Here is a 62,273-nt window from a genome sequence, read left to right as displayed (position 1 = left end):
GAAAGCTGACACCCGCCTTGGGGGGTCACCCAGCACCCCTACTCAGCCTAAATATAGCATGGCAAGGTGGCAGGAAGGGTGTCCCCGGATTAGGGTGTTTCCCTCGAGTCCCCATCTCAGCCAGGGTGACTCAGAGGCCACTCCAGTTGTTTACTGGAGGTGGGGAAAGGGATACTTCCCAGGCCTGGGTGTCCATTCCAGCCACCTCTCTGACCTCTCACTCTTCCCTCAACTGGCACCCCCCCCCCAACTAAGGGGCTGAAAGGATGGGGAAAGTGTCCCTCTTTCTCAGGGTCTCTATCTCTTGTGTCTCTTAACTTTCTCTGAGTCTCTGGCCCCTTCTCTCTGGGTCTCTGTCTCTATCTCAGGTTCCCCTTTTCTCTCTGTTCTGGGTCTCCCAGCCCTCTGCCATCCTCTTGTCCTCTGACCTTTCTCATTCCTAGCATCTCTGTCAGGATCATGCTTCCCCTCTTCACCCAGCTTCTCCCCTTATGGATTCTGTGATGTGGTCTGTGCCCTACATCTGTCATTGTCCCTATGAACAGGTCTCTGAATGTCAGACTATCATTTCAACATCACCAAACTCCCCACTGCGGCTCCTTTCTCTTGTATGTGGTTGGTGACATGGGGGCTACGCTGCGCCGCTCTGCTGCTGCCTGATGGCTTCCATGCCTCACACGAGCTGTGTCTTTTCAGCAGCCCCCTGTGACGAATCATACTTCCATCTGGAGCAATCGTTCGTGTGACCACAGCAGGGGACATTACTATCAAAAATAAAACAGCACTCAAACCCAGTGGACAGGTTTTAATAAGGTGATGCAGTTTCTGGAGGCTGTGTTAGTGAATCTAATGGCCCACCTCTTGACCAAAACGTCCCTCAGTTCTGGAAGACTCTGAATATATGATTTTGTTGCTGCACATAGGACAACACTCTTCCCTCCAAGTTTCAGCTTCCTGATCTGTACGACGCAGGGCTAGTGGCCTTGGGAGGTCCCTGTGGAGGTGGTGGAGGCAGGCCACCTGCCACTCTTCCTGGCCCTGTGACGTGGTGGACGACCTTGTGGGGAGCCAAAGCTCTTCTGAGCCTTGAATTTCTCCCCTGGAAAACATGGAGCTCCCCACCCTCCACCAGGTGTGTGGTGACCTTCCTGAGCTGTGGAGGATGGCTACATCGCTTAGAGTCAGTTGTGATTCAGGGACCAGAGGGTGACCCTCAGGCTTGGCCACCAAGGTTTCTGTTACTTTCTTGATTTTTTTTTTTTTCCTTTGAGGACCTGTGGTCTGTTCCTAAGTTGGGTGCCTGTCCCTCTCTTCTGTGGTGTCTGGTGTCCCTCTCTGGTCTCTATCCCTCACCTGTGGATTTTATCCCTCATCTCTGGGTCTAGATCCTTTTTGTCTTGGTCTCTGCCTCCCCCTTCATCCCAGTCTTTGTCTCCTCTCTTTTTCCTCCCCCCCCCCTCTCTCCTTCTTTATCTCCGAGTCTCTGTCCCCTTGCCAAAGCACAGACACTTTCCCTCCCCCACTCATGTTTCACTTCTTTTGTGGCTCTGAACTTCCTGTGTCCACACTAACCCTCAAGGTTGGATTTCAAATTTTAAAAAAATGCAGGAGGGCTGAAGAGATGGCTTAGTGGTTAAGGCATTTGCCTGTGAAGTGTAAGGACCCAGGTTCAACTCTTCAGTACCCATGTAAGCCAGATGCCCAAGGTGGCACATTCATCTGGAGTTCATTTGCAGTGGCTGTTGGCCCTGGGATGCCTATTCTTTCTACCTGCCTCTTCCCTATATATTAAAAAAAAAAAGCAGGAGCTGAGGAGATGCTCAGCAGTTAAAGGTGCTTGCTTGAAAAGACAAGCAGATGTGGGTAAGTGTTGACCCTGAGACAGATGTGGGTGGTTCCATCTTGCTGGTTCTCAGAGAGCTGCTGTGGATGGCCAGGAACCCAGGGAGGCAGTATCCATGGCAAACAGCTGTTAGTGTAGCACACGGATCCACACAACCACACCAGCTCCCAGCCATTCCCTTATCATTATTTGGTTTTGAAGACAAGGTCTCATCCACAGCCATACCACCCTGAACGCGCCCAATCTCATCTGAAGACAAGGTCTCAGGTAGCCCAGGCTAGCCTCAGGCTCTCTCCAGCAAGCTGAAGATGATCTTAAACTTCTCCTCTGCCTTCACCTCCCAAATGCGGGATCATAGGCATGTACCATATGCAGTATGTATGGTGCTGGGGATGGAATCCAGGACTTTTGTTGTTTGTTTGTTTTTGTTTTTCAAAGTAGGGTCTCACTGTAGCCCAGGCTGACCTGGAATTCATTATGTAGACTCAGGGTGACCTGGAACTCAGTGATTTTCCTACCTCTGCCTCCCAAGTGCTGGGATTAAAGGCGTGCACCACCACGCCCGGCCTGGAACCTAGGACTTTGTGCATGCTAGGTAAATATACTCTATCAAGTGAGTTACTTACCCAGCCAGAGTACATGTTGTGAACCCTTGGGTCCTGGTCCTAGTGTCTTTCTTTTCTTTTTTTGGTTTTTCAAGGTAAGGCTCCTCTCTCTAGCCCAGGCTAACCTGGAACTTAATCTGCAGCTCCAGGCTGGCCTCGAACTCATGGTGATCCTTCTACCTCTGCCTCCCAACTGCTGAGATTAAAGGTGTGTGCCACCATGCCAGGAGTGTTACCATTTTCAACATGGCTCTGTGGCTCTCATACACAGCCTCATTCAACTCAATATCCCTATAGCACTGATAGTGACACAACTCACTGTGGACCCATGACACCCCATCAGTCATCAAGCCCAAGTATACGGTTTTTCACAATAGTGGCATGGTCACACATCTCCACACAGCTCAGCTCAGCATGGCCCTGGAAAGGCTCTAATCCCATAATGCCATACATCCCAGAGGACCCTAAAACTACAGGCTGTAACATGCTCCAATCTGCTTAACTCATGGGGACTTATAGGTGCTCACATTCTACCTATAAGACTCCTAACCTCACTGAATCTAAAACATGGTCCACACAGAAATACAAGGCCACCTGCTCTTGCACACATTTCAACATACCACCACTATGAACCACTTGTGATCGATGTCAGCACTGCCATGGAGACTAACCAGACATGAGCTGGCATGGCCCTAGGGACTTAAAGCCACAGAACCCTGCCACATACAGTCAGATGACATGTACCCAGACTCACTTTCAACACCCTACACGGCTTGAGGAAACTCACAACATAACACAACCAAAACCTGTCTCAGTGGCTACCCCAAAAGGCCCCATGATCCTTGCACAACTCTGAAATATGCCCCATGGAGGTACACTGGACTTACCCCCAAACCACAGCTATCCATGGCTACTTAAGGGGTTCCTATAGGAGCCACATGATACCAGACCCAATAAGGTTCTGTGCTTCCAAGCACCCTAGTCCTTCCTAAACCCAGTTCCCTCCCTTGGCTCCCCCACTCCCTCCCTCCTTCCTAGGGACCTCAGCTGTCCCTCACACCTCAGTCACCATGTGTTTTCCAGGAGGGGCCCAAAGTGGAGGCAGGAGTTCAGGCACCTCTCCATCCACTAGCCCACCATTAGCCTTGCCCTCCAACACTCCACAAGGCTGCGTGTCCACATGGCTATACATCCCTGCCTCTTCGCCCTCTGTCTCCCGGTGATAAAAGTAGCTGAAGTTGGAGACAATGACAGGCACGGGCAGAGAGATGGTCAGCACGCCTGCAATGGCACAGAGAGAACCCACTATCTTGCCACCCACAGTGACAGGTGCCATATCTCCATAGCCTACTGTAGTCATGGTGACCACTGCCCACCAGAAGGACTCAGGGATGCTGGTAAAATGGGTGTCTGCTCGGTCCACTTCTGCAAAGTAGACTGCACTGGAAAACAGGACCACACCGATGAAGAGGAAGAAAATGAGGAGACCCAGCTCACGCATGGAGGCCCGCAGTGTCTGGCCCAAAATCTGTAGACCTTTCGAGTGCCGGGACAGTTTGAAAATCCGGAAGACACGTACCAATCGGATGACCCTCAGGATAGCCAGGGACATGGCAGGCTGACCCACACCCCGCTGTCGGGCCAGCTCAGTGCCCAGTGCCACAAAATAAGGCAAGATGGCCACAAAATCAATAAGGTTCATCACATTCTTGAAGAAGACCGCTTTGCTTGGGCAGGCCACCAGGCGGACCAGTAGCTCAAAGGAAAACCAGCAGATACACAGGGTTTCCACCACAAAGAATGGGTCATGGAAGGGCAGGCGGGATGCAGTTCCTGGGACTGGGCTGGAGCCATTCAACCGCGCTAAGAACTGGGGAAGGAAAGAAAGGGTCAGAGTGGACCAGGCCAGGGCTAGGAACCCAGACAGTCTTTGTGACTCTTTGAGTGTTCCAAGTGCTTGCTGCACACTGGATAGTAGTCATGGCCACAAGGGCCCCACTTTCCTACACTGTAACCCTGGGTGACAAGGACTATCCCTGGAAAGCTGACTTTCTAGTCTGTAAGCAATATGACAGCGTGGCAAAGTTCATATTGGGGGCTGGAGAGATGGCTTAGTGGTTAAGCACTTGCCTAAGGACCCTGGTTCAAAGCTCGATTCCCCAGGACCCACGTTAGCCAGATGCACAAGGGGGAGCACATGTCTGGAGTTCGTTTGCAGAGGCTGGAGACCCTGGCGCGCCCATTCTCTCTTTCTCCCCCTCTCTCTCTGCTTCTTCCTCTGTCACTTGCATATAAATAAATAAATAAATTTATTTTTAAAAAGTTCATATTGGACTTGGTGGTAAAGGCCTGTCATCCCAGGCTACGTAGTGAGGCCCTGTCTCAAAATATAAAGAGGGCTGGGGTAGGGTTCTGTGATAGAACTCCTACCTAGAATCCTTAGTGAGGGGATAGGGAAATGGTCAGCAATAGAGCACATAGGCTCCAGCCCAAGTGCTGTAAAAACAAACAAATAAATAAATAAATACATAAAACATAGTCTCTGGGCTGGAGAGATGGCTTAGAAATTAAGGTGCTTTCCTGCAAAGCCTAAGAGCCCAGGTTTGATTCCCCAGAACCCACAGGAGCCAGATGCACAAGGTAGTGCATGCATGTTGAGTTTATTTGCAGTAGCTAGAGTCCCTGGTGCATCCATTCTCTCTCTCTCAAATAAATAAATGAAAATAAAAATAAATAAAAACACAGTCCCTGCACCTTCACTGGTGGGAACGCTTGATCTAATGCTTGAGAATCTCTTCCCTCCAAAGTTTTCCCCACCCCAAGCACTGACTCTGCAAAGGAGAAAATCCTGTCGTGGTTCTGTGCCATCCTGCCCTGCCTTTCCTTGTCCTCAACCCCACATCAGAATATAATGGTTCAAGATCTTGTGTAGCCCCAACTCTTTGTCCCATCCTAACTCTATAGATTCATGTTCCCTCAGCTCTTGGTCCTAAGCCTCCATCCCATCCTATTCCAGGTCATTCTGATAAGATTATGAACGTGCACAGAAAGCTCATTTCCCACCTACTTTGGCCAGATACAGACCTTGTAGTTTTTTCTTCCTACCTTTGTGTTTTGTTTTGTTTTGTTTTGAGGCAGGGTCTCACTCTGGCCCAGGCTGACCTGGAACTCACTCTGTAGTTCCAGGCTGGCCTCAAATTCAGTGATCTTCCTTTTTCTGCCTCCTGAGTGCTGGATTAAAGGCGTTTGCCAGCCTACCCACATCTTTCTTTTTTTTTTTTTTTTTTCGAGGTAGGGTCTCACTTGAGCTCAGGCTGACGTGAAATTCACTATGTAGTCTCTAGGTGGTCTAGAACTCACAGCAATCCTCCTACCTCTGCCTCCCGAGTACAGGGATTAAAGGTGTGTGCCACCATGCCTGGCGATTTTCTTTTTCTTATGCACTGCTCATCAGGACAGAACCCAGGGCCATGGTAGGCAAGCATCAATATACCACACCCCATCCCTCACTGATTGATTCTAGACAGGCACTCTACTGCCCAATCAGGCCCTCAACTCCCCACTGTGGATTCTAGACAGGAGCTCTACCTTTGAGCCATGCCCTCAGCCCTCACTGTGGATTCTAGACAGGAGCTCTACCTCTGAGCCATGCCCCCAGCCCTCACTGTGGATTCTAGACAGGAGCTCTACCTCTGAGCCACGCCCCCAGCCCTCACTGTGGATTCTAGACAGGAGCTCTACCTCTGAGCCATGCCCCCAGCCCTCACTGTGGATTCTAGACAGGAGCTCTACCTCTGAGCCACGCCCCCAGCCCTCACTGTGGATCTAGACAGGAGCTCTACCTCTGAGCCACACCCCCAGCCCTCACTGTGGATTCTAGACAGGAGCTCTGCCTCTGAGCCATGCCCCCAGCCCTCACTGTGGATCTAGACAGGAGCTCTACTTCTGAGCCACGCCCCCAGCCCTCACTGTGGATCTAGACAGGAGCTCTACCTCTGAGCCATGCCCCCAGCCCTCACTGTGGATCTAGACAGGAGCTCTACCTCTGAACCATGCCCCCAGCCCTCACTGTGGATTCTAGGCAGGAGCTCTACCTCTGAGCCACGCCCCCAGCCCTCACTGTGGATTCTAGGCAAGAATTGATCCACAATTGCAGCTGTTCATTTGTTCTTTTGAGACAGGCTCTCTGTAGTCCAGGCCTCAAATCTGTGATAGTCCTCTGCATCACCTCCCTGAGGGGTGAGAATTCAGTCGGGAGGCACCAAATCTGGTTTACATCTTAGTTTTTTGTTGCTGTTGTAAGTGCTTCTGCTCCTTCTGATTGGCCACATCCTTCTTTCTCCTTGGCCCCGCCCCTCTTCCACCCTATCCCAGCTCCTCACCGGGCCAGTGGCAGCTGCCACCGCCGCGAGTCCCGGGTCGTCCCTGTCGTCTCGGAAGTCAGGCAGCGTCTCGAGGCAGAAGACGACGATGGAGACGAGGATCACAAGCACAGAGACGACGGCGAGCACGCGCGCGGCCTGCGAGCTCTCCGGGAACTCGAAGAGCAGCCAGAGCTGGCGCGCGAAGGCGCGGCGCGGCAGGGGTCGCTCGGGAGGCACGGCGCAGCCCTCGTCTTCGCGCAGGCGCGCCAGGGCCGCGGCGCCCAGCCCGTAGAAGGACACCTCCTCCAGGAAGACGTCGAGGGGCACGTGCGCGGGCCGCCGCAGCCGCCCTCCCGACTGGTAGTAGTAGAGCACGGCGTCGAAGCTCGGTCGGTGGCGGTCGAAGAAGTACTCGCGGCGCGCTCCGTCGTAGAAGCGGCTGCGGCGCGCGGGGTCCCCGAGCAGCGTGTCCGGGAAGCGGCCCAGCGTGCGCGCGCGCGTCTCGAAGCGCAGCCCCGCCACGTTGAGCACCAGCCGCTCGCAGCAGCCGCACGGCGGCTCCATGGTGCGCGCAGAGCCCCGGCCACCCGCGGGCCGACGGACGGACGGACGGACGTGTGGCCCCGACGTCCGGCCACCACCGCCGCCGCCGCCGTTGCCAACGCCCCAGTCCCGGTGTCCGGTGTCCAGCGCGTAAAAATAGCCTCAGTCGTGTGGCCAGGGCGCGGGGGAGGGGGCGCCGTGACCCCGGCGGGGCGCAACGCGCCCTCTACCGGGGTGCGCACTTCTACCCCGGGGCCCTGCGGCTTGCCCCTGTAGTTGGCCTTTCCTGTGGTTCTCGTCCCTTTGTACGAGAAACGGGAGCCGGCACTTGTAGTCACCTGTTTATGTGCTTTGATGTAGCCCAGGCTGGCCTGAGCATCACTATGTAGCAGAGGATGACCTTGAACTCCTGATCCTCCTGCCTCAGCCTCCGGAGTGCTGGAGTGACGAGCGTGTGTCATATGCCCGGTGCGCTATCTTTTTATATACATACACATAGGCTGGACACAGGCTCTCACTCCCCAGGCCAGGCTAACCTGGAACGCTTGGAGCTCTTCCTGCCTCACCCTCGTGATCACTGGGATGACAGGCATGAGATAGATACTGCGCCTGGCTGCCGTCACTGTCAGTCTCTGTCCTGGCTCGTCGCCTAGAGACTCCGCTGGGGCTGTATTTCTGGTCGTTTTCTTCTTAAACCAGCTGCTCTAAGTGTCTCTGGATCTCCTGTGACTTCATTTTGTATTAACTTCTTTGAAACAGGGTCTGGCTATGTAAACCCAGGCTGGCCTCAGACTTGCCATCCTCCTGCCCCTGCCTCCCAAGTTCTGGGATGACGGGACTGGAGAGATGGCTCAGCGATTAAAGACGCTTGCCTCCAAGTGTTGGGATGGCAGACGTGTGCCATCAAGCCTGGCTTCTTGTTGCGTCTCTGTCCCTGCGTCTGAATGTGTGTGCCCAGGGCACTCCGTCACTAGTTTTTTCTTTCTTTTTTTTTTTTTCTTCCCTGTCTGATCATCTCTCCTGAGGGGGTCCAAAACTGGCTGGGTGGTTGCCACGTCTCACGGCCTCTTTACCAGCTGTGAACCACCGTGCGGGGTTCCCTGACTACAGTGAGACCTGGGTCTCCACCGGGATTCTGTGCGAATTTTGCCGTGAACAAGGCTTGGGCTATAGTCCAGAGGGGCGTTAAGGAGACGGGGCTTGCCAGGGACGTTCTGGGGTGGCCAGGGAGATGCTGCCTGGTCGCTGTCAGTAACCGAAGGGCAGACAGAAGCTGTCCTTCCAGCCACTGGTGTCCTGTGACACCGTGTAAAAATAGCACCGTCGGATGGGCTTGGGGGCAGTGGTAAGTATTTATCCCTCCCCACTTGCGAGAACTGCGACTTGCCGGCCCTCTGCTGGGGCTGCGGGGGATTTCAGGAGGCTTCTAATTGCCTGTAAATGCTGGCACCTTCCCTTCCTGTCTTTCAGGGACGGTATGATGACCTCTCTCTGGGTCTATATCCATTCCTTTCAGAGTCTAGGTCTGTTTCCCCTCCCTTTCCCTGACCCACTTTCTTTTTTTTTTATTATTAAATTTTTTTGTTTTGTTTTACAGAGGTTGGGTCTCATTCTAGCCCAGGCTGACCTGAAATTCACTATGTAGTCTCAGAGTGGCCTTGAACTCACAGCAATCCTCCTACCTCTGCCTCCCGAGTGCTGGGATTAAAGGTGTGTGCCACCATGACAGGCTGTTTCCTTCCTTCCTTCCTTCTTTTCTTTCTTTTTTACAGAACAGACTGTCTTTTTTAATGGGAGACAGAGAGAGAGCGAGACATAGAGAAGGGGTATGCCAGGGTTTCCAGCCACTGCAGTTGAATTCCAGACAAGAATTCCCACCTTGCTCACTTGCATTACTGTGTGTCTGGCTTATGTGGGATCTGAAGAATCAAACGAGTCCTTAGGACTCACAGGCAAGGGCCTTAACCCTTAAGCCGTCTCTACAGCCCCCCTGCCCCTTTTTTATGTAGAGCCTTGTTTTAGCCCAGGCTGACATGGAATTCACTATGTAGTCTCAGGCTGGCCTTGAACTCACAGTGATCCTCCTAACTCAGCCTCCCCAGTTCTGGCATTAAAGGTGTGCACCACCATGCCCGGCTCCACTTTTCCTGTTTTTAACTTGCTAGGGGAGGAAGACAGAATATGGATGCATTAGGGACTCTGGCTGCTGCAAACAAACTCCAGATGCAAGCACCACTTCCTGCATCTGGCTCTGTGTGGGTACTAGGGTATTGAACCCCACTTGCCAGGCTTTGCAGGCAAGCACCTTAATTGCTGAGTCATTTCTCCAGCCTGTATTTGTTGTTTTTTTTGTTTTAATTAATTAATTTATTTGAGAGAAAAGGGCAAATAGAGACAGAATGGGTGTGTCAGGGCCTCCAGCCCTTGCTGATGAACTCCAGAGGCATGCGTCATCATGTGCATCTGGCTTACATGGGTACTGGGGATTTGAACATGGGTTCATAGGCTTCTCACACAAGTGCCTTGAATGCTAATCCATCTCTCCAGCCTCACCATTTTTTTTCAAATATTTTATTTATAGCCTCACCATTTTTTTTCAAAATTTTATTTATAGTCAGGTGTGGTGGCACAAGCCATTACTCCCAGCCCTCAGGAAGGCAAAGGTAGGAAGATCGCCATGAGTTCGAGGCCACCTAGACACTAAATAGTGAATTCCAGGTGAGCCTGGACTAGAGTGAGAATCTACCTTGGGGGGGGGGAAGGCAGATATATAGAGAGGGACAGAAAAGGCCTCTAGCCACTGCAAATGAACTCCAAAGGCATAATCACTTTGTGTATCTGGCTTTACCTGGTGTGGTAGTTTGATTCAGGTGTCCCCCATATACTTAGGTGTCCTGAATGGAGGTTCCCAGCTGATGGAGATTTGGGAATTGGAGCCTCCTGGAGGCAGTGTATTGTTGGGGGTGGGCTTATGGGTATTGTAGCCAGTTTCCCCATGCCAGTGTTTGGCACACACTTCTGTTGCTGTTGTCCATCTGATGTTGGCCAGGAGGTGATGTACACCCTCTGTTCATGTATCGTTTTCCCCTGTTCTAGCCTGGCTGACCTGAAATTCACATAGTCTTAGGATGGCCTGTGAACTCTAAGCATCCTCCTAGCTCTGCTGCCTGAGGGCTGGGATTCAAGGCATGCGCCAACATGTCCAGCTATCCCACAAGCTGCTCTTGGTTAGGTGTTTTCTGCCAGCAATGCAAACCTGGCTGAAATACCTGGGTACTGGGGAATCGAACCCAGGTCCTCAGGCTTTGCAGATAAGTGCTATAGATGCTTGGCCATCTCTCCAGCCCCAATTTCTTTCTCTCTTTCTTTCTCTCTCTCTCTCTATCTTTCTTTCTTTCTTTCTCTCTCTCTCTCTCTCTCTCTCTCTCTCTCTCTCTCTCTCTCTCTCTCTCTTTCTTTCTTTCTTTCTTTCTTTCTTTCTTTTTCTTTCCGAGGTAGGGTTTCACTCTAGTCAAGGCTGACCTGGAATTCACTATGTAGTCTCATGGTGGCCTCAAACTCATGGTAGTTCTCCTGCATCTGCCTTCCACGTGCTGGAATTAAAGGTGTGCACCACCATACCCAGCTCATTTTTTTTTTTATTTTTCAATTTAACTTTATTTGGTTTTTCTTGTTCTTCTTCCCCTTCTCCCCCCCCCCCCCTTTTTTGAGGTAGAGTCTCTGGCACAGGCTGGCCTTGAACTCACAGTGATCCTCATACCTCAGCCTCCCAAGTACTGTGATTAAAAGTGTATACCACCATGCCAGCCCCACTTTCTTTTTTTCTCTTTTGTTTTTTTGAGGTAGGGTCTTGCTGTAGCCAAGGCTGACCTGGAATTCACTATGTAGTCTCAGGGTGCCCTCAAACTCATGGCAAACCTCCTACCTCTGCCTCCTGAGTGCTGGGATTAAAGCATGCACTACCACGCCTGGCTCCCACTTTCATTTTTTTTAAGTATTTTTTTAAATTTATTTGAGAGCAACAGAGAAAGAGGGAGAGAGAGAGAGGGAGAGAATGGGCATGCCAGGGCCTCCAGCCACTGCAAACGAAATCCAGATGCATGTGCATCTGGCTAACATGGGTCCTGGGGAATCAAGCCTCGAACCAGGGTCCTTAGGCTTCACAGGCAAGCACTTAACTGCTAAGCCATCTCTCCAGCCCTAAAAGTATTTTTTTTTTATTTATGAGAGAGAGAGGGAAAGAAAGAAGCAGATAGAATGGGCACTCTAGGGCCTCTAGCCACTGCAAACAAAGTCCAGATGCATGTGCCACCTTGGGTATCTGGCTTTATGTGGGCACTGGGGAATTGAACCCTGGTCTTTAGGCTTTGCAGAAAATGCCTTAACTGCTGAGCCATCTTTCCAGCCCCCCCACTTTTGTCTTTCAGACAAGGTCTCATGTTCTCACTATGTTTCTCACTATGTATCCTGAGACTGAACTTATTTTTTTTTTAATTTTCTTAAATTGGTTTTTAAAATTATTTTCTTTTAAAAATATTTTATTTTTATTTATTTACTTGAGAGAGGAGAGGGAGAGAGAGAATGTGCACCAGCCACTGCAAAGGAACTCTAGATGCCTGTGCCACCTTGTGCATCTGATTTATGTGGGTTCTAGGGAACCAAACTGAGGTTCTTTGGCTTCACAGTTAAGTGCCTTAATCACTAAGCCATCTCTCCAGTCCTGAACTTAGAATTTTTGTCTTGTTTTGTTTTTGATTTTCAAGATAGGCTCTCTCTCGAGTCCAGACTGACTTGGAATTCACTGTGTAGTCTCAGGCTGGTCTTAAACTCGTGGTGATCCTCCTACCTCAGCCTCCGGAGTGCTGGGATTAAAGTTGTGCCTGTCATTGACCTGGAGTTTATCAATTATGCTAGACTAGCTGGCTAGCAAGCTCCAGGGATCTCCTGTCTTCATATCCCCACCATGCCCAAGCAGTTACATGGGTACAGGGGACCAAGTTGAGGTCCTCATGCTTACAAGGGAAGCATTTCACTAAATCATAACCCTAGTCCCAGAAACTTTTCTTGTTTTATTTTACAGTACTAGTCATTGAATCTAAGGCCTCCTCCCATGCACACATGTTGGATAGGAGCTCCACCTCTTGAGCCACGCCCCTAGTCCTCACTGGGTTCTAGGTAGGAGCTCTACCACTGAGCAACGCCTCACTCCACTGTACCTTCAGATAGAATCAGTAAGTTGCCCAGGCTGACCTTAAACTTGTGTTCTTTTTATGTCAGCCTCCTAAGTGGCTGGAACGATAGGCCTGTGCCACTGGGCCTCCCTCCCTTTGGTCTTCTTTCTTCTGTCTCTACTTTTCTTTGTGGGTCTGTTTATTAAGGGGAGGGGTTCAAGGTAGGGTCTCACTCCAGCCTAGGCTAACCTGGAACTCACATTGTAGTCCCAGGCTGGCTTTAAACTCACAGCAATGCCTCCTGCATGCTGGGAGTGAAGGAGTGCGCCGCCACACCTGACTTCTTGTGATTCTCTGCTCCCTGGTTATGTGTTCAGCTGTGAGGCTGAATTCTCCATGAGCAAACCCCAGTCCCTTCCCTGTTCCCAGGTCTCTCTGTCATGTATCCAGTGTGGTCAGGTAGTTTTGTGTTTTTGTTTGTTTGTTTTTTGAGGTAGGGTCTCACTTTAGCTCAGACTGACCTGGAATTCTCTATGTAGCCTCAGGGTAGCCTCGAACTCACAGTGATCCTCCTACCTCTTGCCTCCCAAGTGCTGGGATTAAAGGAGTGTGCCACCATGCCTGGCTTGTTTTGGTTTTTAAGATTTCAAATTTTACTTATCTATTAGAGACACACACACAGAGAGAGAATGGGCGTGCCAGGGCCTCTAGCCACTGCAAATGAACTCCAGATGCATGTGCCACCATGTGCAGCTGGCTTATGTGGGACCTGGAGAATCGAACCTGGGTCCTTAGGCTTCACAGATACACACCTTAACTACTAAGCCATCTCTTCAGCCCAAGCTTTTTTTTCTTTTAATTTTTTTTGTTGTTTATTTATTAGAGAGTGACAGACAGAGAGAGAAAGAGGCAGAGAGAGAGAGAATGGGCGCGCCAGGACCTCCAGCCACTGCAAACGAACTCCAGACGCGTGCGCCCCTTTGTGCATCTGGCTAACATGGGTCCTGGGGAACCGAGCCTCGAACCGGGGTCCTTAGGCTTCACAGGCAAGCACTTAACCTCTAAACCATCTCTCCAGCCCCCAATTTTTTTTTATGTATTTATTTATTTATTTGAAAGAGAGAGAGAGAGAGAGGGAGAGAGGCAGATAGAAAGAGAGAATGTGCCTCAAGCCATTGCAAATGAACTCCAGATGCATGTGCCCCCTTGTGCATCTATGCTTACATGGGTCGTCATGGGGAATCGAACCATGGTTCCTCTGCTTCACAAACAACCACTAAGCCATTTCCCTAGCCCTGGTCAGGTGGTTTTTCACAGCTCCTTTACTTCATTATCTTTACACATTGTCAGCCTAGCCATCTCCTTGTCTTTCATAAGCCCCACATCTCTGGAGGACCTGAAGCCTTGGCCTGTTTCTCTAGCATCCCCTGGCTTCTCCCAGAAGATTTTGTATCCCTCTCCTTAGAGTGGGTGCTTGGCAGGAGTACTTGTCCTTGCTGTTTCCTTCTTCTCTGAGCAGGGGTGTGCATACCTGTGAGGCCAGGCCTTAGGGAGCAAAGGCATGAGGATCAGAAGTTCAGGGTTAGAGCTTTTGAGGTCTATCCATGCTACACCAGACCCAGTTTCAAAAAACAAACCAAGCTGGGTATGGTGGTACATACCTTTAATTCTAGTACTTGGGATGCAGAGTGTTGCAGTCAGGTTAGCATTGCTAGCAGGAAACACCTGACCAAGAGCAGCTTGTGGGGGGTGGGGATAAGGTTTATTTTGGCTTATAGACTTGAGAGGAAACTCCATGATGGCAGGGGAAAACGATGGCATGAGCAGAGGGTGAATATCACACCCTGGCCAACATCAGCAGGAAAGTGTGCCAAACACTGGGAAGGGGAAACTGGCTTTAATACCCATAAGTCTGCCCCCAACAAGATACTGCCACCAGGAAGCTCCAATCCCCAACTCTAATCTCCATCAGCTGGGAACCTGGCATTCAGGACACCTAAGTTTATGAGGACACCTGACTCAAACCACCAAGCAGAGGTAGGAGGATTGCTGTGAATTCAAGGCCACCCTAAGACTACATAATTCCAGGTCAGCCTGGGCTAGAGTGAAACCCTACCTTGGGGAAAACAAACAAACAAACAAACAAAAACCAGGGCTGGAGAGATTGCTTAATGGTTAAGGAACTTGCCTGTGAAGCGTAAGGACCTAGGTTCGATTCCCCAGTACCCACATAAGCCAGATGCACAAAGTTTCACATGCATCTGGAATTCATATGCAGTGCTAGATGCCCTAGCATGCCATTCTCTCTCTATCTCTCTTTTGCTTGCAAATAAATAAATAAAACAAACAAATAAGAAATATTAAAGACCTGGTATGGTGGTGTATGCCTTTAATCCCAGGACTCAAGAGGCAAAGGTATGATGTTCACCTTGAGTTTGAGGCCAGCCTGAGACTACATAGTGAATTTCAGGTCAGACCTGAGACTCTACCTCAAAAAATCTCTCTCTCATGGAAAATGCTAATAAAAATTTAAAAAACAATTCTCTCTATCTCTATATCTATCTATCTATCTATATATATATATTACACACACACACATACATACATACATACATCGGCCATGGTGGAGCACACCTTTAATTCCAGCACTATAGAGGCAGAGGTAGGTTGATAGCCATGAGTTTGAAGTCACCCTGAGACTCTATAGTGAATTCCAGGTCAGCCTAGGCTAGAGAGCAAGACCCTACCTTCAAAAAAAAAAAAAAAAAGGCAAGAAAGGGCTGGAGAGATGGCTTAGTGGTTAAGTAGCTTGCCTCCAAAGCCAAAGGACCCACTAAACCAGATGCACAAGGTATATGTATCTGAAGTTTGTTGGCAATGCCTAGAGGCCCTGGCACACCCATTTTCTTTCTGCCTCTCTTTTTCTCCCAAATAATAAATAAAAACAAAAATATTTTTAAGTGGGGCATGGTAGCACACACCGTTAATCCAAGCACTAGGAAGGCAGAGGTAGGAGGATCACCGTGAGTTTGAGGCCACCGAGACTCCATAGTAAATTCCAGGTCAGCCTGGGCTAGAGTGAGACCCTATCTCAAAAAAATTTATATTTTCATTTTCTGAGGTAGAGGAGGGTATTTTTTTAATTTGTTTATTTTTATTTTATTTATTTGAGAGCAACAGAGAAAGAGTGAGGGAGGGAGAGGGATAGAATGGGCGCGCCAGGGCTTCCAGCCACTGCAAATGAACTCCAGATGTGTGCGCCCCCTTGTGCATCTGGCTAACATGGGTCCTGGGGAATCCAGCCTCAAACCGGGGTCCTTAGGCTTCACAGGCGAGCGCTTAACCGCTAAGCCATCTCTCCAGCCCAAGGGGGTTATTTTTTATTTGTGAGAGAGTGAGGGAGAATGGGTGCACCAGGGCCTCTTGCTGCAAATAAACTCAATGCATGCACTACTTGGTGTACCTGGTTTTTCAAGGTAGGGTCTCACTGTAGCTCAGGCTGACCTGGAATTCACTATGTAGTCTCAGGGTGGCCTCGAACTCACAGTGATCCTCCAACCTCTGCCTGCAGCGTGCTGGGATTAAAGGCATATGCCACCACGCCAGGCCAAGGGGACTCTTAAGGAAGAATAGATAAGGGAGGTTCTTGGGTTTAAGGAAAAAGACATATAGGAAGGGACTCCTTGAGGCCGAGAGAGGTAAGAGGAAAGGAAAACCAGCTTCTCCCTCCCAGGTTTAAGGACCTTTCTTGCCTTCAGCCACTTTTCGTTGACTTGGGGGCCAGTTAACCCTAACCTGTCTTATTTTGATCATCTCTGATTCCTTGTGTGACTCCCGTGGCCTCGGTTCCCTGCTTACCTTCCATAGTGTACTAATTAACTCACTTCCTGGGACAGAGGGTACAGCTCAGTGGGGGATTACACACCTAATACATGCAAGGCCCTGGATTTGATTCCTGAAGATGGAGGGAAGGAGCAGCTCTTGATGAGCTCTGTTGGAATGGATTCTTACCCAGGCTGTGGTAAAGCATTGCTGTCCCCCGGGTATGAGACAACCACAAGGTTAGTGTGAGGAATGTACACAAAAAGCTTTATTGTACAGGAGTCAGAATCACAGCTGTGATAGTTTGATAGACTCAGGTGTTTAAAAATATTTATTATTTGTTTATTTATCTGAGAGAGAATGGGCACATCAGGGCCTCCAACTGTTACAAACAAACTTCAGACACACCACCTCATGCATCTGGCTTATGTGGGTCCTGGGGAATTGAACGTTGGTCTTTTGGCTTTGCCAGCAAGTGCCTTAACTGCTAAGTCATCTCTCCAGCCTGTAGACTCAGCTGTTTTTTATTTAAAAAGCTTCTCTACAGCTGCCTGGCTGGAGAAGGTGTTACGAGGGGCAGATCTGAATTTCAGCCTAAGTTATGGAGAGTGATTTCTGCTTGGGTCCCTGTTGTGTGGTTGCCAATTTTGATCTTGCTTGTGGTGCTAGCTGCTTGATCCTCTCTGCTTGTATCTGTGAAAGAGGGCCAGCTTCTTCTACCATCAGTGGCACTGCTCCTTGATTCTGTAAACTTCAAATAAATCCCTTCCTCCCATAAATTGTATCTGGTTCAGAAGTTCATCCCAGCAGCATAGAGCTGTCTAAAACAGCAAAGACAGAAACAGCAGAGTTTACAAGGAAAGCACCTGTCAAGGTGGAAGACCTGAAATTGGGAAAACTCAACTGAGGGTTGAATTTAGGGGGTTTAGATATGGTGGGGATGTCTCTACCTATAATGGAAAGTGTCCTCAACTGATTGTCTATTGCAAGCTTAGTAGTAACTGTGAGATCTTTTATTTACTTATTTATTTTTGGGTTTTCGAGGTAATGTCTCACTCTAGCACAGGCTGACCTGGAATTCACTCTCTAGTCTCAGGTGGGCCTTGAACTCACAGAAATCCTCCTACCTTTGCCTCCCAAGTGCTGGGATTAAAGGCATGAGCCACCATGTCTGGCTATTTATTTATTTATTTTAAAATACTTTTTTATTTGAGAGAGTGAGATGGGCACGCCAGGGCCTCTAGCCACTGAAAAACAAACTCTAGACACACGCATCACTTTGTGCATCAGGTTTACGTGGGTACTGGGGAATCAAACCTGGGTCCTTAGGCTTCACAGGCATGTGCCCTGACCATTAAGCCATCACTCCTGCCCTCAGAACTTTTCTTAATGGCTAGCATGTGTAAAGTTACTGGGTCCTTGGCATCTTAACTGCTGAGCCATCTCTCCAGCCCTCCCAGGAGATCTTTGAATTGAGGAGGAACAAGGTGAGCTGTTCAATAAGCTATTGTGGAAAAATAACTGCCTTAGCCACAACTTTTCTGTCTGACTCCCAGAGCCCCAGCCATAATCCCCAGTCAACCATGCATTTTCTTTTTTTTTTTTTTTGGTTTTCCAAGTAGGGTCTCGCTCTGGCTCAAGCTGACCTGGAATTCACTATATATTCTCAGGATGGCCTCAAACTCACAGTGATCATCTTATCTCTGCCTCCCAAGTGTTGGGACTAAAGCCATGTGCCACCACACCTGGCTTTTCTTTTCTTTTTCTTTCTTTCTTTTTTAATATTTTTTTTTTTTGTTTTTTCGAGGTAGGGTCTCTCTCTGGTCCAGCCTGACCTGGAATTAACTATGTAGTCTCAGGGTGGCCTTGAACTCATGGTGATCCTCCTACCTCTGCCTCCCGAGTGCTGGGATTAAAGGCGTGCGCCACCACGCCTGGCAATAAATGTTTTTTTTTAAAATATTTTTTGTTCATTTTTATTTATTTATTTGAGAGCGACACAGAAAGAGGCAGAGAGAGAGAGAGAGAGAGAGAGAGAGAGAGAGAATGGGCGCGCCAGGGCCTCCAGCCACTGCAAACGAACTCCAGACGCGTGCGCCCCCTGGTGCATCTGGCTAACATGGGTCCTGGGGAATCGAGCCTCGAACCAGGGTCCTTAGGCTTCACAGGCAAGTGCTTAACTGCTAAGCCATCTCTCCAGCCCTCTTTTTTTTTTAAAAAAAATTTTTTTTTATTTCAAGATTTTAATTTTATTTATTTATTTATTAGAGACGGAGGGAGGAAGGGAAGGAGAGAGAGAGAGAATGGGTGTGTCAGGGCCTCTAGCTACTGCAAATGAACTCCAGATGCATGCGCCCCCTGTCCATCTGGCTAACATGGGACCTAGAGAATCAAACTGGGGTCTTTAGGTTTCACAGGCATGTGCTTTAACCGCTAAGCCATCTCTCTAGCTCTTTTTTTTTTTTTTTTGGCTTTTTCAAGGTAGTGTTTTGCTTTAGCCCAGGCTGACTATGTAGGCTCAAGCTGGTTTCAAACTCATGGTGATCCTCCTACCTGGGCCCCTAGAGTGCTGGGGTTAAAGGCATGATCCACCATGCCGGCCCTCAACCATGCATTTTTGTGGGGGGGCGGGGGATGTTTTCAACGTAGGGTCTTACTGTAGCTCCGGTTCACCTGGAATTCACTATGTAGTGTCAAGCTGGCCTGGACCAAGTGGTGATCCTCCTACCTCTGCCTCCCAAGTGCTGGGATTAAAGACATGTACCACCATGCCCAGCTCAACTATGCATTTTCCCAGTTAACCACATTATTCCCTAAAGTAGGGGCTTTCTCCTTCAATCCCCAGCATAGCAAAAACAAACAAAAGCTACTTCTGGGTAGAGTACTTGCCTAGCTTTTATGAGACTCTGGCTTCTATCCCCACTCAGTACTGCACAAATAGGGCTTGGTGATGCATGCCAATAAGCAAATGGCCCGGAAGGAAGAGGCGGAGATGGAGCAGTTATATTTGAAAGTGAAGAAGCCTTATCTCAGCTCTTGGGTGGGTTTAACTGAGAAACATGGGTGACAGACTCTCAAAAATCTACCAATTGGGTCACTCCAAGTTGTTTGTTAACTGACATGTGAAGAATGAATCTATGTGGGCAATGAGGGATGAGTTTAAAAGGAAAGACTCAGGGCTGGAGAGATGGTTTAGCAGTTAAAGCCTTTGCCTGCAAAGCCAAAGGACCCAGGTTCGATTGCCCAGTACCTACACAAGCCAGATGCACAAGGTAGCACATGCATCTGAGGTTTGATTGCAGTGCCTACAGGCCCTGGAATACCAGTTTTCTCTCTCTCTCTTTCTCTCTCTCTGCCAATCTCTTTCTCAAATAAACAAAAATAAAAGGAGAGCCTGGGCATGGTGGCACACACCTTTAGTCCCAGCACTCTGGGAGGCAGAGGTAGGAGGACCGTCATGAGCTTAAGGCCACCCTGAGACTATATAGTGAATTCCAGGTCAGCCTGGACTACAGTGAAACCCTACCTTGAAAAACCAAATATAAATAAATAAATAAATAAAATAAATAAAAAATAAATAAGCTGGGCATGGTGGCACATGCCATTAATCCCAGTACTCTGGAGGCAGTGGTAGGAGGATCACTGTGAGCATGTGTTCAAGGCCACCCTGAGACTACATAGTGAATTCCAGGTCAGCCTGGGCTAGAGTGAAACCCTACCTCAGGAAAAAAAAAAAAATAGTTCAAGGTCATCCTTGACTATAGAGGGCATTAATGCCAGCCTGGGCTATGTGAGACTGTCTTTAACTCCCTTTGGCCCCCCCAAAAAAGGCCATTCCCGCTTCTTTTTTTCATATATATATATATTTATTTACATATTTTAATATATATATATATTTTTTTTATTGACCACTTCTATACTTATAGACAACAAACCATGGTATTTCCTTCCCTCCCCTCTTCTCCCCCACTTTCCCCTTCATAACTCTGCTCATATCATGTTCCCTTCCTCTCTCCATCATACTGAGCAGTTTGATGAGCATAGTATATATTTAGCCTCTTTTAATTTGTTGTCATCACCTTTTTCTCCTATTATGAGGGTCTTGTGTGGGTATTGCTAGGCGCTGCAAAGTCTTGGATATCGAGGCCAAATTCTGTCCAGACAGTTGTATGTAAGGAGTGGTACTCTTCCTTTGACTCTTACATTCTTTCTGCCACCTCTTCCACAATGGACCCTGGGCCTTGGAGGGTGTTCCTCTTTTTTGTTTTTGTTTTTGTGTTTCGAGGTAGGGTCTCACTCTGGCTCAGGCTGATGACCTGGAGTTAGCTATGTACTCTCAGGGTGACCTTGAACTCAGCAATCCTCCTACCTGTGCCTTCTGAGTGCTGGTATTAAAGGCATGCACCAACATGCCTGCCCTTTTCCTTTTCTTTTTAATCTTATTTATTTTATTTTTTAATTGACAACTTCAATAATTGTAGACTGAAACACATGGTAATCCCCTCCCTCCTCCCTCCCCCACTTTCTCCTTTGAAAGTCCATTCTCCATCATATCCCCTCCCCCTCTCAATCAGTCCTCTTATTTTGATGTCACCATCTTTTCTTCCTGTTATGATGGTCTTGTGTAGGGTAGTGTCAGGCACTGTGAGGTCATGGATATCCAGGCCATTTTATGTCTGGAGGAGCATGTTCTAAGGAGTCCTACCCTTCCTTTGGCTCTTACATTCTTTCTGACACCTCTTCCACAATGGACCCTGAGCCTTGGAAGATATGATAGAGATATTGCAGTGGTCAGCACTCCTCTATCTCTTCTCAGCACCATGGTGCCTTCTGAGTCATCCCAGGTCACTGCCATCTGAAAAGAGAAACTTCTCTAACCAAAAGTGAGAGTAGCATTAATATATGGGAATGAACATTAAGAGAAGTGCTTACTGAGCAGTTTGATGAGCACAGTATACATTTAGCCAGACACCAGCAGTCATTACACCCCTAGGGGTCATGACTACCCCGTTGTAGGTTTCAGTATCAAGGACGTATTCCCTGCCGTGGAGCAGGCCTGCAGTCTAATTAGAGAGTGGTTGGTTTCTTCCATAACAGAATGTCACTATTGTACCCCTTGGCTCATTTGTCCTAGCTGACCAAATTTAAGGCTTGCAGTGTTCATGTTGAGTATCTCCACTAGTGATTTCTCTCTCTTCCATTGAACTGCATGCAGCATAGCTTTTTCCAGCTTTCTGTCAGCTGGTCTACATGAAGGAGGTTTTCAGCTCAGCTCCAGCAGGATTTCTCAGTGACCTTGCAGCCCAAGTATGTATGTAAGTATGAGTCTTCAGCAATAGGGTCTTACCGTCTATTCCTGGTGTGAAACCAATATCCTTGGCAATGGCCTGTAATGTTTTGGGAGGATTAGTGACCTCCCTGGCCAATAACTCATTGAATGGTATCCCATCCCTGGCACTGAAAATATGCTAGTAACAATTTATTTTTGTTTCTTGAGGTAGGATCTCTGTGGTGATTTGATTCAAGTATCCCCCATAAACTTAGGTGTTCGGAATGCTGTGTACCCAGCTCATTGAGATTTGGGAATTAACACCTCCTGGAGGTGTTATTGTTGGGAGTGGTGTTATGGGTATAATAGGTAGTTTCCCCTTGCCAGTGTTTGGCACACTGTCCTGTTCCTGTTGTCCACCTGATGTTGGCCAGGATGTGATGTCCATCCTGTGCTCATGCCATCATTTTTCTGCCATCATGGAGCTTCCCCCTCCAGCCTGTAAGCCAAAATAAACCTCTTTTTTTTTCCCCTCACAAGCTGCTCTTGGTTGGGTGATTTCTACCAGCAATGGAAACCTTACTGCAAGAGTAATGTTGGAGTGGTGGTGCACGCCTTTAATCCCAGCACTCAGGAGCAGAGGTAGGAGGATCACCGTGAGTTCAAGGCCACCCTGAGCCTATATGTAGTGAATTCCAGGTCAGCCTGGGCTAGAGTGAGACCGTACCTCTTAAAACCAAAAAAAAAAAAAAAAAAAAAGAGTAATGTTGGTACCAAGGAGTGTCTGTTGCTGCTAGACAACTGGCTGTGTGGCTCTGTCTTTTGGAGCTGATTTGCAAGAGGAATATGGAAGGATTTGAAACCTTAGCCTCAGAGTTGCCTTGCAGTGCTGTAAGTACAGCTTGATGGACTATTCTGATCGGAGTTGGAAGACCTGAATGCAGTAAGAACTGTGGACTGTGAGGTTTGGCTTGTGAGGGTGAAAAAGAGCTTTTGCCTGGTTTGGGCTAGAAAGCAGTCTGTATGAGAGGCTTGCTGTTATGTCTGTGTCCTGACAACTTATTTAGGGTTGATTTGCATAGAAACAGACGGGTGCGTACAGAAGGATATAGCACAGAAAGAAATCTTTGGGCCAAAACTTCTGCCTGTTCAGCTGCAATTGTATGAGAGATTACAACCATTGAGATTGGGCCAGCTGACCTGTATTGTGACAACAGAAAGAATGTGGTCTTTGGAAGGGGACTGCATGTTGAAAAAGTGTCCCATTCTTCAAAACCTGCTTTATTCCCCCACCCAGATTAACAAATTGGCACCCTACCTGGTATTATGGAATATAAGAAATGCAGAAAAGGGAGGTCATTGAATTTGCAGCACAGCCTTGTGTTTTGGAAATTGCCATGAGCAGTGTGTAGCAGGTTTGCTGGATGCCTGCATAGAGCTCTGATGGAGCTGTGGGGATGAACCGTGGATTGAAATTGAGACCCACTTGAGAAGCCGGGACCACAAGACAGCTGCTGAGGAAAGCTGCCAGCCCCAGATGAAGCCTAGAATTCAGTGAGGAGCTGGAAGGTATGGCTCAGTGGTACAATTCTATACATAGTATGTGCCAGGCCCCATGTTCTAAACTGAGCACACACACACACACACACACACACACACACACACACCCCACACAAAACCACAATCCCACCTTTCAACTCTCATTTCTATTTCTGTTTTCATTTTGCTTTTGTTCTTTTTTTTTTTTTTTTCAAGGTAGGGTCTTACTCTAGCCCAGGCTAACCTGGAATTCACTCTGTATTCTCAGTGCCGCCTCTCAGTGATCCTCTGCTGGGATTAAAGGAGTGCGCCACCGCCTGGCTTTGGTTCCTTTTTTTTTTTTTTTTTTTTTGAGGTAGGGTCCCCCTCTAGCCCAGGATGACCTGGAATTCACTATGTAGTTTCAAGGTTGAGTTCAAACAGTAATTCTACCTCTGCATCCTGAATGCTGGGATTAAAGGCATGTGCTACCCAACACTGCCACCTTAAAATTTATACATATATATATATATATATGCATATATATAATAAAATACAAACGCACATTATATATTTTGTTTATATATGTTATATATTTTTAATATTACACATATATATGTATGTGTGTTTGTATTTTATTACTTTTTTTTTTTTTTTTGGTTTTTCGAGGTAGGGTCTCACTCTGGCTCAGGCTGACCTGGAATTCACTATGTAGTCTCAGGGTGGCCTCGAATTCACGGCGATCCTCCTACCTCTGCCTCCCTAGTGCTGGGATTAAAGGCGTGCGCCACCACGCCTGGCTTACATTTTTATTTTTTTGAGGTAGGTTCTTGCTCTAGCCCAGGCTGACCTGGAACTCATTATGTAGTGTCGGGGTGGCCTCGAATTCACAACAACCCACCTATCTCTGCCTCCCAAGTGCTGGGATTAAAAAAGTGTGCCACCAAGCTGATATTTATTTATTTTGGTTTTTAGAGATAGGGTCTCACTCTAGCCCATGCTGACCTGGAATTCACTCTGTATTCTCAGGATGGTCTTGTACTCACTGCACTCCTCCTACCTCTCTGCCTTCTGAGTGCAAGGATTAAAGGTGTGTGCCACCACACCTGGCTGATCTTTTAAATATTTTATTTATTTATTTATTTGATAGAGAGAAAAAGAGAGGGAGAGAATAGGTGTATGCCACGGCTTCTGAGCAAAGATAGGATTGCCGTGAGTTCAAGGCCACCCTGAGGTTACATAATGAATTCCAGGTCACCTTCAACTAGAGTGACACCCTACCTCGAAAAAACTAAAATCAACAACCAAAAAATTCCTGTCAAAACCGGACGTGGTGGCACACGCCTTTAATCCCAGCACTAGGGACGCAGAGGTAGAAGGATCGCCGTGAGTTCGAGGACACTCTTAGACTACACAGTGCATTCCAGGTCAGCCAGGGATAGAGTGAAACCCTACCTCGAAAAACAAAACAAACAAAAAAAATTCCTGTCGGATGCAAAATCATCCTACCTACACAGTGAGACACCACTATAACAAAATATTTGTTAAAACCCTCAAAAACAAAAAAGCCCAAACACCTTTATTGTAACGATGTGACCTCCAAACAAGGAAAAGACTTAATTCTGTACGTTCAGTGTGCCCTCGTGCACATAAGGAGCTCGATGTAGAAGTTATCCAGAAAATAAATTTAGAAACGTAATGACTCTATTCAAGTAGGGACTATTTGACGGCTGGCGGAAGAGTATACCAGTGACTAATTTGCGCATGCGCACATTTCTGGAACGTATGAGAAGGGGAGGAGCTTCGGAGAGTCTAGCGGAGGTCGACAGTTAAAGGAAGCAAGCTAGGTGGTGGAAAACGTTAGCTCGTGAGTGGTGGGGCGCATGCGTAGTGCCATAGACCTGGCCTGGGCAGAGCGTGTGCGTTCCAGTTGAGTGGCCTGGCGCTTGCGCTGTGTGAACGGCGGAGGGATTTGCATCGAGATCCATCCCAGTTCTCGTCGCGAGCTGAAGCCGCGCGGGTTTGTGAGGAGCGGCCTGGTTCGTGCGCTCCGCGCGGTTGAAGGAGGTGCATTGACGCGGACGCCATCGGAGTGGAAGCCGGAGAGGGAGTTTCCTTCGGTGAGCGGCCGCCGCGAGGCCTGAGAATAACGTCAGGCCGAGGCGGGCTCCGCGCGGCGGGTGAGTGTGATTGAGGGGTTCTTCGGTGGGATTCTCCGCTGATACCCACAAGCCCTTGCGATGCTCCCTGAACCCTTCCCCCGCAGCCCAGGCCCCCTTCCCGCCTCTCCTCAGTCAGCACTTCTCTGTACCCTTTGCCCAGTGCTGTGGGCGCTCTCTCCCGCCGTTCCCTACCCATAGGTCTTTGCGTTGTATGTTGCCTTGTTTCCTTCGGGGCTTTTCTGTGGCGTCTTGGATGGACCCTTACCCATAATTCCCTTCTCCCCTACCCGCCCAGACCTGTATTACCCACAAACCCCTGGTTTCGGTGATTGGCCCCTTCTGACGCCTGGCTTGAGTTCCCTGAGACCCCAGCCCCATAATCTCCACGGTCGGAATCAGCAGCCACCTCAGGGTCTCTGGTCCACTCCCGCCCTGCCCGGCTTCTTTTGATACACTGAGCTGCACATCTCCTGACTCAGACCCCTGTGACCACCTTCATTCCTCAGAGACCTTTTCCTGGTCTGTTTCCCTGCTCCCGCCAAGATCTTGCTTTCTCATGTAGATTCCTCCCTCACCCCCAACACACACACCTGGTAGCAGCAGTTTGGCACTCTGTCCTTGCACAACCCTTTTTCTTTTCTTTCTTCATTGCAAGGTCTGTAGGGGTCCCTTTGTGTTGATTAATGCAGCATAACCTAAGGCTGTCCTGCTGTCCTCAGGCTTGGCAAGATGACCCAGTTCCTGCCGCCCAACCTCCTGGCCCTCTTTGCCCCACGAGACCCCATCCCGTACCTGCCACCCTTGGAGAAGCTGCCACATGAAAAACATCACAACCAACCCTACTGTGGCATTGCACCATATATTCGAGAATTTGAGGTGAGTTCACCGAGCTTGCTAGGATATCAGGTGCTAGGGAACTGGACTGGGAAGTTAAGCTTCTAATCATTTCTAGCTAAGCAGGTGACCTGACATTCTTTTATACATATACATATTCATACATACACACACATTTTTTTTTTTTTGGACTGGTTGTGTATGGGCTCACCAGAGCTTCTTGCCACTGCAAATGAACTCCAGACACATGCGCCACTTCATGCGTCTGGCTTTATGTGGGAAATGGCAAATCAAACTCTGGTGGTCAAGCTTTGCAAGCGTTTTCAACTGGTTTGCCATCTCTAGCACTTTTTTAAGATTTAGTTTTATTTATTTGAGATGGAGAAAGAGACAGTGAGTATGGGTGCACCAGGGCTTCTTGCCACTGTAAACTCCAGACGCATGTGCATCTGGCCTATGTGGGTACTCGGGAGTTGAAGCTGGGACCTTAGGCTTTGCAGGCAAGTGCCTTAACTACTAAAGTATCTCCCCAGACCTGTGTTTTGTTTCTTGTTTCTCCTCTTTCCACGTTAAGTAGTAGGATTATAGGTGTATGACGCCACAGCTAGCAAGTGTGTCCCTTTAATTCTTTTATTTTTTTGTCTTTTAGCAAGGTAGCAGTAATATGCTCATAATATTAACAGAACTGCATTACAAAATTTATGCTAGAGGTTTGACACAAGCATTCCGTAAATGTCAGCTTTTGTTAACTGATGATTGTTTTTGTACCATTGAGAGGATGGTATTTGAGTCTGGCATAGTGGTGCACACCTTTAATCCTAGCACTCCTTAGGCAAAGTTAGGAGGAGTTCCAGGTCAGCCTGGGCTAGAGTGAGCCCCATCTGGGCAGGGGTGGAGTGGGGGGTGGGAGGGAAGATGGTATTCACAGGGAGCATTGTGCACTGCAGTGCTTGAGGCTGCGAGCTTGGGAGTTCATCTCTATATTGGCTAGCTGCACAAGAAAAACCACTTGGTCTCTGTGATCTCAACTGTTTCATTCAAAAATTTCTCGTGGGGGCTGGAGAGATGGCTTAGCGGTTAAGCACTTGCCTGTGAAGCCTAAGGACCCTGGTTTGAGGCTCGATTCTCCAAGACCCACGTTAGCCAGATGCACAAGGGGGTGCATGCGTCTGCAGTTTGTTTGCAGTGGCCAGAGGCCCTGGCATGCCCATTCTGTCTCTCTCTCTATCTGCCTCTTTTTTCTCTCTCTCTGTCGCTTTCAAATAAATAAAAATAAACAAAAAAAATTCTTGTGGGGGCTGGAGAGATGTCTTAGGGGTTAAGGCGCTTGCCTGCAAAGTCAAGAGACCCAGGTTTTACTCCCCAGAACCCACGTAAGCCAGATGCAGAAGGGGCTGCACACATCTGGATTTCATTTGTAGTGGTTGGAGGGCCTGGTATGCCCATTCTCTTTCTCTCTACCTGCCTATTTCTGTATATCTCTCTTAAATAAATAAATAAATAAATAATATTTTAAAAATAAAAATTTCTCATGGGTCCTGGAGAGATAAAGTAGATGCTTTATCCCTCCTTATCCTCCCTCTGTGTGCACTTGCAAATAAGTAAACAAAATATTTTTTAAAATTTTTTCTCATGGCCTAGGGAGATGACTTAATGGTTAAGGCACTTGATTTCAAAACTTGCTAACCCAGGTTTGAATCCCCAGTACCCACTTAAAGCCAGACACACAGAGAAGCACTTGGACCTGGAGTTCATTTACATTGGCAAAGCCCTGCGTGCCAATACTCATTTTTTGTCTCTAATAATTAGCCAGGCATAGTTTTGACTGCCTTTAATCCCAGCACTGGGGAGGCCAAGTTAGGAAGGTTGCCTTGAGTTAGAGGCCAGCCTGGGTCTACATAGTGAATTCCAGCTCAGCAGGGATTAGAGTAAGACCCTACCTCGATAAAACCCAAAAATAAATGTTCTGTCTTTTAAATATTTGTATTTATTTGAAAGAGAGAATGAGCTTGCACGGCCTCTAGCCACTGCAAACAAACTTTAGATGCATGCACCACCTTGTACATCTGGCGTACATGGATACTGGGAATCAAATCTGGGTCCTTTGGCTTTGCAGGCAAGTGTAACTGCTAAGCCATCTCTCCAGCCCTATTTTTCCTATGTTTTAATTTTTATTTTTTTGTTTTTCAAAGTAGGGTCTTATTCTAGTCCAGGCTGACCTGGAATTCACTGTGTAATCTCAGGATGGCCCCAAACTCACAGTGATCCTCCTACTTCTGCCTCCCAAGTGCTGGAATTATAGGCATGCGGCACCACCCCTGGCTCCAGCCCTTTTTTTTTTCTTTTTTCTTTTTTTCTTGTTAGGGTCTCAACTTAGCACAGCTGGCCTGGAATTCACTCTGTATTCTCAGGGTGGTCTCTAACTCATGGCAATCCTCCTAACTCTGCCTCCCCAGTGCTTGGATTAAAGGTGTGCACACCCCCACAAGTTTGCTTCCCCTTTACAGTGTGTTTTTTCTTTTTCTTTTTTTTTTTTAATTTTTTTATTGTTTGTTTATTTATTTGAGAGCAACAGACAGAGAGAGAAAGAGGCAAACAGAGAGAGAGAATGGGCGCGCCAGGGCCTCCAGCCACTGCAAACGAACTCCAGATGTGTAGCGCCCCCTTGTGCATCTGGCTAATGTGGGACCTGGGTAGTTGAGCCTCGAACCGGGGTCCTTAGGCTTCACAGGCAAGCGCTTAACCGCTAAGCCATCTCTCCAGCAGTGTGTTTTTTCTGTAAACTTGCTTTCACTCTGTAATAAAATTTCTCCTTTTAAATTCAACTATGGAGGGTTGGAGAGATTGGCTTAGCGGATAAGGCACTTGCGTGTGAAGCCTGAGGACCCAGTTCCGATTCTCCAGTACCTACATAAAGCCATATGCTGAGGGGGTGCATGTGTCTAGTTCTGGAGTTTGTTTGCAGTGGCTGGAGGCCCTGGTGCACCCATTCTCCCCTCCCCTGCCCTGTGTGTGTGTGTTTCTGCCTCCTCTCCTCTCAAATAAATACAGATGTGTATTTATTTATTTGAGTATACCTGAGAAATGCCTGGAACACAGGCATAAGTCTTACGAAGAATATTTTAGTATTGGGTAGGGAAGGCAGCTGGAGTGAGGTGAAGGGAGTCAGTTTCAGAGCAGAACTGAGTAGGTAACAGAAAGGTGGATCTGTAGTTGGATTTATGAGCTTGCACTTGGGAAATGTTATTGGCCAATGAAATAAATTTAATGACTACTGGCCATTGATACTCTGTGATGCAGTTATTGTGCCAGTTACTATTTAATGAGAGGCCAATGAGACCTTTAAGACCTATGAACTCAGATTGGTGTCCACCTGTCTGCCTTGGAGACCTGATCTATCTGCTGTTGTTTCAGACTGGTCCCATTCCTTTAGCTTTGCCTTGGAGACCTGATCTATCTGCTGTTGTTTCAGACTGGTCCCATTCCTTTAGCTTTGCTGCCATGCCACCTTCTAGCCCTTGGTTCTCTAAACTTTGATCAGAACTGAGAGGGTTCCCTGACTGAGTGCTGCCTGAAATTCACTACGTAATCTCAGGGTGGTCCAGAACTCACAGCAATACTACTACCTCTGCCTTACCAGTGCTGGGATTAAAGGCGTGTGCCACCATGCCCCTTTCTCTTAAATAAATAAAATAGCTAAAAAAAAATTTTGTTTAGCCAGGTGTGGTAGTGCACATCTTCAATCCTGGCACTTGTTAGGCAGAGGTTGGAGGATTACTGTGAGTTTGAGGCCACCCTGAGACTACATAGTGAATTTCAGGTCAACCTCAGCTAGAGCAAGACTCTACCTGGAAAAACAAAAAACAAACAAAAAAAATTTTTAGCCATTGTAAATGAATTCAAGGTGCATGCACCCCTTTGGCATCTAGCTTTACATGGGTTGAACACAGGCTATCAAGCTTTGCAAGCAAGCTTCTTTATACCCACTGAGCCATTTCCAGTTCCAAACCTTTTTCTTTTCTTTGGGGGCCAGGTACTTAATATTTTATTCATTCATTTATTGGACAGAGAGCGAAAGGGAATCTGGGTCCTTAGGCTTTGAAGGCAAGCACCTTACCATCTAAGCCATATTTCCAGCCCTGGTTTTTTGAGGTAGGGTCTTGATCTAGCCCAGCCAGGCTGACCTGGAATTTACTATGTTGTCTCAGTGTGGCCTTGAACTCACAGTGATCCTCCTACCTCTGAGTGATGTCCTACTTCTGCCTCCTGAATGCTTTGATTAAAGGATGTGAGCCACCACACCAGACCCAAAACTTTTTTTTTCTTTTATTTATTTGAGAGAGAGAATGGGCACAGCAGGGCTCCAGCCACTGTAAATGAAATTCAGACACATATGTCACCTTGTACGTCTGTCTTATGTGGGTACTGGGGAATCGAACCTGTGTCCTTAGGCTTAAACAGGCATGTGCCCTGACCACTAAGCCATCACTTCAGCCCTCAAAACTTTTCTTAATAGCTAGTATGTGTAAAGTTACTTGGTCTAATCGCTGTTGAAGTTTCTAATTTGCCACAGACCAGCAACAGTTTGATGTGAGTACTGGTTTGTTAAGCACGCCTGATCTGCTATTCTTGGCTCCACTTGCTTGTGCGTGTATTTGTGGGAACCGAGAATCTTATTTCCTTGGTAGGTGTTTCTTGCTATTTTACCAACCCTTCCTCCCCCTCACCTCTTTTCTTGTTCCCAGGACCCAAGAGATGCCCCTCCTCCAACCCGAGCAGAAACACGGGAGGAGCGTATGGAGAGGAAGGTAGGTTTTTACCTTTTAACTCTGTGTCTTTTTTAACCAGTTTTTCTATGGGGTCATTACCATCAAGACATTTGTTACTGTACTCATTTCACCTCCCCTTTCTCTTGACAGAGGCGAGAAAAGATTGAGCGGCGACAGCAGGAAGTGGAGACAGAGCTGAAAATGTGTAAGACTTTTCTTCTTCCTAGCTCTTCTCCCTCCAGCCCTCTTCTGTTCATCATTATAGGTCACTCTTGGAACCCTGCTCTTCTCGGGGCCTGTTTTGGAGAAATTGGGGTTTATTCACCTATCCAGTGCTCAGTCTCCACTTACCAAGCATAGCATTAGGTTTAGGCTGTTAAGCCTGAGAGCACCAGACAAGGGTTGACAAGACTTCTTCCCCTGCCCTTTCTTGAGGGCAAGGCATCAAAGCAGCTCTCACAGCCCCACCACATCTCCCAAGCTGAAGCAGTGGAGTATGGTCAGTCAGTGCTCAGGCTAGAGATGCTCCACCCTCCAGGAATGCAGGGTTTGAGCAGAGTCTGGTAGCCAGGCTCACAGAGCATCAGATGTGAGCCTGCTGTGGCCCTCGATTAGGAGTGAAGACTGGTGAGAAATGTGATTTGTCTCCCCCACCTCTCAGTGAATCACTTCCCTCTGAATCTTAATCCTGAGACTGGGAGAATCTCTTTAGGGCAATTAGTGCAGGTGGCCTAAGAGCCACACCTAATTCCCAGGACTCACCATTCCTGGTTGGATGTCCTTTTTCAAAGGTACTTCAGAGACAAATTATTTAACACCTTTTAAAACTTTTCTCCTACTCACTGCCAAGACTTGCCCTCATTACTCTCAAAAACCTGACACTTTTCTCCATGTGGTGCTCCTGACTTGGACCATTTCTTTTGTCTTCCCAAGCCCAAGGTTCAAGTCTTCTGAGGGACTTTGTGAAGACCGGTGCTGATCTCTGCTGATAGCTGCACCTGCCCTCAGCATAAAGCACAGTCCTTTCCCTTAAATGACAGTTAGAACATGGTGGGTTCCAGTTTGCATGGGCTTAACTATACAAGGACCATTTTGGAAGTAAGCACCTTTAACCACTGAGGAATCTCCCCACAAAAAGTTCCATTTTGAAACAGTTCTAGTAGAGGAATTTAAATGTGGGGAGCTGGATGAAGTTATGAAATTAATCTGATTAATAATGACACTGTGAACTGTTAGGGTTTTTTGTTTTTAATTTCTTTTACTTTGTTTATTTGAGAGCAACAGACAAAGAGGCAGAGAGAGAATGGGCGCGCCAGGTCCTCCAGCCACTGTGCATCTGGCTTACGTGGGTACTGGGGAATTGAGCCTTGAACCAGGGTCCTTAGCCTTCACAGACAAGCACTTAATCACTAAGCCCTGTTTTTTGGTTTTTGGGGTAGTGTTTCCCTCTAGCCCAAGTTTTGGGATTAAAGGCTTGTGCTACCACTATCCGGTATGATTTTTTTTCTTCTTGAGATAGGTTCTCACTCTAGCCCAGGCTGACCTGAAATTTGGCCTCAAATTCATGGTGATCTTTCTTAAAAGTCTTTATCAGACCAAAATAGTGAGATTTGTGATTTGATTGAAAAAAAAAAAAAAACTGGAGCATGGATGGGAAAAAGTAAAGATGAATCAGACTAGTTACTACTGAAGCAGGTTCAGGGAGTTCATTGTACTCTTTGTTTTGTTTTGTTTTGATTTTCTTTTCTTTTTTAAAATATTTTTATTTATTTATTTGAGAGAATAAAGAGAAACAGAAGCAGAGAGCGAGAGGTATAGAGAGAGAATGGCCATGCCAGGGCCTCCAGCCACTGCAAACGAACTCCAGATGCATGTGCCTCCTTGTGCATCTGGCTTATGTGGGTCCTGGGGAATCGAACCTATGTCCTTTGGCTTTGTAGGCAAGTTCCTTTACCGTTAAGCCATCTCCCCACCCCATTGTTTTTGATTTTCTAAGGGAGGGTCTCACTCTAGCTCAGGCTGACCTGGAATTCACTATGTATTCTCAGGGTGGCCTTGAACTCTCGGCGATCCTCCTACCTCTGCCTCCCGAGTGCTGGGATTAAAGGCGTGCGCCACCACACCCGGCTATAAACATGCGCGCATGGTCCCACTGAGGCTCGAACCCAGGACCTTCTGCGTGTAAAGCAGACGTGATAACCACTACACTATGGAACCACATCATTGTACTCTTTACTTGTACAATTCTTGGACCTTCACAATAGAGCTAAAAGATGATGGCTCAAGTGAAGTCATCTTTGTGTGCCTGGGCAAGACTCCCTTGCTCACTAACTACATGGCTTGCTGTGCCTTGTCACAGTTGACAGGCTTCATTTAAGGAAATATGCTCCCAGCTCAAACATTAAATGTCTTTTATTTATTTATTTATTTATTATTTTTCTTTATGTTACTGACTTAAGGCTTCCAGGCACAGTAGGGTCATTACTCCTCTGTTTGTTTTTTTAAATATATATCTTTATTTGCGAGAAAGAATGACAGTGAATGAGCTCATGAGGGCCTCTTGCTAGTGCAAACAAACTCCAAATCTATCTGCCACTTTGTACCTCTGGCTTCATGGGAATTGAACCTGGGCTGTCAGGCTTTGCAAGCAAGAACCTTTAACCACTTAACCTTCTTTCTAGCCCAGTTACTTCTATTTGTAGGATATAAAAATAAAAGCTTGTCAAGGGTAAAATAGCTGACAAAGGAGTTGTATTTTGTTTTGTTCTTGTGTTTTTGAAGCAGGGTCTTACTCTAGCCCAGGCTGACCTGCACCTTACTCTGTAGCCCAGGCTGGCCTTGAATTTATGGTGATTCTTCTACCTCAGCCTTCAAAATGCTGGGATTAAGGGCATGTACCACCACACCCATCAAGGAAAGTTGTGAAGTGTCATTTCAACTGTTTAAAAGCCCAGTCTGGTCTGCCAGCCTTTGGGGCCCTATTCTAGACTGGCTTCTTTTGGGGCATAGGGTTGCCAGCACAGCAGGGTGCAGTTTGATGCTCAGGTGGCCATGCCCATTTGTATGCCATGACTGGTGGGTGCTGTCTGCTACTTCATTGCCATCATCTGTCAGGTAATGTATTCTTCAAATACTGGAGTACTGTTATCTTAGTGGCACAGACTTTGACCATTACTCACAGGCCCCTAGGGTAAGCAAGAACTATAGGCACTGTGTGTTTGAGGTGTTTCCCCTTTTGTGTGTACTGGGTACTTAGTGGCCTTTCAGGAAGCTCTCTTCAGGCAGTGTTGGCCATATAATACCTGTTATACCACTATACGTGGTGTTGGGAGCTACACTGCCCATTGTCATCCTGATACCTTTGGCATCTTAAGTCATGCTCTATAAGTGAGGCTTTTCCAACTTAAAATCCACTCTTCCTATCTTTCTTATGTTATGACTCTGTGGTTTCTATTTACCTTGACTGTTCCGCCCAGTAATATGAATCCCTGTTAGAGAGAATGTCTTTGGTCTCAATTGGTTCCAGAACTGCAGTACTAGTTGCATATTGGCTAAGTGATTCAGCAAGCTGTTATGGTTAGATGGGTACAGAAAGCCCAGCTCAGGGATAAGGAAGGGTGGCACCACTCGGACAGGGTAGTTTTAAGATAGTTACTCCCTTAAATTTGGGCACAGTGTGCTCATTTTCAAGAAACTCCTTAAGTTCTCGTTGACCTGATGCTTTTTGCTATGTACTCTTGCCAGAAATATGGCTCAGGCCATAGACCTGCCTTAGAGCAGACAAATCCTCTTTCCAGGAAGACTAGTAGTGAGAAAATCTGGGCCATGAGGACAGCTAGGTTTGTAAGGCCATTGCACGTCCTTTTGCTCTTGAACACCTCCCCTAATGTATGCCTGTGTTTTATTATTTTTCTTCTACTTCCAAAATAGTGAAAATTTTATCTCAAATCTAGTCCTGTGTCTGGGCCTTAGTATGTGCTCAATAAATTACTAAAAATAATGTTTATTTACAAGCAGAGAGAAAGTGAGTGTTGGGAACACCAGAGCCTCTTGCCACTGCAAACAAACTCCAGATGCACTCACCACTTTGTGCATCTGGCTTTACCTGAGGAATCAAACCCAAGACCACCAGCAGGCAACTTTACTAACTTTTCAGACACAGCATTGCCCAGTCTCTGGTTTTCCCCTGGGCTGTTGTTGAGGTCTGTGTCCAGTGGGTGGCAGTGTTACCTGCATGAGAGAGGGAGGCAGTTAAGGCTGCTTTCCCCTCTAGAGGCCCCAGTACTGAAGTAGCTGGCTGGTGAGAATATGTAGTTCTAAAGTGGTACTTAGGCTTACCATCTTATCAATTTGAAGTCATCATCACCTCAGCAGCCTGGATTGACATCCTGTCAGCCACTCTGAAAAGGGCCACCATTCTTCAGAGAAACTTGAGTTCAGGGAGGGTGTGCCCAAGCTTGCTAGGTCACCAGCATTTCCTCTAGGCCAGGGCTTGCCTCGGGTGTGTCTTCCTCTCATGTTTGCTTGGCTGTATCTACCACCCGAGGCTATGGGCACTGTCTACTTACAGCTTCTCTTCTCCTGTACAGGGGACCCTCACAATGATCCCAATGCTCAGGGTGATGCCTTCAAGACCCTCTTCGTGGCCCGAGTGGTGAGTCTCCCATCTTCCTGTCCTGGAAACCACAAGCTGCTGAGAACCTGTATCTTGACAGGACAATAGGCTACTCCTGGGCTGTACCGGGGACTTAAGAGTGGTTCTTGCTCACATTTAACTGCTGCTCTGTCTCCTGTAGAACTATGACACAACAGAGTCCAAACTTCGGAGGGAGTTTGAGGTGTATGGACCCATTAAAAGAGTAAGTGGATTGGGCCCGGGGCGGGGGTTGGATTTGGGTGCATGGAGAAGAGAGCGCTGTAGCCTGAAGGGAGGGAGAACACAGCTTCTAGCCCCAAAATGGCCCATATCTTTGGGACCTTAGTTTATGCCTTTTCCAGTAGCTTGAGTAACAGAAGCAACCAGAAATAACAATTCCTGTGGGTTTAACAAGTAGACAGATTACATACTTAATACAAGTAAAGTTTTATTGTTACACAGCCTGGCAGGCTTATTAAGTTTTTTTGTTTTGTTTTGTTTTTGTTTATTGTTTAATTTTTGGTTGTTACTGTTTTTAATAATTTATCTGAGAGAGAGAGAAAGAGGTAGACAGAATGAACACACCAGTACCTCTAGCTACTGCAGACAAACTCCAGACACATGTGCCACCTTGTGCATCTGACTTTACGCAGATACTGGGGAATCAAACCTGAGTCCTTTAGCTTTGCAGGCAAGCACCTTAAGCCATTTCTTCAGCCCTGTTACTGTTTTTTTTTTTTTTTTTTTGTTACTGTTTTTAAACAGTATCTTATGTAGCCCAGGCTAGCCTTTAAATTCCTGATCCTCTTGCCTCCACCTCCCTAGTGCTGGAATTAAATGTGCTACCACACCAGACCGTCATTCATTTTATTTTTGTCCCCCCCACCACCACCACCAAAGCAGGATGTCACTTTAGCTCAGGCTGACCTGGAACTTGTGGCACTCCTCCTACTTTTCAGTCTGGGATAGCATGACCTCCTCTTTTCACTCTAGCCCAGGCTGACCTGGAACTCACTCTGTAGATCCAGGCTGAAGTTATGGTGATACTTGTACATCTTCCCCCTGAATACTGGGATTAAAGGTGTACACCACCACACCCAGGTGCTTTTTACTTCTCTCTCTGTTTATTAAATTATTGTATTTACTGAGGAAAGTACAGATCCAAGGAAAGACACCCACGTTCCTAGAGAGCCTGGGTAAACCATGGAAAAAAGACAAAAGTTCCAAAAGCTCCTGCTATATATGGGGAGCAGGAGGCGATAAAGAAGCCCTTGATAAGAGTAAGTGCTAGGGGACTCTGCACTCAGCTCAGCCCAGCTGGAAGTTCCCAAATGGTCAGAGAACCTGCCCTCCCCTTGCAAAGATGTTTATAACCTTATAGTGGTGGGCTGTCTTCCAGCCCAGGTGAACCAGAGGGACAGCTGGTTGGTTAGGGCTAGGGGCTGTCTCAGGAAGAGGCTAGCCCTGACACTAAGTTCTAGGGGTTGAACTTGACCAGCCACAATGTTTAAGTTCCATGAAAGACCTCCCTCCCAGGAGGGGTCCTGGTTGTGGAAAAGCAGGTATAGGGAACTAGGCAAGAGATAAGAAGTCAGATCATCTTGATTTCTGGCAAGTGCAGGCTTTCCTGCCTTTTGACTTTCAGGGGTTCAGTCACACTAACTGTATTCCCTCTCATTCTCCCACCCCCATGAGAAGTCATTCTTAACTGCTGTTAGAGGAAAGGGGATGATAGTTCAGATCTTAAACTAGTTCTAGCTGAAGGGGGAGGCAGAAATGTGGCAGAGAGTCTCAGAGAGGGGAACTATTCTAATGGATCTCTAAAGTGTATTGATGGAGTAGGAAGATAGTCTTGGAAGAAAATGTTAGGGAGAAAGAATAAAAGTAAGAAGTTAATAAGGAAGTGGGCACACAGCAAACTGGTCATCGTTAGGGTTTTCCCTAGGGTTTTCTTTTTTTTTTTTTTTTTTTTTTTTTTTTTTTTGATTTTCAAGGTAGGGTTTCACTCTAGCACAGACTGACCTGGAATTCACTATGTAGTCTCAGGGTGGCCTCGAATTCACAGCAATCTTCCTGCCTCTGCCTCCTGAGTACTAGGATTAAAGGTGTGCGCTACCATGCCCAGCTGGGTTTTCGAGGGAACCCAGGTAGATGGAATTTGATTGTTTCAGGACTTTCTGAACATGAGCTGGGAGATATTTTCTCCCAGAACTGTTCATCGAATGGTACAGTAGTGTTTGACATGGCCTGAATCTGTTTCTATATGGCTTGTAAATCAGAAGAGCTATTAGCAGAGTTATCAGGAATATATACACAACCTTTAACCTTGATAGTGACAAATATTTCCTATTTTTGTATAATAGCCTTCCATAGTACCTTTTAAATTTGTCCTGGGTGTAGCCAGGGCCAAAGGTTGGTACTCTAGAGACATTGGGTGCCTGTAGGGGCTGTACATACATTGTTGGCCTCAGGATTTATTTGATGATGTCCTGGCACAAGTTAGAAGGGAGTCACCATGGTTTTCAGAAGGAAGTCTTTTAAGTGCCCCTTGGTCAAAATGCCTTTCTCTTTCTTAAGAATTTTTTTTTTAATTTTAATTTTATTTATTTATTTGAGAGAGAGAGAATGGGTGCGCCAGGGCCTCCTGCCAGATGCATGCGCCCTCTTGTGCATCTGGCTTATGTGACAAACGTCTTGACTGCTAAGCCATCTCTCCAGTGCTCCCCCCTTTTTTTTTGGTTTTAGTTTTTCGAGGTAGGGTCTCACTCCAGCCCAGCCTGACCTGGAATTCACTGTAGTCTCAGGGTGGCCTTGATCTCATGGTGATCCTTCTACCTCTGCCTCCCTAGTGCTGGGATTAAAGGCGTGTACCACCATGCCCAGCTCTTTTTTAAAGAGTTTTAAAAACATATATTTTTAAAAATATTTATTTATTTGAAAGAGAGGAAGAGGCAAAGGGAAAGAAAAAATGGGTGCGCCAGGCCTCCAGCCACTGCAAACAAACTGCAAAAAAAAGCATGTATCCCCTTGTGCATCTGTCTTACATGGGTCTTGGGGAGTCAAACTGGGATCCTTAGGCTTCGCAGGCAAACACCTTAACCACTGAGCCATTTCCCCAGCCAAGAATTTCAAAAAATACTTGAGAGAAAGTGGGAGGAGGGGGTCAATGGGTGCACCAGGGCCTTCAGCCACTGCTAATAAAATCCAAATGCTGCATGCTCCACCTTGTGCAACTGGCATCACATGGATACTATGGAATCAAGCCTAGATCCTTAGGCTTTGCAGGCAAGCGCATTAACTACTACACCATCTCTAGCCATATATACATACATACATACATGTTTGCTTGTTTATTGGTTTTTCGAGGTAAGGTTTCTACTCTAGCCCAGGCTGACCTATGTAGTGTTAGGGTGGCCTTGAACTCAACCATGATCTTCCTATATCTGTTTCAAAGGTGTGTGCAACTGCATCCAGCTTAGCCCCCTTTTTATTTATTTATTTATTTTTGGTTTTTTGAGGTAGGGTCTCACTCTAGGCTCCGGCTGACCTGGAATTCACTACGTAATCTCAGGATGGCCTTGAATAACTCTGCCTCCTGAGTGCTGAGATTAAAGGAATGTACCCCCATTCCTGGCTCCCTTTTTTATTGTTATTTTATTTATGTTCTTTGTTTTTTGAGGTTGGGTACTCTATCCCAACCTGATTGGGAATTCATTATTCACTATGTAGTCTCAGGGTGGCCTTGAACTCTTGATCCTCTATCTGTGCCTCCCAAATGCTGGGATTAAAGGCATGTGCCACAATGCCTGGCTATTTCTTTGTTTATGAGAGAAAGAATGGGTGTGCCAGGGCCTGTAGCTACTGCAGATGAACTTCAGACACATGTGCCACCATGTGCATCTGGCTTTACGTGGGGACTGGGGAATTGAACCTGTGTCTATAGGCTTAATAGACAAATGCCTTAACCTGGTAAGACATCTCTGCAGCCCAAAATACTTACTTATTTGCAAGGAGAGAGAGAGAGAGAGAATGGTGCACCAGGGCCTTTAGCCACTGCAATGAACTCCTGAGGCGTGCACCATTCTGCATCTGGCTTTATGTGGTTGGGTAATGGGGAATCAAACCTGGGCCACTATGCTTTACAAACAAGCATTTTTAACCACAGTGCCATTTCTGCCCCTTTAGAAACATCTTTTTTTTTTTTTTTTTTTTTTTTTTTTGAGGCAAGCCCAACAGACTGACCTTTATTTTTATTTATTTGAGAGAACACGAGAGAGAAAGAGGCAGACACAGTGAGAGCGAGAATGAGTAGAATGGGTGTGCCAGGGCCTCCAGCCACTGTAAACGAACTCCACATGCATGTGCCACCTTGTGCACCTGGTTTCTGTGGGACCTAGGGAATCGAACCGAGGTCCTTTAGCTTTGCAGGCAAATGCCTTAACCACTAAGCCCTCTCTCCAGCCCTTGCCTTTATTTTTTTATGTGAGGGAGGGAAGGAGGGGGGGTGAGGGAGAGAATTGACATGCCAGGGTATCCAGTCACTTAGTCAAACTCCAGATGTGTGTGTGACCTTGTGTACATGCATCACTTTCTGCCTCTGGCTTACGTGGGACCTGGAGAGCTGAACATGGATCCTTAGGCTTTGCCAGCAAACACCTTAACTGCTAAGCCATCTCTCCAGCCCAGATTTTATTGTTTTTTAAAGAAGGTGTTTTTTTTTTTTAATTTTTTTTTATTAACATTTTCCATGATTATAAAAAAAAAAATCCCATGGTAATTCCCTCCCTCCCCCATGACACTTTGCCCTTTGAAATTCCATTGTCCATCATATTACCTCCCCATCTCAATCTGTTTTGTTTTTTTGAGGTAGGGTTAACTTTGGTCAGGATGATCTGGAATTCACTCTGTCATTTCAGGGTGGCCTCAAGGATCCTCCTACCTTGGCCTCCCAAGTGCTATGATTAAAGGTGTTTTCCACCATGCCTGGCTTAAAAATGTTTTTATTTATTTGCAAGAAGAGAGAGTGGGTTGCCAGGACCTATAGCTGCTGCAAATGAACTTCAGATGCATGCACTGAAGTGCATTTGGCTTTACATGAGTCCTGGGGAATTGAACCCGTGTTGTTAGGCTTTGCAGGCAAGTGCTTTAACGCACTCATTGAGTCATCTCTCCAGCCTGATTTTCTATTTTTTCCTTTGTGGTAGTATCTCACTTTAGCCCAGGCTGACCTGGAATTAACTTTGTAGTCTCAGAATGGCCTTGAACTAATGGCAATCCTCCTGCCTCTTCCAAGTGCTGGGATTAAAGGCATGTGCCACTACACCCAGCAACCTGAGGTTTTTTGTGTGTGTGTTTGTTTGAGGTAGGGTCTCACTCTAGCTTAGGCTGGCCTGGAATTCTCTATATAGTCTCAGGGTGCCTTTGAACTCTCAGCAGTCTTCCTGCTTCTCTGCCTCCAGAGTGCTGGGATTAAAGGCATGCTCCACCATGTCTGGCTGAAATTTTTTAAGTTTTTATTTTTATTTATTTGTTAGAGGGAGGGAGAGAATATGGGTGTGCCAAATAAACTCCAGGCTTGTGGTACCACCTTGTGCACCCAGCTTATGTGCAACCTGGGGGATGGAACCTGGATCTTTAGGTTTTGCAGGCAAGCACCTTAACTGTGAAGCCATCTCCAGTCCCCTAAATTTTTTATTCATTATTTTTATTTATTTACTTTTCAAAGTAGGGTCTCTCTAGCCCAGGCTGACCTAGAATTCACTCTGTAGTCTCAGGTTGGCTTTGAACTTACAGCAGTTCTCCTACCTCTGCCTTGTATGCTGGGATTGAAGGTGTGTGCCCCCATGCCTGGCTTCTTTTTTAGTCTTTTAAACTTAAGATGTATGCACTACTTTGTGTATCTGTCCTTACCTGGGTACTGGAGAATTGAACCTGAGCTATCAGGTTTTGCAGTCATGCACCTTTAACAACTGAGCCATCTCTAGCCATGACTTCTTTTTTGTATTGGTAGGGTCTCACTCTAGCCCATGCTGTGGAACTCACTCTGTAGCCTTAGACTGCCATCAAACTCACAGTGATCTTTCTACCTCAGCCTCCCAAGTGCTGAGTACTGGGACTAAAGGCAAGTGTGATACCTTGCCTGATTAACAGCAAGCTTTGTTAAATACACACACACTATGTTAATGTATAGGTACACCAGGGTCTGTCTGTCTGTCTGTCTCTCTCTCTCTCTCTCTCTCTTTTTTTTTTTTTTTTTTTTTCAGTCTTTACCATGGTCTTTTGTGACTGCAAATGATCGCCTATCTAGCTTTACAAGTGTGGCTGGGGATTGAACCCAAGCCAGCTGGCTTTGCAGGCAAGTGCCTTTAACCACCTATCTATCTCCCTAGCCCCAGAATTTGGTATTTGTGACAGACCCTGTGGCCTTACATTAAAAAATATAAAAATAAAAAGCTGGGTGTGGTGGCACATGCCTTTAATCCCAGCCCTTGGGAGGCAGAGGTAGGAAGATTGCTGTGAGTTCAAGGCTACCCTGAGACTACATAGCAAATTCCAGGTTAGCCTGGACTAGAGTGAAACCCTACCTTAAAACCCTCCCCCCCCCAAAAAAAAAAAAAAAAGCTAGCTTGGTGTGGTGAAGTAAATGGAGGGATGTGGTGAGGTCTAGGCCAACTTAGATAACAGTGAGACCTGAGGGAGTAATGAAAAGACAAGTTGTAGAGCAAAGCATTGAGGTTTCTTTATTTACCTTAAAACACTCATCCACTCTATACCTTATTTTCTCTTCTGTGGGACACAGTGAGGCTATGGGCTTTGTGAGGGACATGAGCTATGAAGCCCATAGCCAGGCATTTAATGGGCCATACTGGCCTTTGGGTTTTGGGAGATTAAGAGATGATCCCTACTGTTGCAGGCCTCTGATGGAACCTTGGCCCGATCCACTTGTCAGTTTCGAACCTCAGTGGGATTTGGTGACTGGGTTAATTTGGTTCAAGTTCTATGTGAGTGAGCTCAGGACCATCATCCCCATCACATGGAGTGGACCACTGGGTTTTGGTGATGTGATAGAAGTACCAGCAGTCCCTTGAGGGCCTGCTAAATGCTTTCTTGTCCCAGAAGTGTACCATGCTTCATCCTGGACCCTTTGTCCCAATTGTCCCATCTAGAGCTTGTCTGCTCACAGCCTCCTACAGGCTTCTAGCATATGGGGACAGGGTCCAGGAACTGCAGCACAGCTTTCTAAGGCCTTTAAGATTTGCTCTTGTTTCCCCTCCCCCATCCCTCTGTTCCTTCAGAGGCCTTCCTGCAGTGCTGTGGGCTTGTTGGCTTTGCATATACCTATCTCCCTATTACTCCAACTCTGTATGTGCACCTCTTTGTGCTTGTCCTTGTCCTAGCACCTTTCTCAATCCTCACAGGCCACACTTGGCCTGGAGTTGACCCCTGTGTCTGCCTACCTACCATGTGGCCTCACCTCTCATCTGAGGACTCCCTACTGTCAGAATGTTCCTTCTGCTCAGAAATGTGTTCTAGGCTCCTCCAGCCTAATTTCCAGAGACTTCATTCTGTTGTTTGGCACTACTTGACAGACCCTCTTACTCCACCTCCTGCCTCAACCTCCCCAGTGCTGCTTCTGTACCCTCTCTTTTCCACTGTGTCCTTTGCTCTGGCCATTAGAGTGTAAGTCTCTTGGGACTCTTGAAGGACGGAACATCACTTTTGTCCTCTGGCCCACAGTTTCTTATGGGTGGAGTGTCTTGTGTCTATGGCACTGACTATTTACTGCCACCCTGCAGATTCACATGGTATACAGTAAGCGTTCTGGAAAGCCCCGAGGCTATGCCTTCATCGAATATGAGCACGAGCGAGACATGCACTGTGAGTACCTGTGCCTCTGCCTTCCCTATGACCCTCTCACCTCTGCTGCCCAGCCCCTTCCCGTTGTCTGTCCCCCTCCCCTGCCACACCTGACATTAGCAATGTCTCTTCTCCTCCCTCTGTTTCTGATATATCTTTTTTTTTTTATATACGTGTTTTTTAAAAAACAAAAACCAAATCCCCCACAACGTGTGTGTGAGCCCAGGGAGGTAAGTGTCACACGTTGAACCTCAAGGGCTAGGAGGGCACTGGGTGGGGGCTGGGGCCAGCTGGAGGTGGGGGAGGGGTCGGATTTCGGGGAGCCTCTCCCCATTAGTCCCCCACTGGAGTTGGGGGCGGCCAGGTTGGAGTGAGGGCTGGCCTTTGAACTGGCCCTTTCCTACCCCCAGTAGAGCTGGGTTGGGCCACCCGACCCCCGCCTCCCTGCCCCAACCCCTACCCCGTTCTCAGCGGGCAGTGGGCTGTAGGCATGATTGGCGCCCACCCCCACAACTCAAGCCCCTTTGAGGCTGCGCGACGTCCACACGGGCAGGGCTGGGTGGGTGGGGGTGGGTAGGGCTTCGGCGTGTCCAGGGGCCGCCGTATTAATTGACTGTTCTTATTGTCACTGCAGCCACCACGCAGCTGGCTTGCAGCTGATGCTTACGCTCCCCTTACAACACCTCAGTGTATGGTTGGTATAAGGGTTTGTATATGGGTAAGATCACAGCACCGCACACCAGCCCAGCTTAGCCAGGCAGCTCAGGAACAGCAAGTCGCCCCCTCCTGCCCTGGTTGCCCCTTAGCCTCCCCTCACCTGCAGCCCTTTCCTCATTTGGGTGCCCTCTGCCCTTCCCACCCCCATCTACATGCTCCCTGATAACCTTGCCGATCCAAGGGGGAAGGGTAGACCTCGATGTGGAGGCAGTAGTCTCCCATCGGGCTCCACCCAGCTCCTGACATTGGGGGCTTGGTATCAGGAATCCTGAAACTGGACTACCCTAGGGCTAGGGCTCCACATGGAGCCCATCAGCCTGTCCCTCCTTGTCCCTAGACCTTCTGTGGCTAGTCACCTTGGTGGCATTGGAGAATCGTTGGCTGTTAGTTTTAGGGTACTGTGCCCTCCTGTCTTGCCTTGTTGGGAACTTCCTGAGGAGGAAGCTGTGGTGCCCAGCCGCTCTTCCTCAGAGGTGGTAGAGCTCCCTGGAGTGTATGGAATTGGGACTGGGGTGTGGGAGGGTAGAGCAAGCTACAGACCACTGAAGACTAGTCCTTAAGAACTTGCTGTGTCTGAGGCTGAAGAGAGAGAGAGAGAGAGAAACCTAGACTGACAGACCACACAGTTTTCTGCTATTCTCTGGGTTGGGCTTCTCCTGAATAGAGTTCCCCTGCGTCACTGACCTGGTCCTCAAGTTTTGTTCCATACCATCCTACTTTGGGTTTAGGGGCCAAATGGCCCCTCCTGGAGCGTGGGCCACATCTCATCTCCTGGACCCCTGGGTGTGTTCTTTGTGCACCAGCTTCAGAGCTGCTACTGGTGGGAGGGCATGTAAGAGTTGGACATGGCAAAGTCTGATCTGCTACTGAGGGTGGGCCTGTGCCTAGTGGACTGTGACTGTATTGGGCAGTGGTGAGGTGACTGGTGTTGAGTCCTTGGCCTGCTCTTAGGTTCGAACAGGATGGCCCTGGGCTTCCAACCTATACTCCCATGTCAGTTCCTCCTCTGTGAGGCTTTGTGGGGGCTTGCCCCTTCCTTCACCTGTCTCCAGGTGGTACAAATGTGGGCACTCCCTCCTGGGGCTCCTGAGATCCTCATTCCCCTTCCCTGTAGCTTTAGCTGACCCCATGGTGGTGGGTGTGGGGTCTGTGCGCGTGCTCAGGTAAGCTTGGGGGCGCCAGGTAAGCAGTCCTGTGTCCCGTCCCCCCCGGGAAGCCCGCCTCCTCGCCAGGCCCCCAGGAGTTGCCGAGCCCCCCCCATCCCGCTCGGTTTGGACACCCGCAAGGCCGGCATCGGTAAATGGCACCTTTTTCTCTTCCTCTGGTTGTTATTGGGGGGGAGCGGGCTGGGGCAGGGTATTGTGGTTGACTGAGCACAGTCCTTTAGGCCAGCCAGGGCTGGGACTGGTCCAGGGACTTTTGGCCCTTCCAACAGTCCTGCCTGATCACAGGCCTGGGCTGGAGGCCTGCCCTGTGCTGTGCCCCGCCAGGAGCAGTGCCAATCCTTCCCTGTCCTGTGCTCCTCACCTCACTGAGGACTCAGACAGGGTCTGCACCCAACAGTGATCTGGGCAGGCCCAGCAGGCTAGGTGGTGACAGGGTCAGTTGGCTCAGGTAAGGCAGGGATTTTCAGCAGTACTGCACGTCCCCCGTCCCGTTCCCCTCCCCTGCGCTGCCCACTGGGGGGCCTGTGTAGGCCTCCAGAGCGTGAGATCTACCTCTCCACTCTTGCCAGTTCCTGAAGCTCCCCACCCTTCTGGTTCATTTCTGTTCTTATGTCTGTCTCCTCACACTGACCTCCCCTGAAAACACAGAAAGAAACCCGTGTGGACTGGGGTGTGGAAGGGCCCAGGAGGGCCTCCTGCCCCAGCGTGATGTCTAGGGTGCATGCCTGGGGTGTGGAGGAGCCCTCCCCCACAGAAGAGGCCAGCATTAAGCTAACCTCCAGTTTCTTTGCAGCAATTTGACCACCCTGGCAGGAGGGGGCTGCTCCATCTTGTGGAAATTAGGGGTAGTGGTTGGGGTGGATGTCTTACATCCCAGTAGCCACTGGGGCTTGTCAGGAAGGAAGCAGGCATTGGATGGAGCAGGCCTCTCAGGTTGGGAGAGGGCTGTGTGGCTGTTGGTTGCCTGGTATGTGTTTGTGTGTGTGTGAGGATGAGGTCTGAAGGGAAGGGATGGCGCTGCGCTGGGCTCTGTCCTGACTAGGGCATCCTCTGGGGACTTCCCCTCCCCTTCCCACATCTGTTGCAGCCGCTTACAAGCACGCAGACGGCAAGAAGATTGACGGCAGGAGGGTCCTTGTGGATGTGGAGAGGGGCCGGACAGTGAAGGGCTGGAGGCCCCGACGGCTAGGTGAGCACAGCCTGGCTGCTAGGACACCTGGTTCTGTGTTGGAGTTCTTGTTCTGCCTTCTGTCTCAGCTTTTCACTTTATCACTTACCTGTTGCTTGATCCTCTTCATTTCAAGCTTTGTGGCTCTATACACAGGCACTCAACAACTCTTCTGCACTAAACAGCAGCAGCTCTTAACCACCTCATTTTGCTCATCTTAAGCAATAGAAGTGACTTCAGGTCACAAAGCTCAGCCATGTGATATCCGATATAGTTGAAGGCATACATATAGTGTGTAGCTTGTGGACACCACTGGCTCATAGGTTCCCCCTTTGCTCTTGTTCTCATTCATTTGCTTCCTGATGATGAATCACCTATCAAGTAGGTGCTTCAGGTTTGGAGTGAAATAGCAGAAGCCTGTGCCTGAGGGCCTTCTGTCACACTACACCTCCAGTCTCTAGTTGTTGGCTATCTCTATCAGAGTTGGTGCTGTGTTAGATCTTGAAGTGCAGTTGAACTTCCTAAAGTGGAAAAACCCATTGATTCAGGATCTTGGATGTCTAGTGCCAGTGGACCCACCAGAGCTGATGCCCTATGGCTTCTTTTTACTCTGCTGACCTGTCCCTTCTGTCTCCTTGCCCTGGGTCAGTCAGTATGTTGTGTGCTTGCTGAGGGGTGGGCCCATCTGATAGCTCAGTATTAGACCTGGGTTGTAGTGGAGGTCCTGGGGTGGCACAATATCTGATGGCAGTTCTCTGAGCACTTCCCTGGGCTTGTGTGGGAGGATTCATTCTTGTCCGTAACCCCTTAACCTGAATTTGCATGTGCTTACCTTGCTCTCTACTTCTGAGAGAATGCATGGGCTCTGCAGGCTCTGCTCCTGTCTACTGTGATGGGACACTTGTGGGAATCTTAGCTTTCCATAGTCCTCTGGCTTTTATTTTATTTTACTTATTTATTTATTTTTGGTTTTGTGAGGTGGAGTCTCACCCAGGCTGACCTGAAATCCACTATGTAGTCTCAGGCTGGCCTTGAACTCACAGCACTCCACAACTCTCAAGTACTGGGATTAAAGGCGTATGCCAACTTGCCTGACCTTCCTCTGGGTTTTAGACTTGCTGGTGGTGTCTACTGTGTTCACTCATGGACCTGCAGAAATGCATATCACCAAATGGAGGCTTTACACAGCTATTTCGTGTGTGTGTTTGTGAGAGAGAGAGAGAGAATTGGCTTGCTAGGGCCTTAGCCTCTGCAAGCAAACTCCAGACACTTATCCACCTAGTGGGCATGTGCGACCTTGCACTTGCCTCAGCTTTCTGTGTCTGGCTTATACTGCATCTGGAGAGCAATGTATGTCCTTTGGCTTTACAGGCAAGTGGCTTAACCACTAAGCAGTCTTTCCAGGCCTTTTTAAAAAATATTTTTTCTTTTTATTTATTTATTTGATAATGAGAGGGAGAGGTGGGGGCTGATGTACACACTAGGGCAATCAAACCTGGGTCCTTTGGCTTTGCTGGCAAGTACCTTACCCATTAAGCTACCTCTTCAGCCCTAGAAAATTTTTTTTCTTTTAAGATCTCCAAACACATGTACCACCTTGTGCATCTGGCTTATGTGGGTCCTGGGGAATTGAACCTGGGCCCTTTGACTTTGCAGGCAAGTCCCTTAACCTCTAAGCCATCTCTTCAGGCCAGTTTTTGGAGGCAGGGTCTTCATCTAGCTGAGGCTGATCTGGAACTTACTCTGTAGCTCAGATTGACCTTGAACTCATAGTAATCCTCCTACCTCAGCCTTTGGGTGCTGAAATCCAAGGTGTGGGCCATCATGCCAGCTTCTACACAGCTGTTTCCTACACATAGTGCATTGTAGTAGCTTATGTGTGCTCCACCCCACCTCCCTCCCACACCCAAGGTAAGGTTTCACTGTAGCCCATACTGGCCTCCAGTGTGTGAGGATTAAAGGCATGTGCCACCACGCCTGGCCTAAGTGGAGCACGTGTGTGTGTGTGTTAGGGTCTCTTACTCTAGCTCAAGCTGAGCTGGAATTCACCATGTAGTCTTAGGGTGGTTTTGAACTCACAGCAATCCTCCTACCTCTGCCTCTTGAGTGCTAGAATTAAAGGTGTGTGCCACTACACATGGCAGGTTTTATTTATTTATTTGACAGAAAGAGGGAGGGAAAGAGAGAATGAATGAGTGCCCCAGGGCCTCCAGCCACTGTGAACAAACTCCAGATGCAAGCACCACCTTGTGCATCTGACTAACATGGGTGCTGGGGAATCGAACCTGGGTTCTTCGGCTTTGCAGGCAAAACCGTTAAGCTATCCCTCCTGCCCGTTTTTTTTTTTTTTTTTTTTAATTGAGATTTATGAAGTCTGGGATTACCGTGAGGTAACAGTCCTCCTGCCTCAGTTCCCCTGAGGCTAGAATTAGAGGTGTGTGCTGTCATATTGGGCCATCTATTTTTAAAGAAAGATATGTGTATTTTGGCTTACAGTTTCAGAGGGTTGAATATGGATGTCTGGCTTCATTGCTTTTGGACCTGTGGCATGGCAGAAACATGAAACAAATGTGGGAGGAAAGTAGCTCAATTCATAGTGTCTGGAAAGCAGTGTTAAGATGCGATTTGCATCCAGTCATATGGATGATATAGCTCATTGCTGGCCTGTGGTCTGACATTTGGAAGCCCTGATACAGCCATCCTGACCCAGTTCCTATCTAGTTAACAGCCTCTTCCCTCTGCGTGTGTTCCTCTCCCCAGGCAGGTGGTATAGAGAAAGTAGAAGGCTCTTTCCCACCATGCCCCATCCTTGCCAACTCACTAAGGAGGGGCAAGTGGTTCCCTGTCTGAAGTGTGAAGCTGCCATTCACTCCTCTGGGTTGTTGATCAGATCTGTATCATCATAGCCTTTCTAGACTGAGCACAGGCTGGTGACAGTAAGCCCAGCCAGGTATTCTTGCTTTTGTGGCTCATCATGGTCTGGTGGGATCTGGGCCTGGTCTCACAGATGACACCTGGCTTACAAAAGTGCTGTTGGCCAGGGAAGATGCAGTGGACAGCAGTGTTGTGGCCTGTGTGGCAGGTCCTAAGGATGTCTTAGGAGTCCCAGAGCGAGTATGAGGCACAGACAAGGGAAATGTTTGTGTAGTAGGTGAAATTACTGGATGAAGGGGAGGGACTTATGGAGACCCTAGAACCCAAAGGGGAGAGGTCCCTTGGTGTTTCTGGGTCTACAGCACAGGCTCCAGGGTTGAGCGTGGCTGGCAGGGACAGACCTCAAGGTTTTTCAGCTGTTAGGGATGCTGGCTTTAAGTGTGGAGGTCTGTGTCTGAACCAAGAGTACCCCAAAGTGATGGGTGCAGGGTTGTGCCCCACGGCATCCCCTACCCCCAGAGGTGTTTGCTCCTTTCCTAGTCCGGACTGACTTGACTGTACCTCTGCTGTAGGAGGTGGCCTCGGTGGTACCCGAAGAGGTGGGGCCGACGTTAATATCCGACATTCTGGCCGAGATGACACTTCCCGCTATGATGAGAGGTAAGATTGGGCACCTGGTGTCTTGGGGTGGGTGGCAGTCATGCATGCCTGAACACTCTGCTGACCTCATGCAGGCCGGGCCCCTCTCCGCTTCCACACAGGGACAGGGACCGAGACCGCGAGCGGGAGCGCAGAGAACGGAGCCGCGAGCGAGACAAGGAGCGAGAACGGAGGCGCTCCCGCTCCCGGGAACGGCGGAGACGCTCCAGGAGTCGAGACAAGGACGAGCGACGTCGCTCCAGGGAGCGCAGCAAGGACAAGGACCGCGACCGGAAGCGGCGAAGCAGCAGAAGCCGGGAGCGTGCGAGGCGTGAGCGTGAACGCAAAGAGGAGATGCGCAGTGGTGGAGGAGGTGGAGGTGGTGGTGGAGGTGGAGATATGGCAGAGCCCTCTGAGGCTGGTGATGCACCTCCTGATGATGGGCCCCCTGGGGAGATTGGCCCTGATGGGCCAGATGGTCCAGAGGAGAAGGGCCGGGATCGTGACCGGGATCGACGTAGGAGCCACCGGAGCGAGCGGGAGAGGCGCCGGGATCGTGACCGTGACCGGGATCGCGAGCACAAGCGTGGGGATCGGGGTGGTGAGCGAAGCAGGGATGAGGCTCGGGGTGGTGGTGGCAGCGGCCAGGACAATGGGCTGGAAGGGCTAGGCAACGAAGGCCGAGACATGTACATGGAGTCCGAGGGCGGAGACGGATACCTGGCCCCAGAGAACGGCTATCTGATGGAGGCAGCACCTGAGTGAAAAGAAATCTGGTGTAGTTGTTTTCCCACTGTTTGCTCTATCCAGTCTTGGTCATCTTGGCTCACCTTCCTAGAGTAGTTTGTTCATTTGTTCTGGCTCCTTGCATTTAAAAATAAAATTAATTTCCTGTTTCTTCCTCATTGCTCTTGACAGAAGTTTGTCCTCCGACAATACACAGCCTCATTGGTGTATGGTTTCCAGGGGATGCTTTATACCAGAGGCCAACTGTGTGTTCCTAGGTCACAAAGCTGTTTAACATGTGGGACAGAGACTGCTGTGCTTCTCTTCAAGAGCTCCCCCCAGCACTCGGAAGGATCACTGTGAGTTAGGCCACCCTGAGACTACACAGTGAATTTCAGGTCAGCCTGAGCTAAAGTGAGACCCTACCTCAAAAAAAACAACAATTATATATATAGATAATTTATTTTGAGGTAGATTCTCCACGCTGACCTGGAATTCACTGTGTAGTCTCAGGGTGGCCTAGAACTCAGGGTGATCCTCCTGCCTCTTAACTACTGAGTGCTGTTATTAAAGTTGTGTGCCACCATGCCCCACTTTTTTTTTTTTTTTCCCCATGGCAGGGTCTCCCTCTAGCCCACGCTGACTTGGCTTTAAAAAATAATTTTTGCATGTGTGTAGAAGTCAGAGGTTGATGTGCGAGTGTCCATTTTCTTTGAGACAGTCTAATTGAACTTGGAGCTCAGAGATTCAGACTGGGCAGCATTGACCCCAGGAATTTCCTGTCTCAGAACTGTGATTAGCTATGCTCACTACATCCAGCATTTTACATGTGTGCTGTCAGTCTGAACTGTGATCCTCATGCTTGCACAGTACGCACTCGACCTATTAAGCTATCTCCCCAGATCCTCATGGTGTGCTTTAAAAAAATATATTTGGGCTGGAGAGATGGCTTAATGTTTAAGCACTTACCTGTGAAGCCTTAAAGACCCCGACTCGGTTCAAGGCTTGATTCCCCAGGACCCACTTTTGCCAGACGCACAAGGGGGCACACACATCTGGAGTTCATATGTAATGGCTGGAGGCCCTGGCATGCCCATTCTCTCTTTCGCTATCTGCCTCTTTCTGTCACTCTCAATTAAATAAATACATATAAACAAAAATAAAAAATTTGAGGGCTAGAGGGATGGCTTAGTGATTAAGGTGTTTGCCTGCAAAGCCAAAGGTTCGATTCCCCAGGAACCACGTAAGCCAGATGCACAAGGGGGCGCATAAGTCTGGAGTTCATTTGCGGTGGCTGGAGGCCCTGGCACGCCCATTCTCTCTGATTCTTTCTGTCAAATAAATAAATTTAAAAAAATATATTTGAGCTGGTTGTGGAAGTGCACATCTTTAATCCCAGCACTCTGGAGGCAGAGGTAGGATCACCTTGAGTTTGAGGCCGCCCTGAGACTCCATAGTGAATTCCAGGTCTTCCTGGACTAGAGTGATATCCTACCTTGAAGAAAAAAAAATATTTGGTAGAGAGAGGCAGATAGAATTTATGCATTTGGGTTATGTGGGTCCTGGGGAATTGAACCTGGGTCCTTTGGCTTTGCAGGGATGTGCCTTAACTGCTAAGCCATCTTTCCAGCCCTGGTGTGCTTTTTTAAAACATTTTTTCAACGTGAGGGGGCCAGATAGAAAATAGGCATGCCATGCCCTCCAGCTGCTGGAAACAAGCTCCAGATTATGTGGGCCACCTGTGCTTACGTGGGTCTGGGGACTCAAACCTGGGTACTTGGCTTTGCAGGCAAGTACCTTAATTAAATTTTTTTTTCCTTTTTTTTTTTAGCTCATCCTGGGCTAGAGAAAGACTGGTCTCTACCTGAAAAAAAAAAGACAACAACAATAAAAATTAGCAGGGGAGGTGGCTCAGTGGTTAAAGACACATACTTGCATAGCCTAATAGCCTGGGGTTCAATTTCCCAGTACCCATGTAAAGGTGGATGAGCAAATTGGTACATGTGTTGTTCATTAGCAGTGGTCTTGGGCCATGATATACCCATTCTCATGCTCATACTCTCATTCATACATTCCCTCCCTCCCTTCCTCTTTATGCTTGCAAATAAAATTTAAAACAAATTTCATGGGGCTGGAGAGATGGTTTAGCAGTTTAGGTACTTGCCTGCAAAGCCTAACAACCTGTGTCTGATTCCCCAGTACTCATGTAAAACCAGATGCACAACATGACACATGCATCTGAAGTTTGCAGTGGCTAGAGGCCTTGAAGGTCCTGTCTCTGTCTCCCTCCCTTCCCTGTCTTGGTTGCAAATAAATATCTTTATAACAAATCCTTGGGCTGGGTGTGGTGGCGCGCACCTTTAATCCCAGCTCTTGGGAGGCAGAGGTAGGAGGATCACTGAATTCTAGGCCACCCTGAGACTGGAAAACTGAGTTACAGATCAGCCTGGGCTAGAGTGACACCCTACCTTGGGGGGGAAAAAAAAATCCATCTTGGTGAACTAAGTTTATTGGGGTTATTGATGAGCATCACTGGAAACCTACCCAGCGTGGTTGAGCTTGCCTATAATTCCACTACTCAGTAGGTGGAGTTGATCTGAGCTTCAAGTTACTTTTGGCTACATAATGAGTTAGAAGCCAGCCTGGTTTCTATGAGACCCTGTCTCCAAAATAAATAAATAATAAAAAGGGAGAAAGGGGGCTGGAGAGATGGCTTAGCAGTTAAGCGCTTGCCTGTGAAGCCTAAGGACCCTGGTTCGAGGCTTGGTTCCCCAGGTCCCACGTTAGCCAGATGCACAAGGGGGCGCACGCATCTGGAGTTCGTTTGCAGAGGCTGGAAGCCCTGGCGTGCCCATTCTCTCCCTCTATCTGTCTTTCTCTCTGTGTCTGTCGCTCTCAAATAAATAAATAAAATAATTTAAAAAAAAAAGAGAGGAAGGAGAAAAGGTAGGAGTGAGTTGGAAAGATGTCTCAGCATGATGGCTTAAAACCTCCACAGTTTGCAATCAGCATCTTTAACCACTGAGCTGTCTTCTAGTCTCCACTCGGAGTCTCAATCTCCAAATTCCACGGGAATAGTTGGGCATGAGCACCTTTATCTGTAACTTCAGTTCCGCAAGGAAGCAGAGAATCCTCTGAGCCCAGCAAACTTAGGAATCAGCAATGACTTGACAAAACAAGACCAGGCCAGAAGAGCAATGCAGTGGGACACCTGATGTTCAGCCAACATGTGTAAGTGCTCCTTGCTGCAAGGGAGTTTATGGGACACCATACCACATTTACACAAGTTAGAAAAAAAATGAGTCCAAAAAATCCCAGTGATCCTAAGTTGCCTTCTGGGGTACTGACATGAGGTTTAGGTTTAAATCAAGGTCATATGGTCTGTATAATTAAGCAGTCCTAGTCAGCGTAGTCCATCACTGACAGATCATTACCTCGTCTCCCAGTCTGCCCTGCTGAGTTGTTACACTGTTACCTGTTCATCACTGAGGATGCAGCCAGGCCCTCCTGGATAACTCCTGTGGGTTCTCATCCTGAAATGGAGTCAGAAATGCCAGGCTTTTACCCTGCATTTTACCTGTGGGCCACATGAGGAATCAGTCTTTCTAACAATGTCCCTATCCAAGCAGACAAGTGGTGCAGCAGCCAGACTCGTCATACACATCCTACTTTCATCTATGCTTCCTCGGTCTCTGGCATTTGATACACACCACTGGCCACAGCTTTCTCTCTTTTTTTCTCTCCCTCCCTCCCCTCCCCTCCCCTCCCCTCCCCTCCCCTCCCCTCCCTCCCCTCCCCTCTCTCCCCTCCCTCCCCTCCCCTCCCCTCCCTCCCTTCCTCCCTCCCTCCCTCCCTCCCTCCCTCCCTCCCTTCCTTCCTTCCCTCCTTCCTTTCTTCTTTCTTGTTTTTTGAGGTAGGTTCTCACTCTAGCCCAGGCTGACCTGGAATCAGCAACTCTCCTACCTCATCCTCCTGAGTGCTGGGGTTAAAAACGTGCACCACCATGCCAGGCCCTGACCACTCTACTTTAAGATTCACTCTGTTCTCAAGGTCCCCCCACCTGGGTTTCCTCTGTTTGCTCCTATTCTTTACTGCCTACCTGAATTTTATGTGAGGCATTTTGGGACCATTCCTGAGTCCTTTATTCCATACTCTTGTTTCATGCACTCCTGTCCACTCTTCAGGATTTAGTTACCATTTATGCTCACATTCCCAAAGTTGGCAGCTGCCAGTAGCCTCTTCTGAGCTCTATTCCTATGTCCTCCTCTTGGATACCACAGGCTTCTCATTCAAAGTACCCACTAGTCCTCCCCCAGCAACCACTGTCTCAGTAAATGGCAACTGACACCTTCACGTGAACAAGGCCACACTTGAGCTATCCTGCTAGCCTTTTCCCTTCATCCTGACAGCCCCAGCTAGGTGGACTCTGTCTTGCTGACCCAGCCACTGCTTGCTGTGCTTACCTCTCAGAGCTACATGTTAATGTCCCAGGAGGATCTCTTTCATATCTTAGATCATCTGTTCCCACAGCCAGGGCTGCTGCCATACAAACTACAGCCCCATAGGGCAGTGGGATCAGTGGGCATCGCCTTGAGTCAGGAAGATAATTGATGTAGAGTTTGTTTCTATTTTTTTTTTTTGTCTTTTTTAAAAAAAAAAATTTAAATTTAAAAAAAAATTTTTTTTGTTATTTTTATTTATTTATTTGAGAACAACAGACAAAGAGAGAGGCAGAGATAGATAGAGAGATAGAGAGAATGGGCACGCCAGGGCCTCCAGCCACTGCAGACAAACTCCAGACGCGTGCGTCCCCTTGTGCATCTGGCTAATGTGGGTCCTGGGGAATCGAGCCTCGAATCGGGGTCCTTAGGCTTCACAGGCAAGCGCTTAACCGCTAAACCATCTCTCCAGCCCTTAATTTTTATTTTTTTTTATTTTTAAATTTTTATTAACATTTTCCATGATTATAAAAAAAATCCCATGGTAATTCCCTCCCTCCCCCCCTGACACTTTCCCCTTTGTTTCTATTTCTTAATTTTTTAAATTTATTTTTGTTCATTGTTATTTATTTATTTGAGAGTGACAGACAGAGAGAGGCAGATAGAGAGAGAGAATGGGCCTCCAGCCACTGTAAATGAACTTCAGACGCATGCGCCCCCTTGTGCATCTGGCTAACATGGGTCATGGGGAATTGAGCCTCGAACTGGGGTCCTTTGGCTTCACAGGCAAGCGCTTAACTGCTAAGCCATCTCTCCAGCCCTATTTCTTAATTTTTTTTTTTTTGAGAGAAAGAATGCAGGCGCCAGGGCCTTTAGTCACTATAAATGAACTCCAGAAACATGCACCATCTTGTGTATCTGGCTTACGTGAGTCCTGGGGAATGAACCTTGGGTCCTGGCTTTGCAGGCAAGTTCCTTAACCACTAAGCCATTTCTCCAGCCCTTTTTCTTTTTCTTTTTCTTTTTCTTTTTTTTTTTTGTGGTGGGGTAATGTGTCATGTAGCCAAGCCTCACACTATGTAATCAATATGACCTTGGTCTGCTTCTCTGGCCTCCACATTTTCAGTGTCAGAGAGTTACAGGCTTGCACCACCATACCCAGTTTACTAGGCAAGTGCTCTGTCAAATGAGCTACCCCACCAGCCCTCATTTTTTTTAACTTTTTTTTTTTTTGGGCTAGGCGTGGTGGTATATGCCTTTAATCCTAGCACTCAGGGAGGGAGAGGTTGGAGGATCATTGTGAGTTTGAGGCCATCCTGAGACTATATAGTGAATTCCAGGTCAGCCTGGGCTAGAGTGAGACCTTACCTCAAAAAATATATGCATTTTGGGGGGCTAGAGAGATGGCTTAGTGGTTAAGGCACTTGCCTGTGAAGCCTAAGGACCCAGGTTCAATTCCCCAGAACCTACGTAAGCCAGATTCACAAGGTGGAACATAGTGTCTAGAGTTCTCTTGTAGTGGCTGGAGGCCCCTGCATGCCCATTCTCTTCTTTTCTCTCATAAATAAATAAATAAAAATAAAAATATTAGACTTTAATCCTACCACTCCGGAGGCAGAGGTAGGAGGTTCGCCGTGAGTTCAAGAGCAGCCTGAGACTACATAGTGAATTCCAGGTCAGCCTGGACTAGAGTGAAACCCTACTTTGCAAAACCAAAATATAAATAAATATTTTTTAAAAAATTAGGTGTTGGGGTGATGGCTTAGCAGTTAAGGTGCTTACCTGCAAAGCCAGACCTAGGTTAGATGCCCCAGGACTCACATAAGCCATATGCACAGGATGGCACATGCATCTGCATCTAGAGTTCGTTTGCAATGGCTGGAGGCCCTGGTGCACCCATTCTTTCTCTCAAATAAATAAAAATAGATATTTTTATATATTGCGAGCAGAGTGTATTGGTACACCACGACCACGTTTTGCCAATGCAAATGAACTCTACATGCATGTGCCACGTTGTGCATCTATCTTTACTTGGGTACTGGGAACTGAACCAGACGGGCTTTGCAAGCAAGGGCCTTTAATCGCAGAGCCATCTCCCAGCCCACTTTTTTTTTTTTAAACTTTCTTGAGATAGGATCTTTGGTATGCAGCCCAGACTGGACTTGAACTGGTGGCAATCCTGCTGCCTAATCCACCTGGGTGCTGGGTAAACAGGCATAAGCCACCAAGTCAACTGGACCTGTGTTTGAGTGTGGGAAAAGAAGAGGACAGACAGAAGCGGGAAAGGAGATAATCAGATACACCGAGGCTACAGCAGGAGGGACTTGTAACCAGGGCAGCCCCCCTCGGGTGGCTGGCAGTGACATCGTCCCCTCGCCCGCGACGGGGGAAGGGAAGCGGAGCGCAAACTGGGAGCCCCAGGACGCCGAAGGGGGCAGGGCCTCGTACAGCACCGCCTCTTCGCCGGCGCCGGGTGGGCGTGGCTCGCAAGGCAGCACCTCCTCCTCGCCGGCGCCGGGTGGGCGGCTCGCGGCGGCGGCGATATGGCTGCGCTGGTGGAGCCGCTAGGGCTGGAGAGGGGTAAGCAAGCGCGCCGGGGATCGGGTCCAGCCTCCAGGCCAGGCCCCGAGCCAGGGGGTGGAGGGGACGGGCGGAGTCCGGGTGGGCGGGGCGCGGCTGGCGGTCGGGCGTGGGAGGGTCCTGGGGCGGGGCGCCCCACGCACAACCCCGCCCGTGGCGGGGGTCCCGGGGCCGGCGCGGTGCTCGCCCCCACGCTGATCGCGGCGATCCTTCCCGCTTGTCGGCGCGCGCCCCGCAGACGTGTCCCGGGCCGTGGAGCTCTTGGAGAGGCTGCAGCGCAGCGGGGAGCTGCCCCCTCAGAAGCTGCAGGCCCTCCAGCGGGTCCTGCAGAGCCGCTTCTGCTCCGCCATCCGCGAGGTGAGCCGGCGTGCTGCAGCGTCTGGGGGCTGTGGGACTCGTAGTTTCCCGGGGAAGACCCCCCCACACACACACCATGCGGGCCGGGTCCGCGAGGATGGCGGGTTGGTGATGATGCCGCTTCCTCGCCCAGGTGTACGAGCAGCTCTACGACACGTTGGACATCACTGGCAGCGCCGAGGTGCGGGCTCACGCCACAGCCAAGGTAGGCACGTGTCTGGTAGCTGGTGCTGCACACCAAATGCATAGTGCCCTCCCGAGGCTTCCAGCTTCTGCCCTCCCATTTCCCACAGCTCTGTTCAACTCTGTCAGGATTTATGGATAATTTTATTTATTACTTTTTATGTTTATTCAAGGCAGACTCTCACCCATTCTAGCCTAAACTGGCCTCGAACTCATGGCAGTCTTCCTATCTCAGCCTCCCGATTGCTGGGTCTAAAGGTGTGCACTACCTCACTCTACTTAAATGCCCTTTAAATAATAGTACCTTTTTTTTTTTTAACTTAATCGCACACGAAGGCACAAACCAGCTTCACATTGCTGCCTTGAAGATGACCTTATATATCCATACAGTAGGACACCATAAAACACGGACACCTTACCAAACTGCAGTCTGTGCGCTTCCAGCTGCTGCCTGCACACTCAGTTACCTTCAGGCCTGCCCTCCCTCTATCAAGACTGGCTGAGTATTCAGGACACATCCAAATACTGCCTTCTCTTTAATATATCAGAAGCTTGCAAGTGAATTCAAGGACTATAGTCACAAGGTGACTTCCTATTGAGGTGTGGCAGGCTACCTGTCCATGGCCTTCATTGTTCATGTTCACCCTAACTCTTATGCCCGCCATGGAGAGTCACCCACCTCCCACACTTTCTCTCCCAGGCCACGGTAGCTGCTTTCACAGCCAGTGAGGGTCATGCACATCCCAGGGTAGTGGAGCTGCCTAAGACTGATGAGGGACTGGGTTTCAACATCATGGGTGGCAAGGAGCAGAATTCGCCTATTTATATCTCCCGCGTCATCCCTGGAGGTGTGGCTGATCGCCATGGAGGCCTCAAGCGAGGGGACCAACTACTGTCGGTGAACGGTGTGGTGAGTGGAGCTGAGGGCAGTATCTAGCATAGCCCTTGCTCGTCACATTCCTTCAGTACAGTGAGCAGTGACCTCTGTAGCCAATCTTGTGCCATGCACTGATGCAGACCTTGAGAGAAGCTGGCGGTGGTTCCCACTCTCAAGGACTCCAGAGAACCGGTATGGAACGCCAATCCAGTGTAGAGGGGAGTTTTTCCAGGAGGACCATTTGGAATGGGGACTGAAGATTGAGTGGAAGTTTTCCAAGCTAACAAAGTGAAGGGTGAAATTGGCTGAGATAGGTAGGGGCTGGAACACTACACTCCATTGGTATGAGGAGAACGGGCTTGACTCTACTGAACAAATGGTCCATGCTGTTTACTGAAAACTCTTTTGGTTAGAATGGTGGGAAACCCCATTGAGAAAGAAGCTCAGACTTTATCCCAGAGCCAGTGAAGCCAGAGGAAGGCTGAAAGTTGGGAGGGCGACAGGCTGAGATAGGGGTGTAGACAGTCCCCTCTATGAGATTCTGGGGGAGGGGAGGACAAGGACAGGTCTGGCGGTCTGGCTCATTAACTAGGGGCTTGGTACTGTCCTGACACGGTAGAGTGTGGAGGGTGAACATCACGAGAAGGCGGTGGAACTGCTGAAGGCGGCCCAGGGCTCAGTGAAGCTGGTGGTGCGTTACACGCCTCGTGTTCTGGAGGAGATGGAGGCCCGCTTTGAGAAGATGCGCTCGGCCCGCCGGCGCCAGCAGCACCACAGCTACACGTGAGCTCCTGCCACCCACCCTTAGGCCCCAAACCAAACCCATGATTCCTGCCTTCCCCAGTTCTGGCTCCTCTCCCGGGGCATCCTGACCCTCCATCCACTTCTGCCTGGCTGTCACGTTCTCACGCTTACCGTGAGCCAGCTCCTGGAGAACACTAGCTTCCCATCCCCACCCCGGAATCCTTGCACCCGCTTTCCTGGCTCCTAACTCCTAGAACCCCAGACCTTACCCCCTGCTTCCTCTGAACCGAGGCTTCTTTCTATCTACTTGCAGGTCCTTGGAGTCTCGAGGCTGAAACCACAGACCAGAACCTTTCTCCTCCTTCTCTGTCCCTTGTACAGTATTTATTGTCACTGGATCCCTATTTAAAGATCTTTGACCCTCACTGAGTGTGTGTCTGTCATGCATCCCAAGAGTGTCTGCGGGCATGGGGGAGAGGGTAGCTGAGGATAAGTCCAAGCTCCTTCCAGTCTGTGGCCATGTCCGCAGGTCTGAAGGTGGAGGCAAGTTCGCTTTCAGAGACGAGTCCGAGGGTCAGAGGCCAGGTCTTAGGCTGGAGTCTGAGTGCCCAGGCAGAACTGAAGACTGATGACCCTTAAGGTAGCTAGAGGTCAAGGGCTAAGCCCCTTCCTCCGCAGCCTGTGTGGCGGCGGAATCCTGGAATACAGCGGGAGTGAGAGGGCCGCCTGTGTGTGGGCGGGGCGGAGCGAACCATGAATGCGGCCCGCCGGGGGGAGCCCAGCGGCCCGCGCCACCGTCTGCGTGGGAGTCGGGGTGGCGGGGTGCGTGCAGTTCCTGAGGCAGGCGCTGGGGTGCGGAGTAAGTGCCTCACCTTCCAACTCAAGCACGTCCTTCCGGGAGCCGCCCTTCCCTTACTTAAAAAAAAAAGAAATTACACTTTTAATCTCCGTCCCGCCGCCTGCCCAGTCCTCGCGTCCCGTGCGACGCGCGCCACCACGGGAACCCGGGGTCGCGACTCGCGCTGCACACCACGAGCTACTCGCTTCAGGTGACATCATCCTCCTGTCGGGCTCCGCCAACCCCCCAGCCGCCTTACGCTGCACATCGATTGGCTGAATTGCCGTAGGCCACGCCCCCTGTCGTCTACCCTCGCTGCCCCTCCCTACCGGCCTGGAGGCGGGGCCTAGCCGCCGGCCGGTGCAGACGCCAACTCTCATTGGCCACTCGGCGCCGTCTGTCAGTCTCCAGTTAAAGGGGCCACGACCGCCCCGGAGCTGTGGGGGGGAGGTGGAGGGAGGAGAAATTTTGGGGGGGGAAGGTGGGATTTTGGGGGGCGCTGGTGGGCACCCCTGGATCTGGCGGCTGCGGCCTCGCGGGGGGAGGCTGAACGGTGACAGGGGCAGGGGGCTATTTTAGGGGGTTAGGAGGCTGTGAGACTGTGAGGGGGAGGGGGTCCCCAGCGCCCGAGCCTGAGCAGGAGACGCTGAGCCCGCGCGAGCCTCGGAGACAGGGCTCCAGAGCTCCAGAGCTCCAGATCCCGGGCCCCGGCCGCCGCCAGGGGCCCCGCCCGGTCCCCCCACCTTACCCCACGTCCCTCCTGCAGTTCAGCTCCGCCTGCAGCCGCCGCCGCCGCCGCGGACCAGGTAGGTAGGAGCCCGGCCCAGCTTGCCTGGCAGTGCCCACCCTGGGGACTCCTGGGTGAGCCTCCCCACCTGCTGGCCTGAGATCCTGAATTCCCATCTTCATCTCCTGGGGATCCCAGAGTCCAGATTCCACAACCCAACCCGGGAGACACTAGCGTGTCCCTTCCCCGAGCCCCAAGTCTCCAGCTGAATCTCGGGAGGACTGCCTCCTTGCGCCTCCTCCAGGGCCCAGGAGCCTGGATCTCCCAGCTCAGCCCAGGACCCCTGTCAGCCTAGATCCGGCTTCTCGGCCCAGTCCCGTGAGCTCCAGACACTGGCCACCGCTGTGGAACTCCCGTAGCTACAGGGTCGCCTCTGCCTCATCTCCCCAGCCTACTCGTGTCCCCAGCCTCTGGCTGGAACTGCCAGACGCGTCCCTCAGTCCAGGCCGGTTCTCTTGGACACAGGCCCGGCGCGGAGCTGTCCATGGTCAGCGCTATTGGCAGCCTCGCCTCCCCCTCCTCCAGCCACCGCCGCCAGGGAGGGGGCGCAGGAGGTTCGGTGATCCCTCCCGCCGCGCCTTTGACCTGGGGATCCCCGGGCCCTCCCTGCGCTGGGCCGCGGGGTTCTGCTGGCCAAGGTTCTCCGGCTCTCCCTGGGTACCCTCGCTTTCCTAGACTCCAGTTTCTTTGCTTTCAGCGAGGGCTCCTGGATGTACCTGCCCTGGCCACCTTAGGGACCTTGATGTGGAATATCTAGCTCCCACTCGCTGGCCCCAGCTGAAAGC

The 62,273-nt window shown here is 48.9% G+C and overlaps 3 protein-coding genes and 1 non-coding gene across 5 annotated transcripts; 2 read left to right on the top strand and 2 right to left on the bottom strand.

The window, feature by feature from the left end:
• Nucleotides 1-2,322: 2,322 nt before the first annotated feature.
• On the bottom strand, nt 2,323-7,376 carry Kcna7 (potassium voltage-gated channel subfamily A member 7). The gene is made up of 2 exons (XM_004672256.2): nt 6,831-7,376; nt 2,323-4,318 (listed from the first exon to the last, which is right to left on the bottom strand). Exons 1-2 carry the CDS (start codon nt 7,374-7,376, stop codon nt 3,503-3,505), a joined length of 1,362 nt encoding a protein of 453 aa, XP_004672313.1. The 3' UTR covers nt 2,323-3,502.
• Nucleotides 7,377-25,091: 17,715 nt separating this feature from the next.
• Snrnp70 (small nuclear ribonucleoprotein U1 subunit 70) lies at nt 25,092-50,862 on the top strand. Of its 2 annotated transcripts, none has more exons than XM_045133666.1 (10): nt 25,092-25,315; nt 26,017-26,173; nt 30,877-30,939; nt 31,051-31,105; nt 35,490-35,554; nt 35,697-35,759; nt 43,333-43,414; nt 46,364-46,465; nt 49,891-49,978; nt 50,053-50,862. In XM_045133666.1, exons 2-10 carry the CDS (start codon nt 26,027-26,029, stop codon nt 50,720-50,722), a joined length of 1,335 nt encoding a protein of 444 aa, XP_044989601.1. In that variant the 5' UTR covers nt 25,092-25,315; nt 26,017-26,026; the 3' UTR covers nt 50,723-50,862. The 2 variants fall into 2 exon arrangements, with proteins under 2 accessions (XP_044989601.1, XP_044989602.1); XM_045133667.1 differs by lacking the exon at nt 25,092-25,315 and adding an exon at nt 25,668-25,816.
• On the bottom strand, nt 33,045-33,117 carry Trnav-uac. Its single transcript has one exon. It is a non-coding gene; the product is annotated as a tRNA-Val (tRNA).
• A 6,763-nt stretch (nt 50,863-57,625) lies between the features above and the next one.
• Nucleotides 57,626-60,288, top strand: Lin7b (lin-7 homolog B, crumbs cell polarity complex component). Its single transcript, XM_004672254.2, has 6 exons — nt 57,626-57,702; nt 57,941-58,059; nt 58,193-58,264; nt 58,943-59,152; nt 59,739-59,902; nt 60,177-60,288. The coding sequence occupies exons 1-6, from the start codon at nt 57,666-57,668 to the stop codon at nt 60,196-60,198; spliced, it is 624 nt and encodes a 207-aa protein (XP_004672311.1). The 5' UTR covers nt 57,626-57,665; the 3' UTR covers nt 60,199-60,288.
• The last annotated feature ends 1,985 nt before the right edge of the window (nt 60,289-62,273 follow it).

This window comes from Jaculus jaculus, chromosome 14 (assembly GCF_020740685.1).
Source record: "Jaculus jaculus isolate mJacJac1 chromosome 14, mJacJac1.mat.Y.cur, whole genome shotgun sequence".
In the NCBI taxonomy this organism is placed as follows: domain Eukaryota; kingdom Metazoa; phylum Chordata; class Mammalia; order Rodentia; family Dipodidae; genus Jaculus; species Jaculus jaculus.
Note: the sequence above shows the minus strand (reverse complement) of the source record. Positions and strands in the feature narration are given on the sequence as shown.

Excerpts from the sequence above, each read along its gene's own strand:
- Kcna7 (XM_004672256.2), bottom strand. The coding sequence starts at position 7,376 with ATGGAGCCGCCGTGCGGCTGCTGCGAGCGGCTGGTGCTCAACGTGGCG. Across the intron at positions 4,319-6,830 it reads TGGCAGCTGCCACTGGCCCG|TTCTTAGCGCGGTTGAATGG; the intron begins GTGAGGAGCTGG and ends TTCCTTCCCCAG.
- Snrnp70 (XM_045133666.1), top strand. The coding sequence starts at position 26,027 with ATGACCCAGTTCCTGCCGCCCAACCTCCTGGCCCTCTTTGCCCCACGA. Across the intron at positions 31,106-35,489 it reads GGAGACAGAGCTGAAAATGT|GGGACCCTCACAATGATCCC; the intron begins GTAAGACTTTTC and ends TCTCCTGTACAG. Across the intron at positions 35,555-35,696 it reads CCCTCTTCGTGGCCCGAGTG|AACTATGACACAACAGAGTC; the intron begins GTGAGTCTCCCA and ends TGTCTCCTGTAG.
- Lin7b (XM_004672254.2), top strand. The coding sequence starts at position 57,666 with ATGGCTGCGCTGGTGGAGCCGCTAGGGCTGGAGAGGG. Across the intron at positions 58,265-58,942 it reads GGGCTCACGCCACAGCCAAG|GCCACGGTAGCTGCTTTCAC; the intron begins GTAGGCACGTGT and ends TTTCTCTCCCAG. Across the intron at positions 59,153-59,738 it reads TACTGTCGGTGAACGGTGTG|AGTGTGGAGGGTGAACATCA; the intron begins GTGAGTGGAGCT and ends CTGACACGGTAG.